The sequence below is a fragment of the Cydia splendana genome, chromosome 23 (assembly GCF_910591565.1).
Source record: "Cydia splendana chromosome 23, ilCydSple1.2, whole genome shotgun sequence".
Classification (NCBI taxonomy): Eukaryota; Metazoa; Arthropoda; class Insecta; order Lepidoptera; family Tortricidae; genus Cydia; species Cydia splendana.
Window position 1 is genome coordinate 2,539,945 of NC_085982.1, and position 72,089 is coordinate 2,612,033.

The 72,089-nt window shown below is 36.8% G+C and overlaps 2 long non-coding RNA genes across 3 annotated transcripts; both read left to right on the forward strand.

Moving 5' to 3' along the window:
- Window positions 1–5,008: 5,008 nt before the first annotated feature.
- LOC134801976 (uncharacterized) lies at window positions 5,009–11,308 on the forward strand. Of its 2 annotated transcripts, none has more exons than XR_010145781.1 (3): window positions 5,009–5,027; window positions 5,164–5,263; window positions 11,232–11,308. It is a non-coding gene; the product is annotated as an uncharacterized LOC134801976 (long non-coding RNA). The 2 variants fall into 2 exon arrangements; XR_010145782.1 differs by lacking the exon at window positions 5,009–5,027 and adding an exon at window positions 5,053–5,071.
- Window positions 11,309–15,257: 3,949 nt separating this feature from the next.
- LOC134801955 (uncharacterized) lies at window positions 15,258–44,927 on the forward strand. Its single transcript, XR_010145767.1, has 5 exons — window positions 15,258–15,305; window positions 26,265–26,294; window positions 27,862–27,897; window positions 35,793–35,816; window positions 44,839–44,927. It is a non-coding gene; the product is annotated as an uncharacterized LOC134801955 (long non-coding RNA).
- The last annotated feature ends 27,162 nt before the right edge of the window (window positions 44,928–72,089 follow it).

Genomic DNA, 72,089 nt, shown 5'->3' on the forward strand with positions numbered 1-72,089 from the left:
GCCCCAGACGGGCAGAGGGTTCATACGAACCACAAACTTTTAGATCGAATATTTTATCAGAAAACAATAAGTAAGTTATGACTTACTACACATAAATTATCTAATAATCTACCATAAAAATACAAAACAAAATACTTACAGTACTTTTATTCGGCGTAGCGAACTTATACAGCGGGAGAAAGGGATATTCCCCAGTGTAACTGTTCATTAAGATTAAGATTTTTTACAGCCCACGAAGTAGAATCTATACTACGGACTCACATTGCGCCGAAAAACAGCACCGACATCTATGACCTTTCTGCCAACATCCTTCGGTACGTGGGTCCGGCACTGTCCTTCGTCTTATCAGAGTTGTATAATTACTGCATACGACAAGGGACAGTTCCAGAAGGCCTCAAAAAAGTTAAGATTACCCCACTGTACAAAGGGAAAGGCCCCAAAGCAGCCTTAAAGTCTTATCGCCCTATATCGTTAGTACCGGCAATAAGTAAAATTTTTGAAGTAGGTATTAACATTAGATTATTATCCTTTTGGTCCCCACAACTAACAATATCCGACCGACAATACGCATACCGCCAGGGCCGTTCGACTACGGATCTGGTGCGCGAAGTGGTGTGGCATACGCTGAGCGCGCGAGAGGCCGGGATGCAGGTGGCGGTAGTGTGCTGCGACCTCTCGCGCGCCTTCGATACCGCCAATCATGGACTTATCGCGCAGAAACTTAGTCACTATGGAATTCGTGGCCCCGCATCAATTGGCGCTCCTAATGTCATTTATGTCGAACAGGGGCCAAGTTGTCGTAGGGGATAGTGGCCGAATCAGGTCTGATGAGATGAGGAATCAGCTTGGGGTACCGCAGGGATCGTGCTTGTCAAATACTCTGTTTAGCATCCTCCTAAATGATCTCCCACGAATAATAAAAGGGTGCGACATTTTTATGTACGCAGATGACGTCACAGCGATCGTCACCGGCTCGTCCTTACCAGATCTGGAAACGAGGGTAACCGACACGCTTAAACAGCTTTGCAACTGGTTTAAAACAAATGGCTTAGCCCTTAACAAGGACAAAACCTTCGTCATGAGACTCAATCTAAATGGCCACACATCCAGGCCCATGACCGCGTATGCCGGCGACGATGCTGTCTGTCAAGTTGCGGACATAAAATTGTTAGGTTTTATTATCGATAGTGGCCTGAGGTGGAACGTACACATCGACCATCTGTGCGCGAGGCTGGACAGCGCGTGCTACGCTTTAAGGCATATCGCGAGTACTGCGACCAGGGACGTCGTCAGGAGCTGTTATTTCGCAACCGTGCACTCGCTCATTTCGTATGGCACCGAGCTATGGGGCGGAGCCGCTGACTGGCGTCGGGTGTTCTCATTACAAAGACGAGCTGTACGCGCAATAGCATGTGTTTCTGATGACGTCTCTGCTCGTCAGTATTTCACAGAATACAGTATATTAACACTACCCTGTGTACTTATTCAACAAATAGCTATATTTACTCACACCAACTCAAACAAATTTACTGCGAAACAGGTAAATCCAAATCGCCATCTGCGCAGTAACAGGAACGCGGGCTGCCTGGTATCTGTGCCACATAAGTTAGCAAAAAGCGGACGATCAGCCTATGTGCTTGGCCCGCATATACAACCACCTACTTAAAGGATCAGGGATGCACCTTCCTTCCATAATTTTAAAACGAAACTAAAACGTTGGTTACTAAAATCACCGTTTTATGACATTGATGAATATCTTTCATGCAAAATTGATGATGTACTTATTTAAATAAAATTTATTGTAATAAATAAACATGTATACTTACTAGTGTCCGACCGAAGGTTCGGTTTCGGTTTCGGCCAGTTTCGGCCAAAAAAATCATGTTTCGGCTGTAGTTTCGGTTTCGGCCAAAAAACGGCCGAACCTTTCGGCCGGGCCGAAACTTACGAAATGGTACTTCGTACTATGAAACTAAACTATGTGACAAAGACCAAAAGTTGGGGAATAAGTAGGACAACAATATTTATTAAGATGTACCTACATATACTGATTCATGTATAGGTACAGAAATTAATTGGTTTATTATAAAATACAATTCCACTAATGAGGGCGCCACTAGACGGTTGACGCAGACTTAAGAGGCTGTTAATACCTATAACGCGCACACTGTCTAATTGTATCGGAGTAAATGAGATTAGCACTGTCGCATGTTACTGGGCCTGGGCAAAGGAATAATAAGAAAACTCATCATCTTCCTCGCGTAGTCCCGGAATTTTTGGCACGGCTCATGGGAGCCTGGGGTCCAATTGACAACTAATCCCAAGAATTGTCGTAGGCACTAGTTTTTAAGAAAGCGACCGCCATCAGACTGATCTTCGAACCCAGAGAGTAAACTAGGCCTTATCGGGACTAGTCCGGCTTCCTCACGATGTTTTTCCTTCACCGAAATGCAAATAGTAGGTAAATATCAAAATTATATTTAGTATAAAAGTTCCGAAAAACTCATTGGTACGAGTACGTCAAGAGTACGTGGCCGGGGTTTGTACCTTGCGACCTTCGGATTGAAAGTCGCACCAGGGCTCGCTTTTTAATACAATGGACATTGCTTGGAGTCTGTGCTCAACTACTTATCCTGAAGCCTGAAGCACGGCTTTGACTTCGCATGAAAGTTCGCCTCACTGGGGCACTTCGGACGTTTAGGCTCAGGTGAAGATCGGTACCCGGCCTTGCGATATTGTCAACAAAAAATTTGCGCTCGCTGCGCTCGCGTTTTTGATTCAACCTGTATCTGCAATCATGTTGGCTTGACTGGTGAATGAATAGAGTTAGACCAAGAAAATTCTGCAATTATTTTGATAGCATACGCAGTGCAACTAGTGCAAATGTTATTTAAACGTCATAATTTCATAGAAGTTTTGGCGTTTAAAATAACACTTGCACTGCGTGTGTTATCAAAATCGTTGCAGAATTATCTTGGTCTAACTCTAGTAATTTTCTTAAAAAACTGCTTAAGTAACATCAATTTCAAGGGCATTGGGTGTTGACAGCCCCATAATATGTGTATAAAAGCGGTTTTATGACAATTTTTCAACGATTTTAACAAGTCTACAAAAGGTTCGGTTTCGGTTTCGGTTTCGGCCGAAACTAGAGCCAAAGCCGAACATTCGGTTTCGGTTTCGGTTTCGGCAAAAAAACATGTTTCGGTCGGACATTAATACTTACTACGACATAAGTATTAATAATTAATAAGTGTAATATACGTATAGGTATATTTACAATGATATTTCTAATTTTATGTAATCTTTGACGTGTAACCTAATGTTATTAATAAATTTTCTTTTTCATTTTCATTTTCAGAAACGTACAAAAACTGCCATTTGTTGTCGATTTGAACTTGACGACTAAATTGTCAAAGAAATTTGTTTTGACACTTGTCATTTTTTAACGTTCCGATATCACCCACTTAATAGACTTTACGGTAATGACATTTTGCGGTCGTTGTATTTACTCAGCTCGCCAAAAAAAAATCATTTGCTATGTGGTACTTATAGATACACTACCTGTTTAAGGGTTACAGTACGGGAAGTAGTGTCATAGGGTGCAAATTTTGGTATCGGATGAATTCACTTAGCACAGATGTAATATACGTAAAGCTAAGCTAATTGAGCCCGGTAGACATCCGCCACCCCCTGGCAGGTAGGCAGGGGGGGGGGGCAGTCAAAGTAATTTGTAATGGATTCAAGCTTTCAACTCCTTTTTAACCCCGTTAGAGGATGAAGTTTTAAAAACGCTGAAATCACTTTTCTTGTATTCTAATAATATATGCATATACAAAGTTTCAAGCCCCACACTCGAAAAAAATTTTGATCTCCATACAAATTTTCAACCCCTATTTCGCCACCTTAGGGGACGAATTTTCAAAAACGCTGAAATAAGTTTTCTTGTATTTCAATAATATATCTTTTAACGAATTTTGAAATTCCTAGCTTAAAATAAAACTTGAACCCCATACAAATTTTCATCCCATTTTTAACCCCCTTAGGGGTTGAATTTTTCAAAATCACTTCTCATCTCTTGTACACATTATAAATGTAGCCTGGTGTGCAAATTTTAACTTTCTAGCATTTGTAGTTTCGGCTGATAATAGTAATAAAAAAAATTGCAATCCGATTTTGATTCGAGCGTCTGGAAATGATACCAAACTCTAGGTGGTAGGTAAATAGAAGCCGATATGATTTGTGTAACTTTGGATGCCCCCCTGCCTACCCACCAGGGGGTGGCGGATGGCTACCGGGCTGGATTGGCTTAGCTTTACGTATACTACATCTGTGCCAAGTGAATTCATCCGATACCAAAATTTGCACGTCCCATACATTGGGTGACACTGCTTCCCTTACTATTAAGGTTTCTGTCTGTACAATATTCTGACACGATCGAGTATTTCAAGATGGCGGTTTTTTTGCAACTTTGTGACTCTGCCATTTACTTAAGGATCGCTGAAATAAAATTTCGTCATAAAATTTAGAAACAATGAGACGCGCATTAATATATTTTTTATAATGATATATTATATATTATGAGAAGATCATGGCCTAGAGTCCTAGACAATTGTTGTCGTAGCATAAATGATTGTCATCTTGGCTAAGCCCCCAGACTCATGAATCTTGAGACTTGAGACATGTTTTCAACTAAAGATGTCACTGTTGCCAGATGTTGTCCTGTCTGTCTGCTTTAAACTCATAACCATAACCGTGTCATAACAAGAAACAACTATCTGAAATGGCCTCTTATTTTGTGACACAACCTTATGTAGGAAACCACTGGACTAATACCAACATCAAATAAAAAAACGAAACACCTCTATAATTACTCAATTCTACACAATTAACTACCACGTATTAATTACCTATTGTTATTTAAGTTATCGCTTATTAAAGTTGAAAATTTCTTAAGGAATTGATTACTAGCTGTAAAATTTGACATATTCAATTAAGTGTTGAATTGAGTCGCTTAACTTCGAACTCGGGTAAATCCATCTGTCAGATTATGCGATTTTGGTATTAAGAAAAGGTAATAGGGTAGATATTTGCTGAGAGGGTCGAATGTATTTACCCGAGTTTGAAGTTAAGCGACACAATTGTATATAAATTGAAATGGCTTAGGTATAGGTAACGTCATTTGGCTAACAACATGCGCGTGGGTTTGTTGCTGTGTCTTCTTGTCGCGCTTGCGCAGGCCTCTTATCGACCTCCCAAGGATAAAGTAAGTTATTTTTTTGTATTACTGTGGTTTTTTTTATGAATTATTGCTCCTGAGACGATAATTGTAAGATATATTCTTATCTTTATTTATTTCTCATCTTAAGTTAGGTTATTTATCTATCTATCTATCTATACATATAATAAAGCTGAAGAGGGTCGAAAGTCTGTACATGGAAGATATTTGAAAAAAAGTTGGCTTGGATACTTAGAATTGATAACAGAACACATTCCAACAGTTTTTAGAATTTTTGTCTGTTTGTCTGTTTATTTGAACGCGCATCACGTGAAAACGGTGAACAGATTTTGATGAAAACTTTACTAATCTGTCGAGAAAATCCCCGGCCAGGTTATAGGCTATAAAAATTCAACCCCTAAAAGGGGGGGTAGCCACAACACTCGATTGACTTAAGTTTGCCCCTGAATCCTATGGCGCTACTTAGGAAGGAGGGGCAAACTTTTTTCAAATATGTGCTAACACTATAGAGTACCCTGGTAAACTAACAGATGGCGCTGAATTTAATACGATGTGACATAAATAAGCCACCGAGGAAGGATTTTGCCAAATTAACTCTAAGTTTAGAAGACCCCTCTTCTAAAATTTCGATCAATCATACGGATATCAACAAATTTAATTGAATAATTGTGTTGATTTTAATAGTACAACAAAATTAAACGACAGAAAATTAATTGCCCCTCATTGCACAGTGCCATCTTTTGGGGAGCTGAGTAAACATTAAGTAACCAAGAAAACTAAAAATTAGTTTACATAGTTACGTAGTGGTAAAATAAACACACATCAACACGCGTATAATTGCATAAAATTATTTATTTTCTCCGTCATACCTCATACCTAATCGTAATTATATCGCATCCATATCAAATGCATATTCATACGTATCGCCTCCTTAAGCACTTAATAATAGCCACGAAGGTGGGTACTTTGAAAAAAAAACATTGACCTCTGTCGTTTGCAGTGCCGGATTAACCCTTTTAAGCAAAATAAGCTTGCTTAGGGCACCATGTCTAGGGGGCACCAAAAAATATCGAAAAATTTACGCGTTCGCTTCGATCGAAATTTTTATATCGAAAAATTGTCGCGCTCGCTTCGCTCGCGTTTTCAATAACTTTCTGAGATATGATAAAGGTGACATTCGGGTGGCGACTGCAGCAGCATTAGGTACTCTGTTGCAACGTTACTGCTGCGGCACTGTCAATTTTCGTGATAAAATGATGTGACTGATTTCCATTCTCAGCTGAAATGCAGCAATGAACGTCAGTCAATTTACCAAAAAAAATCAATGTAATCTTGATGACCCTAGGGAGACGGGGCACCATGGTCTAGAAATACTTAGGGCATCAAAATATCTTAATCCGGCACTGGTCGTTTGCGCAGTCAATCGATTTGGGACTCGCATTTTATACGCATTACCATGCCTTCCCGAAAAAAATCGAATCATACGCGAAAGTTTCGCACCGCATTGAGGTTACAAGGGGCACCTGGTCTTCCTCAGGAGTCTGAAGAAGACCACGGTAAGTGGCGCTCTAGCCAGGCAGGCTTCGCTCTCGCTCGCGCGCGTATACCTTACTGTATCGTCCGATATACACCTACTACTCTGTCGTTTAATTCCTTAGAGAATATAACCAACGGAGACGCCATGTCTATAATTTTCGGTACAAAATAGTCTGGCGTTTTTTGCGGGGGAGGGGCACATCAAATGTGTACCTACGTAACGTAAACATAGCCATGTCAGATAAACGTCGGTTGACCATTGGCCGCCTATTTTCGACAGAGGGGAACGCCTGTTATTGACCACTCCGTTTGGTTATATTTATATTCTCTAAGTTTAAATCACGTGTAAAATTTGAATAAGGGCGAATAAAACTATTGATTTTGGAGTGTAGTTTTATTTAGTGGTACCTAATTGTAAAATATTTAATCTGGACTTCAGTCCTCTAGCATATCCATATGTCAACTTTACTTCAAGTTCCGCCTCCAGGGGAGAGGGAGAGAAATTAGGATTAGAAATTAGCCGCTTACTGACACAGACCGAATTACACGCGGGCGGAGCCGCGGGCACAGCTAGTAATATGAATATAAAAGTAAAATATAAAAACACTTACAAAACAATAAAAATTAATATAAACACATTATATAAAAAAACTAACCTAGGGTGCCGCCAGCAGCGGGGCAAGGCCCAAGCTACCGGTGGTCAGGGCTGAAGAGAGAGGAACCGGCGGACTATCCGCGCCGTGTCCAAGATCACCGCCTTCTGCATCTGACCCTTGATCCAACCACCTAGCGGGAGTCTCTCAAGGTGTTGGTCGAGACTCTTCGCTATTAGATATTCTTATTTTTAAATTTATAATATGTTTTTAATATGTCCTTAAAGCTAATTCACACTAAAACACATTACTTCAAAGTTACACTACCTAAATAAAATATTAATACTAAATATTTTAAATAGTAGAACTCTTAAGCTGAAATGACACACAAATGAAATTTTGTTTTAAATTGGTTATACAGGGAAACCTGGATAACGGGACTTCAAGGGTCCTGCACATTTGTCTCACTTAAAGAGCTATCCCACTTACTCAGTGTCTCAGATAGCCAGGTACAAATAAATATCTGTCTCATGTACAGAGGTACCGCTGAATACAGGCGTGAACATAGGTTGTGTCATTTATAGAGGTGCAATTATTATAAGTATGAAATAACGTATTTTGTAAACTTTTTGCTCGAGTTCGAGACTGCTTCAGAATATTATATATTTATTAATGAGTATTCAAAAAATAGAAACTGCTACATTAAATTCGAAACCTACTGACTTCATTAAATGTGTCTATTCCATATTCGTAAACGGATACCTACTGTTTTATAAGTAATAATCAAGATATTAAACTTCGAAATATTTTTATCTAAATTAACTTACGTCCGAACGTTAGATATACCAAACTAAAAAACAAATGATTTAGGTAGGTTGGTACAAGTGCGAAAATTTATTTGCAATATTCCGAGTTAAAGAGTTTATAAATTGACGTTATCTCAGATACAGAGTTATAAAATTCAAAGAAAAGAACTTAGTAAAAATGATCATTATTCTTTAAAAAATATGTCTCAGTAAAATAGGTAAAATACACCTCTGTCTCAATAATTATAGAGGTAAGTATGACCACAGCTTAATAAATAGTTAATGACTGTAAAATCGAAAGTACTAATCCCAGTTATAGAGGTTTGTTTTTTCTCACTAACAGAGGTAATTCAGTGCTAAAGTGTCGGGACCCATGAGTCCCAGCTTACGTTAGACCGGGCCGTGTCCGGGCCCGAGCTTCCGGCGCTTACTTTTATATGACGTAACAGGCGATCACGTGATGCTTTCCATAGAAAACTCCGGCCCGGACACGGCCCGGTCTAACGTGAGTCATCCTTTATCCAGGGTCCCATTTAACCAAGTTTCTCTGAATATTTATATTATTTTCTTTTACTTTTCATTTTTGTCATTCTCATTGTACATTAAGCGAATTATTATATAATTACATAAGTTATTGACGGTCATAATATAAATTCGTGATCTTCAACTTCAACATTTATTCATTTGACTGACGACCGGTCTGGCCTAGTGGGTAGTGACCCTGCCTATGAAGCCGATGGACCCGGGTTCGAATCCTGGTAAGGGCATGTAGAAAGTAGAGAGGTATAGAAGGCAATAGAGAGTACTCTCTCCAGGCGGGTGTTATGCCTGGGGACCGAAGTCCATTGAGAGTTGGTCGGAAGTTATATATATAGAAACTGACATTATAACTCCGTAAGCGCGATGTAGGTCTCACTTACTAATTGCGTTCTAGACGTAGTATCTTCTTAGCAGTTTGTGCGTTCTAAGCTCCCTAACGCCATCTGTTAGGTTATTGTGGAACGACGTTTTGGCAGTGACAGCTAGAGGAGACGCCACATCAGCCCCCCTTTGAGCGGAGGGGTCAGCGACGACGTATGAAGTGTGCAGCGAAACCAGATGTGCTCGAGCCAGTGTGGCGAGCGAAGATGCTCAGAGTCACAGGCGAGCGGAGCGGCTCAGAGCCAATGTGACGAGCGTAGTTGCTCAGAGCCAGAGAGGCGAGCGGAGTTGCTCAGAGCCAGAGAGGCGAGCGGAGAGAGAGAGAGAAAGAGAGATTGAGGTACCAGGCATGAATATTTACAAGATATTTACAGGTATATGACATATGTACAGACTGTACAGAAGCATGCTAGGTGGTACACTCAGAAAGGGAAATGGCTTGCTGCGAGGCGGCGTCGTCAGGATCTTGAGGTCTTCATGGCTGTCCAATGTCGGAAGGTCACCAATGTAGAAAGTAGAGAGGTATGGAAGGCAATAGAGAGTACTCTCTCCAGGCGGGTGTTATGCCTGGGGACCGAAGTCCATTGAGAGTTGGTCGGAAGTTATATATATAGAAACTGACATTATAACTCCGTAAGCGCGATGTAGGTCTCACTTACTAATTGCGTTCTAGACGTAGTATCTTCTTAGCAGTTTGTGCGTTCTAAGCTCCCTAACGCCATCTGTTAGGTTATTGTGGAACGACGTTTTGGCAGTGACAGCTAGAGGAGACGCCACAGGCATTTACTTGTATGATGATACAGATATTTGTTCCTGAGTCATGGTTGTTTTCTATGTATAAGTATATATCGTTGTCTGAGTACCCACAACACAAGCTTTCTTGAGCTTACCGTGGGGCTGTCAATTTGTGTAAAAAAAGTCCTTAATATTTATTTATTATTTATTTATTCAGCAAATAGGCCACAAGGGCACTTTTACACGTCAACATTGAATTTACATACAAGCAAAAATGATAACAATACTAGGGATGTAACGATACCGATACCGATACCGATATATCGGCCGATATAATCGGCAGGCCGATATATCGGCATCGCCGATTTAAATTCAGCCGATATCACAGTTTGAAAAGCGCGCGAAACAAATGACGCTGCTAATAATTTGAATAAACCTTGTTTGGGGTCATCCATTAATTACATCACACGTTTAGGGGGAGGGAGGGGGTCAAGAAAATGTGACATGTTGTGACAAGGGGGAGGGGGGAGTCATAAACTTTGTGACGTCACTTTAACTTCATCAGTAACCGAAAATTAATGTATTTAAATTATTTTATACGCTAATTATCATTTAAATAACAAGGTTTTGAAACGATAATCGTTTAATTTTATTTCTTAATCAGTTTTGGTTATAAAATTACTAATATTTCTTTCGTCAAAAATATTTTCATAAAATATTAAATAAATATTTGCCGATTTCGTTGAAGAAATGTGACGTCACACCAGGGGGGAGGTGTTTGCCAAATGTGACCAAGTGTGACAAGGAGGGGGGAGGGGTAAAAAAACCTAGAAATTCGTGTGACGTAATTAATGGATGACCCCTTTCCATAAAGTGAACTATATTTAATTTGGATTTACTTTTGCATTGATTGCTTGATGGTTACCGAAATAATAAAATTGTTTTCTTTGATTTTTGTTTGGCATTTTTCTTTATTTGTTTTACAGTTTTTCACACTTCACAAAATCGAGTGTCTATTATACATAAGTATGTTTTATGCATATTAAGTATATAATTCCTTATTTATTTTATTTATTAAATAACTACTGTGCCATTGATATCGGTATCTGTATCGGTATCGCCGATTATTTACTTCAAATATCGGTATCGGTATCGTATCGGCAAAATCATGTATCGTTACATCCCTAAACAATACATAAACAATTTTATGAAATACAACTAACTGCAACTACCAATTCAAACTAACGTAATACAATTACTTAGAGATGTATATGGTCTATTAATGTCGAATTACGAATTACATAAAAAAACTATAATAATAATCATCATAACTTAGTAAGATTGATTGGCCTTACATTTGAATTATAATATATTATGTATATATAAATATTTTTGTCTGTGTAGAAACCTTGGGGCCTGATGATTCCTCCAGAAACATTTGAGACAACACTTGAGGATTGTGAGAAGCAACTCCAAAAAGTAAGTTATTAACCAAATAGTATTTTTTAATAATTTAATTGTAACGTTGTACTGAGTAGAAAGCTAGCTACTAAGCTACTTTAACCTTTTGAACGCCAAGAACCCAGGCGTCGTAAAACGTTACAGCTAAAAATAAAATTACAGTAAATGACACAAAAGTTTTGTGAGATTTACTTACGTAAATTATAATAAGCCCATTTACATCATACTGCGGAAGGTGGTGGCCGAAGCTTCTATGTAGGTATTATATTTTTGCTACAATAAAGGAGGGTAGATGGACATATTGGACATATATATAGCAAAATGATTTTGTTAAGTAATAAAGTGAACCTGGTAGATTTTATAATATTCCATGTATAACGGGTGTTACAATGCCACGATAAGGGTTAAACGACATGGTTGCTTTGGCACGTGCTGTAGACCGCTCTTAAAAGAAACAAAGGCTTTTGTTTAACGGATTAGCACCCGAACCCGAAAAAGTCATTTGAGATAATTCATATTATACCCGATAATTTTATGTTCGTTGTTGTATAATATTTACGTGAAAATTTAACATAGTATAGCAAAACATCATTCAAAGATTCAAGACCTTCATTCAAAAAAACTCGATATAATCCGTCTCAACCCCCTTGAAGAATTTTCCAAATTGCTGAAATTATTATCTCTCTTATACGAAGTTTACCGTATATCGTTAAAAAAAACTAACCCCACTTGTCCGTATAATATGTCTATGTATTGGCGCGAGCTAGACTACATAAATGAAATATATATATTTTGTGTATGTACGTTTGAATTGGCCTGTTAATCAACATTTGATTAATTTGATCTTTTACAGTTGGCGGTAAGTATTCTGCTATTATTGATAAAAACATACGTAGTACTAAGATACATATTAAAAAATGTAATAATTGTATAGTCTTTATAATCTTTATACTCTTTACGTTGTTCGAAGACTACCTAGAGGTATACCTACACTATATAAAATAGTTTTTGCACATCACCTATTCGGAAAAGGGCTTTTTCTTCCCCGCTAGGAGGGATCAAAGTGGCACTTTTTCTCCCTGCTACGGGGGATCAAAGTAGCACTTTTATGTTCTAGGACACTGTTTTTGTTATTTTTTGCATTCTTTTTTTAGCTTGAATAATATTTTGAAACAATAATTTGTGTCAACACTAAGATTTTTTTATTTTCATCATAATTGATGTGAAAAGCAGTATGTGTCACACGGTATCAATAGTAGTTTGTGTTACAAGGGATCAAAATGATATATTTCCGTTAAGGGCGTACATTGAATCCTGAATGAAGCGATGGATTCTAAAGTAGAATCCTGAGCGTAATGAGGGATTCAAGTGTTAACGCCCAAGACTAAATAATTTTGATAAGTACCGTGTGACACATACTGCTTTTCACATCAACTATGAGGAAAATAAAAAAATAAATAAATGAGGAAATTATCATTGTATCAAAACACTATTTAAGCTAAAAAAAATTGTATGTAAAAATGAAAAAAAATGTGTCCTATAACAGAAAAGTACCACTTTGATCCCCCCTAGCAGTGCCACTTTGATCCCTCCTAGCGGGGAAGGAAAAGCCCTTTTCCGAATAGGTGATGTGAAAAATTATTTCGTCTTGGGCGTTGACACTTGAATCCCTCATTAAGCTCAGGATTCTACTTTAGATTCCCTCACTACGCTCGGGATTCTATTGTAGAATCCATCGCTTCATTCAGGATTCAATGTACGCACTTGACTGAAATATATCATTTTGATCCCTTGTAACACAAACTACTATTGTACGCTAGTTGCTTACTTTAGTTACTGAATACCTACGTACATGAACTAAGAAATAATGCAACTTTAATAACATTATTTGAAATAAGTTTCCATGGTAAACATAAGTAGGTATTTTACATTTTATTCTGAACATTTTATTTTTCTTTATTAACATTTTTATAACATAATAAAATCCCTAAAAACATATACAGTAGAGTCCGGTTATAACGACGCCCAAGGGACCGCTGATATTACGTCGTACCAAGTCGTACTAACCGGACGTCGTACTAAACGAACTGCCAATTTTCATAAATTATTTTAATCAAAATAATTACATCATTTTGTATTTATTAATACTTATGCGAGAATCAAAGAAAAAAACATTTCAATCAAAATATTTATTTACATTAGTATCACATCATTTTGACTTTAATGGAGAGACTTGTGTGTTTAGAAGTGGTTTAGAAGAAACCACTTTTAGATACACTCATCATCCGCAAATTACTTGAATCCCGTTAAATAAAAAGTCGTAATTCTTGGGGATCTAATCAAGATGACAATCGTACATCGACAATCAAACATTTCAATTTTGACTCAAGCCTTTACCGCTGACTGTGTACCTACTTTTGTTTCAACAAGCAACTTATACTCAATTGAAACAGTTCTTACAAACCCAATTTCAATTAGGATGCGTTGTTTTATCACACAGATCCTATGGCCACCTCCTGTGTCCATCATCAGATCAGCTCGAAGGTACCGAAATATTGCATTGTCACCCAACTTACATAATTATGACAAGTTGGGTGACAATAATGCAATATTTTTGGTCAATTGAATAAGGGTAATTGGGTTTTATTTAGCTTGCAAGATTACGAAAACTCACATGACTTCATTTCATCTTGCTGCGTATAGGCAAAGGGGGGAGGGGAGTTGGGTGCGCGGGACGGAGTAAGCTTCTTACTAACAATTTATTTGTAAAAACTACGTCGCTCGTCGTTGTAACCGGACTTGACGGACGGATTTTGTGTCAATTTCCGTCGTTAAAAGCGGTCGGTCGCTATAAGCGGAGTCGTAATAAACGGTTGTACTTTCATAGTAGCTCATACTAAAACCAAACAAGTGCCTATACTTACGTCGCTATAAGCGGTTGGTTGTTATATGCGAAGTCGTACTAACCGGACTCTACTGTAAATAATAAAAAAATTACCCAAGTCGTAGTCGCTCGGTAGGGTGCCCAGAAGGCCAGCCTTTTGCCCCGCTGGATGGCAATGCTGATCCGGTGGGCAAAATATTGGCCAGCCCTCTGGTCACTGGAAGCCTCTATGAGGCGCTTTGACAGCTCCTCATAGAGGCGACGCGCGCAAGGTCTCCACGGCCCCAAGGTCTCCACATCAAACGCCGCAAATATGTAGCTACTACCTAGTGTGACATTTGCGGCGTTTGAGGCTTTCGGCCGAGGAAGCGGCCACACCATCGCCAACTTTGGTGCCTGGAATATGGGACGGCACCAGGGTATCTACACACGTAGCGTCCCAGACAAGTGGCCGGCCCATACTCCATGGCACCAGCGTCATTCCGTCAGGCCTCTTGCCATCGACCCTGGCCAGACCGTTGGGCTCGAGGACCGCCGGTACCTCGGCATTGACAAGGGCTCTTCGGATGACGTCGTTGAGGCTGGCGTGGCGGGGGATAGCCCTACGGCTGCATGAGAGGCCGTGGTGGCCCAAATTGTCCACCATAACTCCGCATTGGCACCGGTGGGGCATGTTTGTTGATGCCCCTATTCTGAGACATGTGGCCAAACGGAATGTTGTATTGTTCAACAATGTGCCCACCGTCGTGGATGATAGTGTCTGCAAACACAGACCCGACTCCCAGGCCATTCCGCAGTGGCAAGAAGACGAGCTCGATCTGTCGGACTATGTGCCGTATCTGTTAGGAGACGGTTTCCTATATAGTTAGACGACAGAGAGGCTCGTTCCACTGCCTCTGCGAACATGGGTTGACAGGCGGGTCCGTGTTAGGACATGTTTAATGCCATACGCTCTTGGCCTCGGTACACTACGAAACCTCTAGGTCCCCAAGGGAAGGGCCTAAATTTTTCCCTATAAGGTTCTGAGCACCGTGTACCGTGTGTCAATATTATTCTAAAATTACTTCATTTTAATCGTTTGTTTCACTTTACAGAGCAAACCACAACTTTTGACAGGATCAACAAACGCAAAGGTAATACGACATACCTACTAATATTGAATTGAGTCGATGCTTTCGGGAAGTGAAGTCGATATTGTTTAGTTTTCTCTTGCCATCAAATATGTACCTATAACGTTTTTGTCAATTAGTGCCAATGCCAACCTGTTACACTCAATTGTGTATTTTTTGCATGCCATTAGGTAATATTTCTAATCTTCTTTAAACGAGTAATTCTTGTATACCGGGTGGAACAGAACGAAGGACTTTTACGCAAACGGGGAATAATTGTTTAGGCTACGTACCTTATTTTTCACTTATTAACCACGTTAATATTTCTAACCGTTTTTGAGATTAGTTTATTAAATATTAGTGCAAAAATCTGTATGTTTCAACCCTAGCAAGTAGATCCTATTGAATGACATTACATGTGTCAATTTAAAATGTAAATAACTTTGTAGGGTTGTCACTGATATAAAAATATTTAATTTTAATGATTTTGTTTTATTTTGTAATCCAGCTTGACGATTATAATAACTCGATTGGAGATCACTTAGATAATACTATCCTTTCAGCTCAGTCCCTAGAAATGTTCCACCCTGTATATATATATTTATTTTACCGAGGATCTCGGAAATGGCTCTAACGATTTCGTTCAAATTTACTAATGGGGTTTTCGGGGGTGAAAAATCGATCTAGCTAGGTCTTATCTCTGGGAAAACGCGTATTTTTGAGTTTTTGTATGTTTTCCGAGCAAAGCTCGGTCTCCCAGGTAATATACTTACCTATATATACCTACTTGATTTTATACTAGCTGTTGCCCGCTACTTCGTACGCGTGGATTTGTATGTTGGTGGTTAAGTATAATATGTTCTAGGTACATGAGCATAGAACGTTATGCAGCAAAAGATAGTAGGTAGTAGGGACGGTTAATAATTTGTTAATTATTATCGCATGAGATTTGCCTGTCAACCTACGAAGTTTCAAGCTATTAATTAAAAAAAAAATGTTCTCGATTTATAATCCCTCTCAATGGGGATTGAGAGGGATTATAAATCGAGAACTTTTTTTTAAGGGGTTAGAAGATTTTCAAGTCCACTTTTAATAAACATGTTCCATCCCGATGCAAACGTTTAACCCCTTTAACTCCCTTGGTAAATAAATATTTAAACACGCTGTCTTGTTTTATATTATTGTGTCTTTTTACGACATTTCATTTACAAAAAATTACGTTCCCGATGCAAACTATGAACCCCTTTTTCATCAACTTAGGGCTTGAATTTTCAAAAAAGGTGATATCAGTTTTTAACCAAGTTTCAAGTTCCTAGCTTAGAAAAAATGGGACCACATATAAACTTTTATTTTTAATCCCCTTGGGGGTTGAATTATCAAGAATGTTGAAATAACTTTTTGTAATCTTATACCTACATATTATATATTATGCCTTCCTAAGAAGTTTTAAAGCATTTGTAATGGATTCAATCTTTCAACCTTTATTTAACGCTTTAAGGGGATGATTTTTTTTAAATGCTGAAATTACTTTTCTTGTATTCTAATATTATGCCTTTAAATACAAAGATTCAAGTCCCGCACTCACAAAAATGTTTGATCTCCATACATACTTTCAACTCCGTTTTCACCACATTGGGGGATTAATTTTCAAAAACAAGTTTTAATGAAATATGTACTTTTTCACAAAGTTCCAAGTTCCTAGCTTATAATAAAAATTGAGTCCTATACAAACTTTCTATCCCGGTTTAACTCTTTTAGGGGATGAATTTTCAAAAACACTGAAATAGCTTTTAGTTATACTTATTCTAATAATATGCCTTTATACAAAGTTTCAAGACCCGCGCTGCTGAGTCATGCCAAACTCCGTTAACTTGAGTTACATGAGTTACGGATAACCAGTCTAAATCGCCTTAAAAACCCTTAAATATATATCTTCTAAAAGAAAATTTTGAAAATCTTCATTATTTACTGAGAAAAGCATATGACTAACTCATGTAACCTCATTTTTTGCCGATGGCGTCAGACACAACTCAGTTAACTTGAGTTGCATGATATATGCATGACTGACACAATCAAAATATCACCAACGTTTCTTAAGTTACCGGAGTTAGGCATGACTGGCCGAGCGCTTGGTTTATACGACAACAATATTATTTCACTTGATTATGAAAAAATGACACATATTGTCTAGTAAATACGGTATGGTTTATGCGCAAGCGGAATTATCCTTTCTGCTTAACAATACAATTAAATGAACATACGGATTTTATAAGAATCTAACGTTTTCCGGGAATGTGGCCCACGCGGTATTACCACCGAAAAGAAAAAGGAGCTTTTAAAATTGTGTCAAACTATGCCAATGTCACGACGAAATTTTTCGAAGATTTGGTAGTTTCGGATTCTGTATGTGACCTAGATTCAGTCATGGACAATTAAAAAGTTCTAATTCTAATAAGAAGTGTTAGAATAAGGAGGAATAAGGGATATATTTCTATAAATTTACATACCTATTTGTTAGCAATTTAATTGATTCCCTTGTTTAACAAAACCCATAAATTGTAATGTTTTTCGGCTAAGGGGACGACTTTGTCAGTTGTCGAACGGAACCTTATCAACAATCGACAAAGTGGTACCTTTTACTAAACTCACGCACAATTTATGATATTTTATGCGTAACACAAAAGGATCAATTAAATTGTTGACAAATTTGAGTTCGACGAAGACTTGAATCAGGTTGGTAAAGTATACCTATACCATACGTGCCGCGTATGTCATGTAACTTGACTTACATTACTTCGTGTGACCACTATAGTATGGAAGAGTTGATCATGCGAAACCATTTAATTCGAATAAAATAAAAACTATTCAATTATACCAAAAAAAAATTAAAGGGCCTATTCTGCTGCCCTCCTAAGCTAAAAGGCAGTTTTTCGACATTTTGCCAAAATTGACTTTTTGTGATATTCGTAATGTAGAGATCAAGATGCATCGACCACTTTGGCCCGTTTTCCGATAAGTGGCTTAGTTTTCGAGAAAAATATCGTAAAAAGACCGTATTTGCACTAATTTTCTAAGCGTTCCTAGTCTAAAAAGCGACTATTTGACAAAGCCAGGCTAAAACAACGTATATGCAGCTATACGTTTTTTTACGCTCTGGTTTGCGTAAAATCTTATCCACCATGTCTAGCCTAAAATAACGTATAAGCCAAAAACTAGGCTAAAAATACGTAAAAGACGCTATACGCGCTTTAAGATTAGGATCTTTAGCAAAATTTTAGATCTGATACTAGTCTAAAAAATCGTATAGTATTTTTTTTTGTTTAAATGTCTCATACGTCATTTAAGCTTAGTATCACTTAACTTTTTTACGTCACCATAATAGTCTTTAGAAACGTATAAATGTTATACGTTCTTCTTATTTTGTATGGACGTCGTATTAAACGCAAACAAACTTTTATAATGGTTGAAAGTGCGTCTAACTAGTCTATAACGCAGTATATGCTCCAACCTTCGTCATGCTCCCCGCGCGCCGAAAGACACCCTTATGTTAAGTAAAAGCCGTCAGCCGCAAGCGCAGGCTTGTGGCTGCCGGTATGCGAGCGGAGGTGGCATTTTGCGCGCGAAATATTGACCGAACGCCAAAGTAAGAAAAATACTTTATTATTGCATTACCATCATATGTTATCAATAATATGTAGTGTTTACAATCAGTACCTTCGAGTATTATCATTTTTATCAAGGTATATACTTTAAAATTGCCTCGCACACAGCTCGCTCGACAGCAAATACGTCTTTCTAGCGTAGTTTGTGATGATGAAATTGTTCATACGTACTTTTCTACAGCAAACGTTGTTTAAGTTTTATTTTTTCATTCGACGGTTTGACTGCTTTTATTTAAATAAAATCAAATTTATATTAGAGCTAATTGTATCGGGTTTAATTCCCTATAAGCCAAGTAGGTATTTGACATTACGAAGAGTTTAAATCTTATTGAAAAATGTTTTAAAGGGAAATTTAATGAGAATTCTTATGGACAGAATAACATTTTCCGCCTAAGTATTTAGATAACCAGGACAAAGGACCATGGGCATCTTTGTATGGAACCTGGGTCCATCCAAAAACCAACTGAGAGTTATATATATATTAGGCCATTAAATACCTAAGTGGGTTTTATAAAAAAACAATATGTATCTTAAAATAAGTGGGTATGTTTGTGTATTAGGTAATAGTTGTATGTTAAAAGAGTAAAAGCTATGAGTTTGTAATCTAATAGAAAAATAATTTTATCAAAATTTGAATCTGATTTTTAATTAGGTACAACCGCTAAAATGCGTTTTAGAATTAAATAAATGACAGAGTATGTGCAGCAATTAATACGAGTTTAATTTTATCGCTAATGTAGACTACACAACTCGCTAACGTCTTACCGTGCGATGAAACTCTCGATGATTCGATGCCTATTGATAACAAACCAAAATATCTATTAGAGATGCCACGAATTCGGTAAAACATTATGTATTATTGTGAGTTACGTGTATGCGAAAACTGGTCACCTACAAAGATAGATGGTTGCTAAGATTTAAGTCAGCAGCAAGCTGGGATCTCCATACAAACGTAGTTACGCTCTCATTTTAAAACGATTAGGTAGATTGCTCTAAAACTTTGTACTCACTAAAGGATAAGGTATATCTATGCCTGTAATTAATGTGTAGCTTCAGATACCATAATAAAAAAAATACAGCGAATATAAGTTTTTCATACAAAACTTATTTTTCCTCTATTTCATTAGTTTTGTTGGAATATAAACTAATTAGGTACTGGTATAGATATACCTTATGTTATTGTATGTGCAATTTTAATCCAACACGTTGTTTTAAAATGAGTATGAATCTCCGTTTTTATGGGAAGTAATAATTCGGCTGAGCTTATTGCGGACTCTTTTAAGTTTCGTTGCTCATGCTCATTAGAAGTACATGTAATGTCATTAGTAGAGTCGAGTAAATCTAGCCTATGATACAAATAAAATCAGAAAGACTGTACACATTAAAAATTTGTACATATTATGGGGTTATTCCCACCAGTTAGGTATCTACCACCAAGTTGTTACCAGTAACTACTGGGAATTTATTTCCCACCTTTCTTCCCAGTAGCTACCACCAACTCAGTTTTGTGGTAATTACTGGGAAGTTTTTTTCCAGTAGTTACCACTGGTAAATGGTGGGATTTTTTCCCTAGTAGTTACCACCAACATTTTTTTACAGTACAATTTAAATGTCTTTTATTATATGAACAAAAAACACTATACTACTAAGCTTTTATTAAAAAAACGAGGTCCAGCGATTACTTTTTGGATTATAATCTTAATTACCATACAAAATTAACATATAAATCGGGTTATTCCCACTAGTTACCATCAAGTTGTTATAGTTAAATAGTAATAAAAACAGTATAAGTAGAATACTATAAAAATAGAGGCTTTATTGAACCCTAACAAAATTGTAGTAACTACTGGGGAAAAAATCCCACCTTTTACCAGTGGTAACTACTGGGAAACAAATCCCATTAGTTACCACTGGTAACAACTTGATGGTAACTAGTGGGAATAACCCAATTTATGTGTTAATTTTGTATGGTAATTAAGATTATAATCCAAAAAGTAATCGCTGGATCTCGTTTTTTTAATTATAGCCTAGTAGTATGGGGTTTTTTGTTCGTATATAAATAAACATTTAAACTACGTGTCTATTTTTTATTCCCATTTCTTCCATAAATACTAATCTATAAAACCGTATATTCGGTGTTTTTGGTGGTATACGTTTTTTTACACTAGCACGCTAGTCGAAAATCTGGACAAAATCTTAATTTTTCCTAGTATACTAACCAAAAAGGCCGAATAGCTGCTATACGGTCTTTTAACTTAGGATTTCAAGTGGGAATTATTCATTGTTACTAAGCAAAAAGGCAGCATGTGACATATACGGCGTTTTTACCTAGTTTCTACTTCGTAACTAAGTTAGAACGCCGCATAACGCATGTTTACCGCCTTCTTGACTAGTACGACCTACACATTTTTAAGCTTAATACTAATCTAAAGTGTTTTTTATAAAATTAAAAAAAACTGAGCTGTTTAGAAACATACTATAAATACCTAAAATAAGTACATATATATACCTACCACATACAAAAAGAAAAAATGGAAAAAGTTTTTCCGTTTCGTAGAAATTCAAGAAAGATGTTTGGGTTGGTTTTTTGCGATTATCTCGAAACTAGCTTTTGTCGAAAAACTGCCTTTTAGACTAGGACGGCAGTCTGTGACCATATTTCCTACATGTAGATTAGAAAAAATAAAAAAATTACGATGAACCGTCAATGATAACAGCTGAGCATTTGAATCTTTAAAACTTTAAACGTACTTAATTATCTCGAAACTCAACTTTTAAAGATACATGAGATGCGCGTGACACGGCAGCGCGCTGAAAATAACATTTGATCGCCATACAAACTTTCAACCCCTTTTTCACGTAGTAACTTTGCTTGATTTCGGAGTAAACAAATTGGGTTTATAAAACAGTCACGGTCATTGTAGTCACTACAATCAGTCTGATCCACAACAACCTTGCTGGTAGTGACATTAATTTTGACGGTGGGTTCCTTCTATTTCGAGTAGTTTTAGTGAATAGAATCAGGCGTTACTTTGCGGAAATCCATACTAATTAAAACCAAAATATTACTTTGCTAATCCGCGAAAAGATAACGTGCTAGTCAATCAGTGCTAACCCGTTATACTTACTTGCGTATTTTTACATGCAATTAATATTCCCACCCTCCCACCGCAAAAATAAATACGCAAATAAATATAACAAACCACCACCAAAAGAATAAACCTCGACACGTGTTTCGCCTCTCTACGAGGCATCCTCAGGAGTTGTTGACGGTCTGACGCCCGGCAACGGAATGACCTGTCTAGAATGGTCGGCCATATTTATACCTTGACCACTTCCCCTACCGTGCAAGTGTGAGTGAGATGGAAAAATTCGTAATAACGGCGATGACGCAACATTCAATTGTTCGTTAAGAATCATGCCCCTATTGTTGTACCTAATTATTTCCAGTTGTTCCAGAACACCCAAACGCAATCCCACCACCACCACCACCACCACCACCACCAACCATTCTAGACAGGTCATTCCGTTGCCGGGCGTCAGACCGTCAACAACTCCTGAGGATGCCTCGTAGAGAGGCGAAACACGTGTCGAGGTTTATTCTTTTGGTGGTGGTTTGTTATATTTATTTGCGTATTTATTTTTGCGGTGGGAGGGTGGGAATATTAATTGCATGTAAAAATACGCAAGTAAGTATAACGGGTTAGCACTGATTGACTAGCACGTTATCTTTTCGCGGATTAGCAAAGTAATATTTTGGTTTTAATTCGAGTAGTTTTGTCAATCCAAGGTAAAATGTATCTCCCAACCCAAGGCTTCCAAAATTTATCCACACCTCCTGGGATGGAGCAAACTCAGATTATTCGCATTTAGGACCAAATGGAGGTATTAAAATGATATCCAGCTTGCTGGGAATTAATTCCTCAAAACGCTTTTTTGGATCCCATGAACCGTGATAGTTGACATTTTCACAGATGATGTATTTCTGTTGCCGCTATACCACCAAATACTAAAAACAGAATATACTTAATAAATATTTAAGTGGGGCTCCCATACAACAAATGAAACGTTTGCCAGTCCGACTCGCACTTGGCCGGTTTTTTTTTTGTTCTGATATCGACCATTGATGGACTGTGCGGAAAGAGAAGAGCCGTGGAATGTGTGGGATCCCATACATTTCACGACTGTTCTCTTTCCGCAAAGACTCTATACTTATAGATAGAAAAACGGAGAAACGGGGTTAGGGGGTCGCGAAAAAAATTTAGTGGTCATAAAGGGCCGTGACACCATAAAGTTTGAAAAACACTGTTGTAGTGTATAGACGTCTCGAGCGCTTACGTAGTAGTGACGTCACTGACAGTTTGGGTCAGTCGATGACAGACTGTGAACAGTGCCGGTCATACGGCGTGATGTTTGTGTTGGCGAACCGTTGGAAATACATTATATTGTATGATTTACTGAGGTAAATACAATACATTACAGTCATAATCGTTCGTACTCGTTTATAATTTTTTTCTACTCGCGTACTTTTATTTGTCATTTAAAGGGTCGTGCACACATCTTTAAAACCCTACCTTATAGTTGTCAAGACAATTCTTTAGTCTATTCCCCAAAAACGTATTTGTGCATACACGCAGTATCTTTTTGGCACTTAAGGACTCCTGAGGATGCCTCGTAGAGAGGCGAAACACGTGTCGAGGATTATTCTTTTGGTGGTGGTTTGTTATATTTATTTGCGTATTTATTTTTGCGGTGGGAGGGTGGGAATATTAATTGCATGTAAAAATACGCAAGTAAGTATAACGGGTTAGCACTGATTGATGGACTTATGTTGTTCTTGTTGTTGTTGTTGTTGTTGTTGTGTTGTTGTTGTTGCCAACATTATTTGAAATGTCATATCTGACAAGTAAGTGAACTATAGATATGTATTTAGGGTTCCGTACCCAAAGGGTACGGGACCCTATTACTAAGACTCCGCTGTCCGTCCGTCCGTCTGTCACCAGGCTGTATCTCACGAGCCGTGATAGCTAGACAGTTGAAATTTTCACAGTATTTCTGTTGCCGCTATAACAACAAATTGTTGTTTGTGGCGGCTGGCGGTATAACCATACACCCAGCTGGGCAACCTTTTGGAAGAGGCTTCAGCGGCCTTGGAGCTCAAATAGCTCCTAAAAGACTGGTGGTGGTGGTGGTAACGGGAAACCACTGCACTATCTTCCCAAGAAAAATCATGCCGAGTACAAATAACAGAGAAATGATGTCCTGCGACCCGGCTGACCCCCGGCGCCACGGCACGTCCGGGGTGTCTGGTGTGAAATGGGCTACCGGCCACTGTGCTGTGCAACATCAGGCAGCCAGTGGAAATCATGCTACTGATAAACACCACCCACCGTCATGAATTGGAACGTGGAATGTGAGAGGCCTGCAGCAACCCGGAAAAGTGGATTTTGGCCACCTCTCACGACGTTCTCCTGATAGCCTAGGAAGGGTGACTATGACGGGCAAAGTTGAGGGCCAGAGGACTCGCGGCAGACCGCCCGCTAGATGAAGCGCACAAGTTACTGCAGCGTTGCATCTACGTCTGCAGGAAGCCGTGCATATGGTGGGTGACAAAAGCCTATGGAAGAGACTGGTCAGCAACATTAGGACATGATGTCACGATCCTCAGCATTGAGGGAACGACTGATGATGATGATGATGATGATGATGATAACAACAAATACTAAAAAGTACGGAACCCTCGGTGCCGAGACCGACTCGCTCTTGTCCGGTTTTTTTAAATTTCATTAATTAATTTTCCCGCCGGACCCTCCATTTTTTGCTACTTCTTGAAAAATATTTGTTAAATTTACAATTTTATTTTAAAGTGCTTGGTCGTACAAAAAGTATTGTATGCAACGTTGTTTAACTGAGTCAAAAAATACTCGTGGCGTCTTTATTAGAGTTCGACCACAGAAACTTTGCAGCGCAATAATTTGACAGCGAATTAAAAAACTATATATGGCAATGTTTTTTAGCAGTCCGTAAACGTCATTCTCTATGGTATGTGTTTGTCAAAATCGTTTAAATATTCGTTGTGTTTTGTGATGAACGGGAAAAACATGGTGAAACCCGTGAAAATCGGCGTGCGGGAATTACTTTTCCGCATGACGAATAATTTTACACTAGTAAAAAATCAGCACTAGACGATTCAAGCTCAAAAACGACAATGTTTACAAAATTTTGAGTTGATGACGGATAAGTGGAATGAAAGATTTTAATACTTGCACCATACATAAATACATAAACATACATAGATAAATAAATAATACATAAATAGTATTAAATAGATAATATATTATAATATTGGTTGGAAGATTGGTTTAGACTAAGGTTTCACAGCAAATTGAACACACCTAATAGGTGTAGGCATACTATTACCTTATGAACTTCCTCTAACAAGTCTAACATTTCGAGAAACCCATTGGTTCGAGCTGGGTTTTGAGATCGAAGTCCTCTAACCCACAACCTCTATGCTTAATGCTTACGGCATGAGTGCCTACTAGTTTAAGCTTAAATTTATTTTGAATATATATGTTTATTGTTTTAATGGTTTATTTCGTTTTTCCGAAATCCGAAGTTCGCGAATTGCGCGGGAAATTTCTTTTTCAATATAATTACGCCTTAATGGGAGTAAAAGAGAAAGATGCTCGCAATTTGCGAACTTCGGTGTTGCGGCTCCCTGTACCTATTTACCGCTAGGCCGTCGCGGATATTACAAAAGCTCAATAATTTTGATGAAGCCAAATGTCATATTCTCCCAAATCTCCCAATATTATTTATCAACATTTAGTACATATATGTATACATATTAATAGTGACATATATTGTTGGAATTAAATTGATTAAACCATAAATGCACAGCTTAAAATTTTCATAGACGGTAAAAATGGTAGAAATTTCACAAGTATCAAGGCTCTTTAATCCATTTTCTGTGGTGTTGTCACATACTGATTTTTAAAAACTACATTTTATCTAGCGCTGCATAGTTCCTGTGGTCGAACTATAACAATTTTCGGCTTCGCCTCAAATTGTTACTCATGCCACTCGCCTTTTTTGACCTCTGCATAAAATACTATAAAACAATGAAAACATTCCACTCACTTGCACGCGCACTCATTTCGAACATAGGATTTGACGCAAACGCTTATGGCGTACCGGTAACAATTTAGCTAATAGTCATTTGTTTTTATCTGTTTTTATTTTGACTTATGTATTTGTAAGAAAGGGATAAAACATAATTTAACTTAATTAAATAGTGTCATTGCACTTCTGTTTTCAGACTTTGCAAGAAGCAAAAACTACTGCAGTCGTAAGTATAACTGATGAACACGATTTGAAGTCTTTAGTGTTTACTTTAAACATCAAACATCAACATTTATTCAGCAAATAGGCCACAAGGGCACTTTTACACGTCATCATTGAATTTACATACAAGCAGAAATAATAAAATAACAATACATCCACATTTTTATAAAATAAAACTAACAATTCAAACTAATGTACTTATTACAATTACTTAAAGATGTATATATTATGGTCTCTTAATGTCGAATTACATAAAAAACCTATAATAATAATATTAAAAAAATACAGATAAAATACAATAAAAAAATCTATAACATTTAGAGGTGTAAATGTGGAGGTGTAAATTAGTATACCTAATTATTTTACTTTGTTATCAACGAAGCAAAAAAATACATGATAAATTTTATTATGCTTACCTACTTACTGGTCATCGAAAAACGGTTTTGCATTATTTTTACATTTTGAATATTTATTTTTTTAGGGATCCGTACCCAAAGGGTAAAAACGGGACCCTATTACTAAGACTCCGCTGTCCGCCTGTCCGTCTGTCCGTCTGTCCGTCTGTCCATCTGTCCATCTGTCCATCCATTCGTCCGTCCGTCTGTCACCAGGCTGTATCTCATGAACCGTGACAGTTGAAATTTTCATAGATGATGTATTTCTATTGCCGCTATAACAACAAATACTAAAAAGTACGGAACCCTCGGTGGGCGAGTCCGACTCGCACTAGTAGAATCAGACAAGTAAATCTGTCCTTGTGGTCTATTTGCAGAACAAATGATTCATTTTGAGATGATAGTGTAGTGGGGAGTGTGACCGCTTCACACAAGAATGGTACAGTCGGACGCTCGGACTAGGCAGTGTCGCCTTACTATGAGAATATTATATATTTGAAATTGACGAAAAATTGTCATGGTAGGGAGGATGTAATACGGGAACTGAGAAGCTCATCTAAGGAACATGTCAAATGTGAAACATGCATTCCCGAACATTTCCGATCCCCACCCTTTTCCAATATTATTGTTGTTCACTCATTGACAATTCAACCCACGTGTATCTTTTCCCCAATGCAATTCCGGTATATTTATACTCTCGACACATGATGCGCGGCTCTAACGTTACGCTTATAAAGATTACGTACCGACAAGCGCTTACGCCGTTGACCTAGAGACTATTATTACTTAATCCGCGCGGAAGCAGTCCTTGTCGGTCTAGCGCGCAGTCTAGGCGCGCCGTTGTCTTGCATAAAAGACTTCTCGTACAGCCTAGTCTAGTGCGGTGATATTACGTCATGAATCGATATTGTTCAGTGGTTGTTTTTAATGATAAAGACCTTTATTTTTAACATTGTCGTATGTAAAAAATATGTACATTATTGGCATTTACGAAATAAATTAAAGTTGGTTAAGAACAAAGCCAAATTGAGAAGACTTTTCCCTATATAGATACCTAAACTTTTTATTAGTTGTTTACTTAAAATTTACTCTGGCGTGTGAGTGAGCGTCTTAAGGTTAAAAAAAACAACGCTATTGAACTACATTTAATTAATTTTACATTTTTTTGTTTTTCAGGAGGCCAAAAAACTTCTCACCAAACTTAAAAGAAAGGTAGTTACCTACTTAGCCGATTATAATTAATATAAATATGTATATAATTAATTACTTATACCTACATTATGTCCCATTTTGAAAACAAAACGACCTCATGACCTAGGGCAGTTTTCTTAATTGTCTTCTTCTTCTTATGGTGCCGTCTCCTGCCGGAGGTTGGCTAAGATCATTAGGGCTATTTTCCCTTTTTGACGCTGCAGCTTGAAACAGCGATCTGGTGCTCATCTTGAACAAACACCTTGTTGTTGGAAAGCAGTGACTAAATAATAGGAATATATTGATGCAATATATTCCTATTATTTCGTTATATTAATAAGTTTTTTTCAGAGACAATATTACGTACTTTTTAGGGTTCCGTACCCAAAGGGTAAAACGGGACCCTATTACTAAGACTTCGCTGTCCGTCCGTCCGTCCGTCCGTCTGTCACCAGGCTGTATCTCACGAACCGTGATAGCTAGACAGTTGAAATTTTCACAGATGATGTATTTCTGTTGCCGCTATAACAACAAATACTAAAAACAGAATAAAATAAAGATTTAAATGGGGCTCCCATACAACAAACGTGATTTTTGACCAAAGTTAAGCAACGTCGGGAGTGGTCAGTACTTGGATGGGTGACCGTTTTTTTTTTGCTTTTTTTTTTGTTTTTTTTTTTTTATATGGTACGGAACCCTTCGTGCGCGAGTCCGACTCGCACTTGCCCGAATTTTTTATTTATTTATTTATTGACATAAAAATATACAGCTTATACAAACGGAGGGCTCTATCTGTGAGGGCTAACATGATCGCCCGTAAGTTTGCTCGATGTACAAGAGAAGTTAAAGTCACATTGTTTAGAGCCTTTTGTACATCCTTATACACATGCAGCTTATGGGAGTATTATACGCAGAGAGCATATGGAGCCCTCCGGGTCCAATATAACAACGCGTTCCGGGTGCTGGTGGGGCTGCCCCGCTTCTGTAGCGCATCTGGGATATTTGCGGCGGCGCGTATGGATTGCTTTTATGCGACCATACGCAAGCGATGCTCATCCCTGGTGCGCCGGGTGCGGGCCAGCCCCACCCCCATCCTGCGTTCTATCGCAGACAGGTTCGACTGTCCATACTTGAGGCACTGCTGTGAGAAGCATGTTTCTTGCAGCCTGTACTATATTTAATTTGTGTAAATAATTAAGTTTGTACTATCATTAGACATAAGAATTTATAATATCTGTATACTAACAAATTGTATGAGTCATATGTTACTTGAATAAATGAAATTTATTATTTATTATTTAGCCAATGGCTTTGTCATTATGTCTGCTAACTGTACTTCTGTCGGGCAGTAGCTTATGTTGATCAGCCCTTGCACAGTGTTCGTGTGAAATGAAATGGTATCGCACATCTATATGCTTAGATCTTTTGTTGCAGGGACCAGATTTTACAAGCTGTATTAAACTTTGGTTATTGACATGCAGATTTACTTTTGCTTCTATATCTGTTATTTCCTTTACAAACGATATTAGGTATAACCCTTCTTTACAGCATTCTGCTGCTGCAGCAATAAATTCAGCTTCTGTAGATGAAAGGGACACTATGGGTTGTCTCTTGGATGCCCATGAAACAGGTCCATTTGCTATCATAAGTACTGAGCCAGATGTGCTTCGTCTCGTCTTCGGATCTCCCGCATAGTCAGAGTCCGGTAGTAGGCATTTATAATTTCTAACGGGCTATTTATTTTAAACAGTATGCCATTCTCTTTAGTTCCAACTAGATATCTGAATATCCTGTTCACTTTTACGACATCCTGTTAAGTCAGATTTTCAACATGTCTGCTAACTAAATGTACAGCATGTGCAATGTCAGGTCTCGTTCTGGTCGATAGATATAGTAGTCATCCCACTGCCTCTCTATAGGGGTATTCCTTCTCCGAGGAGTTTCCTGTGTCGACTTGGCCTCGTTGCTTCCAGATGTGTCACAAGATTTAGCATTTTTCATATTTAATTTTTCCATCATCTTCCTCGCGTTATCCCGGCATATTGCCACGGCTCATGGGAGCCTGGGGTCCGCTTGACAACAATGACAACTAATCCCAAGAATTGACATAGGCACTAGTTTTTACGAAAGCGACTGCCATCTGACCTTCCAACCTAGAGGGGAAGCTAGGCCTTATTAAGATTAGCCCGGTTTCCTCACGATGTTTTCCTTCACCGAAAAGCATCTGGTAAATATCAAATGATATTTCGTACGTAAGTTCCGAAAAACTCATTGGTACGAGCAGGGGTTTGAACCCGCGACCTCCGTATTGAAAGTCGCACACTCTTACCGCTAGGCCACCAGCGCTTCATATTATATTTTTCCAAAATATCGTTAATATAGGTCTTCTGCGTCAACCTTATTCCTTCTTTGGAGTTATGTTTTTCCATACCCAGGTAAGTATTTGGATTTTCATTTCTTGTCATCTCGAATTTGGTTTCAAGTTTTTTCAATATGCAGTCTATCTTTTCTCGGTCTGTTCCTATGACAACAAACAACAAACAATCCGATTATTATTGACTTGTTTTCGTTTATTCCATGTGAACCGAGCTTGTTGTAATCCGTATAGTGATTTTCGTAATCAACAAACTTTTTCCGTTCCATTACGGCCAATGTCATAGCCTACAGGTAGTTTCATGTAAACTTCATCCCATCAAAAACATTTCATGTAAAGTGTTGCTGTCATATGGACAATCCTGTAATGACACTTTCAGAATTTGAAAGACCTGTGTTACTACTTTGTTCAACAAGTCCACCGAGAGAGTGTTTATGTGACTGCAACGAAACGGCCAAGCCGTACTGTTTGACCAAGATGTTGGCTTTATACAGTTAGAGCTTATAAAGTTAGGACTGACAGAGTGTAAGTCTTGGTAGCTACTACGGGATCTGATAACTTTTTAGTGTAAAAGCTTTATGCGCCTAGTCTTGGCAACACTTTACATGTAATGTTTTTGGTGGGATTTCATTCATTTTTGTAAGAGTTGATATACCAGCTAGAAATAGGCTAAAATGACATATTCGTTTATAGAAACTACGATAATGTAATGTAATGTTAAAAATTTTAACATTTAGGTTTGTATAAAAGTTACGTACCTATATTGCTAGCACCATCTATAAATAATTATAAGTCAGGAATTTTATGTATTATAAATTGTAAGTAAAAAAAAGCATTATAAACATAATAGGGTTTTTTTAATGAATGAAGCGTTAAAGAAGGTCTCCGATTCAGCTTACTCAACCGATTTTTGTGTATTTTGTGTTCTTGTGTGTTTTGTTTAGGTGCCTATTCAGTTTTTGGAAAATTTACAAAATGTCGGAGTCATATCAGACATTTTTTCTTTTTGAGGCATGTGTTCTAGCTATCTACATGCTTACATATAATGCAGAAATTTCGTCTATTTCGATCTTTAATTCTTAATGGAGAATAAGTAGCCAAAGGAGATCGTCGATTTTAGACCCGGAGGAAAAACCATCGCGTAGGTATATGGTACAGACTAATACAGTAATTATATACGGATTTTATTGCGGTAAAAGAGGAAAATTTTTGAAATACATAATAAAAAGACATTATATTATTGTTTTCCGTTAATCAATATATTTATTAACAAAAGCTTTGCCGTCATCAACATCTTTATTAGCATTGACATAACCCTCAAATACACACAAATCGTGAGGTTTTTTCACTAAGGAGCTATATGTTCTCTTTGCACTAAGCTTTATGGTGGGTAGACAAGTCTGTACACTGCCACTGTCTGTCATAGCCTCATAGCTGACATACGTAGTCGTGTGTTTCGATACTATTAAAAATATCACTAGATTTTTTCAAAATACCTAACATACGTAGTTTAAAAAAATACTTAATTGTCTTTGCATTTTGGTTTAAAGTTTAGAGATGTAAATTTATTCAGAATAATGATAATATACAGGGCGAAATCTGGGTCGTGATTCAAACCTATTGTACTTAACTCGGTAAATTAATGCGATGTTAGGTATAAAGTTAATGTTTAACTAATTGCAGCTATTCATTAATTAATCAGCAATTTAAGTATCCCAGTTAAAGACACAAATTATGGTTACCTTACAATTAATGTTAAAACCTATTTATTAAACAACTGATTAGATGAGTAAGAAATGTCAACCGTCACTGTTATGACAAAGTCAAAACTTTAAAATAAATAAAATCATTCAAGGATTGTACATTGAGTTCATTAATTCTGGCAATTCTAAAGATAATTAAGCATAAAAATGCCCGCGGCATATCCGTTTTCAAATGTTGAGCGGTCTGACATGGTAATGTTTTATTACCAAGCACGTCGTGCTATCATTGCTCGGGATTTATTTACTGCGAGAAGTGCCGGAACATTACTTGCATAACTTACACTATCAACACGATGGTGCTCCGGCTCGTTTTGAACATCGAGTACGCAATTACCTCGATGAACAGTTCCCGGGACGTTGCATGGATTGGCCGCGGCGGACCCGTGGCATGGCCTCCTCGTAGTCCCGACCTGACGCCCTTGGATTTTTTTTCTCTGGGGCGAAATCAAAAGATTGGTATACGAACAAGAGTCCAACACTATCCTTCGATAGTTCGATAGCTACGTCAGCGAGTTATTGGAGCATTTGAAAGTGTGAAAATGAATCACTTTGCTCTCGGCAGATTAAAAGATAACCTAAGGCGACGAGCCGAATTGTGTCGACAGCAAAACGGATCACACTTTGAGCAGCTCCTGAAGTATGTTTAAGTTGTGGACGTATTTGTTAAAAGTTTGTGGAGTCTCCGTCCCAGTGATTGTAATATTATTTTAATAAAGTCTATAAATTATTTTTAAAATTTTAATTGCTTTGAATGTAAAACCGAAGATAAGCGTTATCAATTAATTATCACTACTTCTACCACTACTTTCAGTTACCACTACCACCCACTACTTTCTTTACTAGATGTTTGTCTTGTGAAGTCTGTACAGGGTGACCATGACTCTAAATAAAAAAATATTTTGTATTTATTTTTGGTATGTGCGAAAAAGATACAAATTAATGCACTCTAATTTACAGTCTTGTATTCCTAATTAAGTGGCAAGTCTTATTTTTCTTTCTTGCTACACGACCCCGATTTCACCCTGTATACTACTCCTTTTATACAACGAAACGCATCCATCTTTTATCAATCAAGGCGTTTCATATACGCCCGCCCTCGACACATCAGATAGGTACACAAAGTCGTGGTGCGTATGGAGTACAGCATGCCCGGAAAGTTCCAGACTGGTTTGCCGATAATCTACAGGAGCTCCTGCCTTTCTTAGAAGCTAAGCGTGATACAGCACTAAAGGGCAAGTCCAAAAACCTCACAAGCTGTTCCGGTGAGGAGGTATTTAATAGAATTCCATTCTACGTCAACCGGTGCGTCTAAGTCCCATGCGGATACCTTTTTTTTTTTTTTTGACGGAGTGGGAATGCTTTTATGCACGGTGTGTGGGACTCGCCGCTCCTTTCCCCTCTCCTGGCAAGCGAGGGGGAGAATTTGGCCCTACCCACTAAACCCACTCCGGCGTTTCACCCTCTCTGCCGTTCGTGAGGGCGCACTGGGATCGACTGGGATGACATTCCACCGCGGCGCCCTCCGGCAGCCCCGACTTATCGCCAGGGCCCCCCTCACAATGGGGGAGGATCAGAAACGCTTGATCCCCCCCCCCCCTCCGACGACGTGTATGGGGCCGTGCAATGCGGGTACGGTACCCGCTGACCCTACTGGGGCTCGAGGCGAGCATACGCTCTTTGCCTGCTGTCGAACCAAATCGCTAAAAGCATCCACCAGCTCAGGGTCTTTGGTTTTAGTGACATCCAGTTTGGTCTTGGCGGGAGTTTTGGAGGAGTGGATCCTCTTAGCGACCAGATTGACCTTGCACACCACTAGGGAGTGGTCGGTATCGCATTGTGCACTGTAGAAGGATCTTACTTACGTGAATGACTTCTTTGAGAGCAATTTTTTTAGCTAAAACTAGATTCAGCTGGTGCTAATGACCTGACCGGGGATGTTTCCAGGAGAGTTTCCGCATTTCTTTACCTCTGAAGTATGTATTGGTAACACATAGCAGGAAATTTGAGCAGAACTCTAGCAGGCGTTGGCCGTTTTCGTTTAGTTTTCCCACGCCATGGTTACCAAGGCAATCGGGCCAAGAGGTGTTATCTTGCCCAACTCGAGCGTTGAAGTCTCCTAGAATATATATTCGATCCCCAGCCGGTATACTACTTACAGTAGAGTTCAGCAGCAGCAGAATAAGTATCTTAATTTATTGGTTTACTATAAATCACTAGGCTCTCCAAATCTCTATCTAGAATTTCAGACGATATGGCCTACTTGAGATATGAGAAGAAATATAACTATTTCAATTACCGTGTGACACAATAAATGGAATTTAACCGATTTAAAAATAGAACAATACTAATGTTCACATATAATGTTAACATGGAAAGGAGCCTCTGACATGTTACACGCCGGAGCAGGTTCAAACTCTGCTAGTGTGCTGTGAGATCGAAATTCCTGTGCGTGGAAACGGGTAGAGCCTCCGCGGCTCTACTTTTCAGGCAGTAATGGCAGCTTAAGCCCTTCAGCTGCGCTTTCATGGGGCTTCTGAATAGTTGATGGATAAAACCAGGAGTATTCACGTAGTACACAAACAAAATTGTACACAAGGCGGTGTGGTGCTGTCACTCGTATTTTATATCAGCGGATGCAGATTTTTTGACACCCGCGGATGCAGATGCGGATATTTAAAGGCTCACATCCGCGGAAGCGGATGCGGATGTCAAGCAAGAATATAGGTGCGTTATATTTAATAAACAGTAACTTAGCCGACTTTTCTAGATTTAGACGATTTCGTTATAGGTAATGACAAAATTACCTAGCTCTTACGCCGCCGCTAAGACGTTCCTGTACCGACTTGTTCGACATCCGCATCCACATAAGCTCCGATTGCATTGATTCCGACCGGAGCCCAAATTAACACTTTTCAATCGTTCGAAGGGGCTTAAAATATTGGTTTATATCAAAAAGAGAAATAAAACGGATTTATTTTTGCAGAGATTTTAACAACCGTGACAGTTGACGTTAAATTGTAAATTTAACAAATATTTTTCATGTCATAAGATGACAGATGACATACAGTAATTTTATACATTTAGCGTTTGCGTCAAATCCGGTAGTTCTGATTTTTTACACGACTGCCCAAAAAAAAGCGTGTATTGTTTTCGCAGACTTGTTTATGATGTTGGGCCATTGAATAATCCAAGTTTGAGACCTCGAGCGCCGAACGCAACTTTGTCAAAAATCGGAAAAACCGCGAAATTTTGATACTTCGGTATGTGATACTTTGGGAAACGTTTTTGGCACATTCGTTTGTAAACCCCTTTATTCGTAGGCTAAGTAAGTGCAGTGAGTATGCATTTTTGTCTCAGGCGATGCCGTTTGGCATAATTGTTTCTAAGGTCAAACAAAGCTGATTTAAGTGATTCGACTATTTTTAACAAGCTTTTATTAGGTCGACCTCTATGTAACTAACTTGTAATGGAATCTAAGGTAACTAATTTAACCATCTTCCAAGGATCGTAGCATCATGAAAATTGGCAGCTGTATGTAGTTCTGATGACAATACAATAATATGGTACTGTCGAACTGATCTGATGATGGAGACAGGAGGTGGCCATAGGGAGTGGCTCTGTGATGAAACAACGCAACCTAATTGTGTTAGGGGTTTTTAAAATTGTCTCGATGAGTATTAGTTGTCTGTCGTATGAAAAGTATACAGTCAGCGATAAAAGCTTGTACCAAAAATGAAATTTTAGCCAAAAACTTATACCATATTTTATTTTTGTTTAAGGATGTTCGACTATGGGGAAACTGTGTAAGTGGCTTATTGGAAACTTATACTTGTTACACCAGTTATTTTAAAGGAGATCGTCGATTTTGGCCCCAGAGTAAACCATCACGTATATGGTACAGACTATTACAGTAATTATATACGCATTTTATTACTGAAAAAGATATAATATTGGGTAAAAATGAAACGGGAATTAAAAATATATATTTAAAAGAAATTATATTATACATTTCCGTAAATCAATGCATTATATATTAACAAAAGCCTTGCCGTTGTCAACATCTTTATTAGCATTGACATAACGCTCAAATTCACACAAACCGTGAGGTTTTTTCACTAAGGAGTTATATAATAAATAAATAAAAAAGTAAAAAATAAAACTAAAATAAACAATCAAAAACAAAACCAAAATAACTTAATTTTATTTATTTTTTAAAAAAAGGGAACCGCCTTCAAAAACCAACCCACTGAAAAGCATTAAATAATTTTTATATACCCCACATTATCCTTATCCATTCCTTATTCCGTCCTAAAGCAAAATTCTGTCAAAAAGTAATTAATACCTGATAATAAGCAAATTAATAACCATCCGGGTAATTCCTTAGTTTTTGAAGGCGGTGCCAAACCAAAATGTTAGAGAACCAACATTTTAGAAACGAAGGACGCTCCACTTAAGTACTTGCATAAAAAAGACATACATAGTTTACTCATTAATTTAGTTCTTGCACTACTAAGTACTCCTATTTTTTCTGTTTGGCAGCAAAGAATGTTTTTGTTGGTCTGGCACCGCCTTCAAAAACTAAGTAATTACCCGGATGGTTATTAATTTGCTTATTATTAGGTATTAATTACTTTTTGACAGAATTTTGCTTTAGGGCGGAATAAGGAATGGATAAGGATAATGTGGGGTATATAAAAAATATTTAATGCTTTTCAGTGGGTTGGTTATTGAAGGCGGTTCCCTTTTTTTAAAAAAGAAATAAAATTAAGTTATTTTGGTTTTGTTTTTGATTTTTTATTTTAGTTTTATTTTTTACTTTTTTATTTATTTTTTAATTTTTACTTTTTAGTGACAGTTACTTTATTTATTTTAGGTTTTGAGCTAAAATATTAGTTTGTTTATACATAGTTTTGAGCTAGTCCTAGTATGGTTATCCTATCGGATAATCGCGACGAAACTTTGACGTTTCGGTGTTAAACGATATGTAAATAGTTAGGTATAGGTAATATGTTTGCCTGTAACTTAGTTTGCCTAGGGTTAAAATCAATACATCTCAATACATATTATAACTGAAAGGATTTTTACGCGGCTTTCACTTTTCAATAGAGTGATTCTTGAGAAAGGTTTACGTGTATAATTTGTAAATTAGTTGAACTACACATGCGGATCCGGAGCGTATATGTATTATATATCTGCCAAAATAGATTAAGATTTATAAAGAAAAAGTTAACTCTCAAAAGACTCGACATGATACGAGTATAGACATGTAAATGATAGACCTTACTCCCACTCCCACTCCTACTCGCACTCCCACTCCCACGCCCACTACCACTCCCACCCGCACTCGCACTGTTGTCGCGCACTCCCACTCCCACCATTTCATCTATCTAATCTAAACACGAAATTCCATCTAAATCGGTCTCAGCAAATCAAATTTGACGATATGGCGATAGCAGCGCCACCTATCGGGTCCAAGTGGTACCATCCATGAATACTAAAACCTGCTCCTGAATTTAACAAATACTATTTTGAAAACCGCTTCAAATTCAGTTTAGCCAAACGCGTGATAATCGCGAACAAACATACAGACATACATACAAACATACGGGTCAAACTGAGAACCTCCTTTGTTTTTGAAGGCGATTAGAAAAACGTAAATTGATCCACCTAGAGGAACCCTGCAACATAGGCAAACAACGACGAGTCGGTTAACCAAAACAGTAGGTGCCTATCTTGCACCAAACCTGAGTTCCACTAGGTACAACCAGGGTTCAGCATCAGCTCTATCTTCGGTACTGCTCTCCCAAGTGCTCATCAAGACGTCTTGGATGACCAAAACAGCGTGTGTCTATGTTGCACCAAACCTGAGTTCCACTAGGTACAGCCAGAGTTCAGCATCAGCTCTATCTTCGGTACTGCTCTCCCAAGTGCTCATGAAGACGTCTTGGATGGCCAAAACAGCGTGTGTCTATGTTGCGCCAAACCTGAGTTCCACTAGGTACAGCCAGGGTTCAGCATCAGCTCTATCTTAGGTACTGCTCTCCCAAGTGCTCATCAAGACATCTTGGATGACCAAAACAGCGTGTTCCTATATTGCACCAAACCTGAGTTCCACTATGTACAGCCAGGGTTCAGCATCAGGTCAGCTCTATGTATACTAAAACCTTCTCCAGAATATAGCAAACACTTTGCTGAAAACCACATCAAAATCGGTTCAGCCAAACGCGAGATAATCGCGGACAAACATACATACATACATACATACATACATACATACATACAACATACGGGTCAAACTGAGAACCTCCTTTTTTTTTTGAAGGCGGTTAAAAATCTCATTGCATTAAACTATAAGGTGGGTACTGGGAAGCCATAAGTCATAGTTGACATAAGTGCGTTTCGATACTATTCAAAATATTATTAGTGTCATTCATTATTTATTTAATATATACCTACTTTTAAATTCTAAATCGACTGTAAAAATGCCTAAAATAAGCAGTTAAGAAATATAGTAATGAGACTTTTTATTTACATGTCAGACTTTGTCTATTTTGTTTTAAAAAGTCAAAACACTTTTACAGAATGGTGTAAGTAGTATACGCTTTTGTATATGAAAGTTTTTCTTGTCATGTTCAAGTTTTTATTGCAGTATTTCTCAAAATTCCCGTTATATTTCGTGATTCTGTTTTTATCATCATGATCTAGCAATTATAACGATTAATTTCCTATAATTATATATTACATGTATACGTTCAATTTGCGAGTGGGCCCAAACGCCTAAGAAAATCGACGATCTCCTTTAGGTATTAAATAAGTATTTGCATGTGTAAGCTCAAATTTCATTTATCTCTTTTACTTAAGAACCTGACTCATCGCATTGGCGCCCATAGGGTACGGTAAATTGAGAATTGAACTTGTACTTGTACTGTTTAGCCGTGTTTGTTTAAGTAAATAAGCTTACGACATAAGACTGTGTTATTGAACATTTGTATTTTGTTGAATTTTTGATTGGTTTGATCAGTAAGAATGGAGGTTAATTATCTTTCGAAGGACGATTTGATGTTTGAACTCGCGTGTAGTGGGATATGTGACATACAGACCGTAGAGCCTATGCGGAAGATACTTAGGGAAATGTTCAATCGAGAACCAAGGCGCGAGTCCTCAATCGCGCTTAAGGTTCCCCAGTTTAGCATCGACAATCCCTTGTCAGAAATAACGATTTGCGAGTCTGAATACAAAGCACTATCGGCGAAATTGCGGGTAGTTCTGATCGGTCAAATTTTCGCCGTGTTTTCACTCGCCTTTCTCATTTGTTAGGTCGCGTTAAGATGATCATTCCCACGGAACACGAGCATACAGAAAGACATTTAGCTATTTTGAAGGATATTCAGGACGCCTTTAATACGTTGGAAACTTTGGAGAATGTGGATGATGAGGGAAATGGGAAAATCTCTGAAAAGGACAAGGAGATTCTGCAAAGGTCGTTAGGGGCGGAGGCTATGAAGATCATTGAGAAATTGTAAAAGGAAAGTGTACCGAGCCAGGGTGGATCAGCGGCAGGGTCAGGCTCAGGCTTGTTATGATGTTAGAGTCCGGCGATACGCAGAATGATATAAGGTCCGTTCAGCATCCGCTGTTCAGGAGATGTCAGGTGCGGCATGCAAAATTGCAGCGGACGTCAACTCTTGATATAGAAACTACCAAGAGGAAACTCATCATCATCTCAGCCATAAGACGTCCACTGCTGAACATAGGCCTCCCCCTTGGACCTCCATTCGCACCGGTTGGCAGCGACCCGCATCCAGCGTCCTCCGGCGACCTTAACAAGGTCGTCTGTCCATCTTGTGGGTGGACGCCCTACGCTGCGCTTGCTAGTCCGTGGTCTCACTCGAGCACTTTTCGACCCCACCGGCCATCTTCTCTGCGTGCAAAGAGGAAACTGATACTCCTCAAAAATTGGGATGTAAAGTTTAATGGCAAGGGCACGTTGAGTATTAACGCGTTTTTAGAACGTGTTGAGGAGTTGAAGGACGCACGTAACGCTACAGACAGTGATTTGTTTCGCTATGCAATTGATTTATTTTAAGATGACGCCCTAATTTGGTTTCGAGCTAATAGGGACCAGGTGTCAAATTGGGATGAGCTGGTGGAACTCTTGTTAAGTTCTTTTCAGAGGCCATATTATGAGGAGGAGCTCTTGGATGAAATAAGACAACGCACGCAGAGCAAGCATGAACATTTTTTGATTTACATATCTGTGATGCAGAATAATTATGTTTACCCGCCTGCCTACCAAATTATCTGATCTGTTTCAACGTGCAGTTTGCAGAGATCGTTTTGCCACAGTTTTCGAGCTATCAGAAGTCTTAAGGACTGTTGAACATACTAGGGTGAATTGTGAAAACTTTCAAGAGCCCAGTCTGAGACGATTTGGCGTTTCGTGGAAGGGAGATAAATGCGATTGCACGCAACGCTGTGCATGCCGGTCATACCACAGGAACTATGAAATGCTGGAACTGTCGGAATACAGGACATGGGTTTAGGGAATGTCCAGCCGAGAAACAATGGTTGTTTTGTTACAAATGCGGTAAATTCGGATCTACGGTAAAGAAATGCACTTGTTCGGGAAACTCCAATTCGGAAGACAAACCTGCCGTTGGACTTCTGGTCTAAGAGCTAGCCACGGTAACAGGTATGCAATTTATAGAACAACGAAATCCCTCTAGTTAGTGTGCCATACTATCATTATTAATGAATTCGGTCGCCTGGCAGCTATTCAGCGGTGGGTGCGGGAGTGGATGTGCAACAAAGTGCCGTGGCTAGCTCTCCAGCTATTCCGAAATAGATCGTGCTGGTAGTGAGTGGCAGGATTGGCTCAAGCGGATCAATTCGTTTTTTGAATCGGGAGAAATTAACGTGATTGATACAAAGCCTCATGACAATCGTTATTATGGTTTCTTCAAGGTATTGGGAAATTCGGTCATTTTCGGGACTCTTAAATTATGGTGCGCAATCTTCATTTGTTAGACCGGAATTTTATAATAACAAATTGTCCACTCTTGGAGTGCAGGCGCAATCTATTTCGCAGAAAAACTTCTCCACGGCAGATGGGACACCTCATGCCGTTGACTTTGTTACTTACTTGCCAATCGAATTTTTAGGTAAGTACAAAGTGGTTAAATTCCATATCATGGATCAGCTGAGTCATGAAGTAATTTTAGGCATGAAACTTCTCTAAGCAGTTTGGGTTGCGTATCAGTGAAACTGGCGATCATCCGGACACTCCGGACATATTAAGCCGTGAAGATTTTGGTTGAGGCAGTTCGGCCAGTCATTTCTCGGGATGAGCTGACCGCAGAACAGAGTCATCCAAGAAATGCGTGAGCAGCTCGGTACGGGCATCGGCAGGACAATTTAGACACCATATTGACACGGAAAGTAGCTTGCCTGTATGCCAACACCAGTACCCCTTTACTCCTCCCATTATGAAGGAATTAGAAGACGAAATAAATGATATGTTAGCTAATGACATCATAGAACCCTCTAATAGTTCTTGGCGTTCTCCAGTACTCCTAGTGAAAAAAGCTTCGGGTCAGAACCGCTTGTCTAGACAGCAGGCAGCTGAATAAAGTTACCAAGAAGGATTCGTATCCTATACTTAACCCTAGGGTTTCCGTTATTCTAGATAGTTTAAGAAATCCAAGTTACTTGTCTACTATTGATCTTCGTTCTGCGTTTTGGCAGATACCTTTAGAAGTTTAGATGATATAAGTAAATAAAAAACTGCATTTGGTCTACCTGGTAAAGGCCTGTTCCAGTTTAAGGTAATGCCGTTCGGCTTATGCAATGCATCACAAACTCAGCAGCGTCTCATGGACAGGTTGTTTCCACCAGAACATGAAGGGAAAATATTCACTTACCTGGATGATATTGTGATCACTATAGTAGCACTTTTGAGGAGCATTAGGCGTCGCTAAGATGGGTTATTAATCAGTTGAAGATGGCCGGGTGAACTGTGAACACGGAAAAGTGCGAGTTTGCACGACCCTCCTTGAAGTATCTTGGTTATCTCGTGGACAAGGAGGAACTAAGAACTGATCCAGGGAAAGTAGATGCCATACTGAACTATCCACGACCAGCAACATTTACAGAACTGAAACGATTCATAGGCATGGCAAGTTGGTATAGGCGTTTTGCTGAAAACTTTGCAATGGTGGCCGCGCCATTACATGAGCTTACTAAAGGGGGAAAGAAAGGCAAAGGCATCACTTGGAATGATGAGGAAGAAGTAGCCTTCACCAGTTTAAAGACGGCGTTCCACCCCAGTTTTAAGCGTTCCGGACTTCAGTCGCGAATTTTCTGTGCAATGTGACGCTTCAAGTATGGGCACGGGAGCGGTATTGTTTCAGACCGTTGAAGGGGTTGAACGGCCTATCGCCTATACTAGTCGCAAACTTACGGATCGTGAGAGTAAATACTCAGCATGGGAGAGAGAATTACTAAGTGTTCTTCATGCTGTAGAACAGTTTAGGCCGTATATAGAGGGCAGTCATTTTAAGGTGATTTCAGATCACAGTGCGCTGCAGTGGCTGTATAAAAACAAAGATCCTCACGGAAGGTTGGCAAGATGGGCCACGCGTCTATTATGAAGTCGTTTTCCGAAAGGGAAAGCAAAACATCGTGCCAGACGCATTGTCGAGGGCATTGAATACAGAGGATTTAGCCATGTTAGAAATTAGGCCAGAGAATAAAGAGGTTTGGTATATGTCGCAGGAGGAGAAGGTCCTCAGCGGATAACATTCAGAGGATTGGCAGCTTAGCCAGGATCGTCTATGGAAATATTTGAAGTTAAAACAGTTCCCCGACGAGAAGTTCAGTTGGAAGTTGGTAGTTCCCGAAGCGCTCCGCAATCAAGTTTTAAAAGAGTGTCATGATGATCCATTATCTGAACATTTTGGGGCCAAGAAAATGATTAATAGTCAAGCAGCAATATTCCTGGCTCTCCCTTATTGGGGATGTGAAAAATTATGTCAGGAAATGTGAGGTCTACGCCAGTTACAAATCTTCACAGCTGTTGTCACCATGTGGCATGATGGGACGTCAAAGAGAGGTAACGGGTCCATTTCAAATTGTTTCCATGGACTTGATGGGCCCGTTTCCACGCTCTAAACAAGGAAACACAATGCTATTAGTGGTATCATGCTGGTTTAGCAAGTTTTCTTTGTTATTTCCTTTGCGCAATGGTAAAGCATCCAATATCGTAAAAATCTTGGAGGAACAGGTAATGTTACTCTACGGTCCACCAGATGTCATTATATGTGACAATGGTAAAAAAATTGTTTCGAACCAGTTCAAAGAAATGTCCGAAAACTACAACATAGACTTGTGGTATACACCCTATTGCCACCCACAGGCAAATCCTACTGAAAGGGTTAACAAGGTTATTGGGACGGCTATAGCCGTTATGTAAAGGATAATCATAAAGAATGGGATAGGTACATCCACCATATAGGACATGCCATGAGAACTGCAGTTCACGAGGTTACAGGAAGAACGCCTTCGTACTTATTCTTTGGGCGGGAAACCTCGGTGCAGCGGGATAAATTTAGATATTTCCAAGAGAAGGCTCCGTTGCAATGCAATAGACAGGTTTATGAGGCATATATTGAGATCTACAGAGATGTTCGAGAACGACTCAGGAAAGCCTATGAAGTGAATTCCAGTCACTATAACAAACGGAGTCGTACCTGTGAATACACAGAAGGTGACATGGTGTGGTATCGCAAGAAGCTTCTCTCTAACGCTGTAAAAGATATTATAATGGCAAAACTGTCACCGAAATTTGATAAAGCCATAATAGCTCAGAGGTTATCAACGGACGTTTACAGATTGGTAAGCTTACGAGGCAAGGATTTGGGAAAATGGCACTCATCTGACCTTAAGCGTATGGCATGAATCCGGGTCGGATTCTCCCGAGGAGGGAGGATATTGTAATGGTTGTTTACTCAATCTTGGGATAGATGACGTTATGGGTCTCGGAGATCGCTTATATTTGGCATTGTTTTACGTCAGTTTAACATTTTTATAAAATGAGGGTGGCGAGAGAAGAATCCGGTCTGGCGGGTGAATGTCACTGTGTCCGCGGATAAAATTATATCGAAATAATTCCGTTTTTGGTGCAATTTGGTTGTAAACTTATTAAAATCTTGTACATTCCTTGTTGAAATAAGTGCATAAACGTTATCCAGAGAGGGGGTGTTTTTACGTGCAATTGTTAGATATAGTATGTATATCGTCACCTAGTACCCATAGTACAAGCTTTGCTTAGTTTGGGGCTAGGTTTGATCTGTGTAAGATGTCCCCTAATATTTATTTATTTATTTATTTATTTATTTATTTAATAGTACGTGAATGCAACTCGTTCAATTCAAGTGTACCTAACTTCTATTCACATACTGATATTATGTTGTTCGCAGCCTTGAGGAATGCCCCTTATGCATATGGTGACCGATTGTGTGGCAAATCATTGCACGGGAATCATATTTTGATCAAAAAGGCTGTTACTAGGAGCTTGTAAATACGAACACAAGATTCGCAGCTTACCACAACCGGGCTCGTGGTCTAGTGGCTCTGACGTTCTGGCAACTTGTGCCCGTCAAGGAAATCCCGAGTTCGATCCTTACCGCGCGAATACTTTTTGTTGTTATTTTATTTTTATTTCTTTTCTTTATATTCTTTTATTTTCTTGTCTCTGTGTTCTGTTGTAAAATATTACATTCTGATTTAAGTGATTCGACTATTTTTATATATTTTTTTTTGTTCAAGTTTTCTACACAAGGATGGAACCACTGTGTAAGTGGCTTATTGGAAACACTAACTTTTTACTAGTTCTTTTAAATTTCAACTTACGCCACCGTTTATTCTGCTTTTACCAACTTATAGTTGTTACACCAGTTATTTTAAATTTAGGTATTAAATAAGTATTTGCATGTGTAAGCTCAAATTTCATTTATCTCTTTTACTTAAGAAACTTACTCATCGCAGCACAAATGCGTTTTTGGGGAATATACTAAAGACTTTTCTTGGCAACTATAAGGTAGGGTTTTAAAGATGTGTGCACGACCCTTTATATTACAAATAAAAGTACGGGAGTGGAAAAAAATATTTTCTAAAAACTAATTTTTTTAAAGGGAAGTACTTTTTTAGTACCTACATATATTATAACAAACTTATTTTATAATAGAGATGATATTCTGATAATGAACAACTGCAGAACATTAATGTTGCTATTTTATATCCTTACCTGATCGATTATTATTGCTGATATTACAAAACATTGGTAAAGTAGACTCATAATTTAGGTACAACAGACATGTACAAACAATTTACTAATATGTATATTTATTGCAGGCAAATGGCGTACGTATATAAATAAAAGCTTTACTCATTATTTAAATCATATCTCGTCGAATGTTGATTTTGACTCAAAATTATTTCCGTTGTCTTGTATCTACAACCCGGCGACGCTTGTTTTTGTGTTCTTATTCTATGAAATAATTTAAAAAAGTCGAGTACTGTTTAGTGGCCCGGTCAACGAAAGAAAAGTCTTCTAGAAATCGATTTTCGATCATGTCGTCTCGGATATGGATGAATATGGTACCGAATCGACACATTCAATGTAATGCCCTGAACACAAATATATGAGATGACAAGCGCGAAAGTGGTGGGGATAGTTGCTGTGACGTCATAAAGTCGGCAGTAGTATTTTCCTTTCAACATACCATGTGGGGTATCCAATGAAAGGGCTTTGTGAATAGATCACAATTAATTTTTAATTTTTAACAAGCAGAAACGTCTGCGAACGATGGCTATTAAGCTTAAGAACCCGGTAGCCGTTTAAGAAGTGTAACACTCTTGCGGTAGATGTCGCTAAGGGTCCCCTTGACCTATAATATGGTGGAAAGATTTGCTGGCTATGGATGAGGTCTTGGTGGCTCAGATGGCAGAGCGCTGGAGTATCGATCCAGCGGCCGTGAGTTCAAATCTCACCCAAGACAGTAATTTTTCCACTTTTAAATTTATTCTAAGCTTAGATCACAATTATATAACATACCGTAACATTTTCAATACTTGGTCTAACAAATTATTAGAAAACGTTCAAAAAATTTCACAATCCACTGTTGACTTTCAAGTACTCTAAATTGAAAATGGCTGAATGGATTAGCCAAAATACATACCAAGTGACTGTGAATATCCTCTATATCATGATAAAAAATAATTAACCAGATATATCAATAAATAAGAAAAGTACATCAAGTTGAAAAAAGTATAATTTTCTGTTACATTAAACTACAACAATTATTAAAACAAACAAAAAAACTCGACTGTTGACATATATTTTTTCACCTCAGCAGCTCGAACAAGGGTACTTTGCTGCTTAAAAACAGTGAGCAAAATGCGATTTTGCTCACTGAGTAAGACAAAATGACATTCAAGTGACCTTTATAGTCAAATGTCATTTCAACATGCGGGGTCTAATACAAGTTCGAAATACTTGGGTTCTATTATCTCTGTCCCTTTCACACTGTTATCAAAAAGAAACAGACAAAAAAAAGTTCAAACGACATTCCACGGTATATTGAGGGTTTATAATAGACCCCCGAAAAACTTCAGAACGCTACGTTCCAAACCACGTACGAGTATGAATTCTTAATAATAAAATGATCTTGTGGCTACCGGGCCAGATCAGCTTTGATTGACCTTAGAAACAATTGTGCCAACCGGCATCGCCTGAAACAAAAGTGTATACTCACTGCACTTACTTAGCCTACGAATACAAGTTCGGAAACATTATACATTTTGAAAGGCTTTATCTCGGAAAATATTAGATGTACAGAGACAATTCTAGTTTCTTATTGTAGAAAATTTAGTCTACTTTAAAAACGCCCTAGGAAGTTACTATCAAAAACTAGTACTTTAGGGTTATAATCGCCCAAATATAAAAAAAGAACGGTTTATTCGATTTTTGACAAAGTTGCGTTCGGCGCTCGAGGTCACAAACTTGGATTATTCATTGGGCTAACATCATAAACAAGTCTGCAAAAAATCAGAACTACCGGATTTGACGCAAACGCAAAATGTATAATATTACTGTATTATAACTTGTGTAGAAGAAAAAGGAAAAATAAAAGCCTTCGGCAGGAATAAAAGACACAAATATATTTTTCACCACACCAGCTCGGAAAGGCTTACTTTGCACTTCAGCAACTGATAGCAAAGTTGCATTTTATTCACATGTGAGGCAAAGTAATCAAATGCAAAATTTGAGTTGTATGCTGGTAGGATTGACTTTTAAATGATGATCTTGGATGATAAATATTTAATAACATTAATTTGGATTTTATTTGGTTTGATATTTTACATTTAATATTAGCTTCAGGTTGGTGTGGTGAAAAATTTTGTGTTTCACTCGGTGGCAAATTTTGTTTAACCCTCGTGCTTTGAAACCCTCGCAACGCTCAAGATTCCATTTTTCGAACCACTCGCTACGATCGTGATTCAATTTTCATCAATATTGATAATATTTAATATTAGCACGAGCGGTTAAACAACAACTTTGCCCCCTTGTAAAACAAATAACTATTTTTTGAGTTACTATTTCAATCATCAAACATAAACATACCTTGATTATATTATTCTAGCGAGATCCTCATAAATAAACAAAAACGTTTAAAAAAATAAAGTTCGAAATGTCACGGAACTCTCACAATATTTGAAAAATAAAATCTTTTATGATAAAAAAAATTCTGGTCACAATTTAAGAATCACTCGATTGCGTCGAAGAATCATCTGTATTTTTGCTTGTTTCATTACCTTCTTGCTTCTTTTTTTTTTTACTTTGTATTCTGTAGCAATTATATATAAAGATAACTTACGTTGTCACGGATGTCGATTTATTGGTTTTATTGAGTGCCGATTTCGAAAATGATGATCATTTTGGAATCCAACATGGCGGCATGACGAGTTTTATAAGTCGTCATGGATATCGTTTTATAGGTTTTAGGGAGTGCAGAATTCGAAAATGATGACCATTTTGGAATCCAACATGGTGGCCACCTTTGTTTTGTCATAAAAGTCGTCATGGATGTCGTTTTATAGGATGATCATCTTTGATTTCAGGATGTCTGCCGTGCACTTTGTAATAAAAGCTGTCATGGATGTTGATTTATAGGTGTTAGGAAGTGCAGAATTAGAAAATGATGACCATGACCAAAGTGCACGGCAGAGATCTTGGATTTTATCCATTAGATACTACTTACCACTAAACTGATTCAGTAACTGAATTAGTTTTGCACCGATGTCGTTAAATGATGATTAGTCTGATACATCTACAGAAAAATATAAAACTTTTAGGTGATAATATGTGTTTGTCTCGGTGTCAGCAATCTATCTAGGTATAAGTGAAACTGATTCCTATTAATTGCATTCACAATCTTGATTTTTTCGTTCATCCTGTATTTAGTATGAAGGAAAAACTGTTAATCTTCCTTTTTAGGGTTCCGTATCTCAAAAGGAAAAAACGGAACCCTTATGGAATCACTCGTGCGTCTGTCTGTCTGTCCGTCTGTCACAGCCTATTTTCTCGGAAACTACTGGACCAATTAAGTTGAAATTTGGTACACATATATATGTAAATTAGTGACCCAAAGATGGACATGTTTTTTTTATAATTTTAAAATACACAGGTTCGTAGGGCTTGCAATATCGGATGGTTTCCAATTCCGGAACTGATTTTCGATATTGGATTCCAATTCCGGAATTCCGGAACTGGTTCCGGAATTAGGGTTTATCATATTTTTATTAGATTTTTTAGTAAAAAACAACAAAAAATGTGAAATTCTTATACTTTACGTTTATTAAAATTAGTATTGTTTAACAGAAATTTAATTAAAAGTAGGTACGTTTTTTACCACGTTATTAAAATGGTTACTTTTATTCACTTCAATGATACTGGGTATTTATTTGGGGAAACTATAGTTGCTAGCAAACCATTCGATGCATAATTTTATAAAATATAGTTAAATATAATAGCTTCCTACTCTTCCTAACCTAGTAGGTAGTGGTGTTGTTTAAGAAGTTGAAGGTCTAAGTTTGGCTTTTTCCTTCCTAGTTCCTAATTATGATTCAGAATATCATATATTATGTGCTTCTACAGGATTCGAAATCGTTAATAGAAAAAAACCTCTTTTTCTCTGAATTCAATTCAAGATAAAAAGTCCAAATATTATTAAATTTCAATTCTACAAATTCGCTTATGTAGGATTCAGACTATTCTGATTCTGACTATTCTAAGCAAGTAAATCGCTCTGCTTTATTGTTTTTTTATGTTTTTATTATCAGCCCATTTTGTCCCACTGCTTTAGCAAACGGAAAAGTAAAATATACCTATACTATAGCTCACTGAATGACTAAGAAGCACTTAATAACGACAAAAAACACCCGTACAGTGTAGTTACTTAACAATTTTTAATAATAAAGGTATTAAAACCTACAAAAAGTACTTAAATCCAATTCCGGAATTTTCGATATTGAGTGTTATCAATTCCGGAATTGTAATATCGGAAAATTTGTCCGAGATTCCGGAATTTCGAAATTCCGGAATTCCGGAATGCAAGCCCTAAGTTCGAAGTTATTTAACAAAATAGCCAAAAAATTACCATTCCCCCCCTTTATCTCCGAAACTACTAGGTAGATCTAAAATTTTGAAAAAAAATACACAAAATAGTTCTTTACCTATAGATGACAGGAAAACCTATTAGAAATGTGCAGTCAAGCGTGAGTCGGACTTATGTACGGAACCCTAGAAACGCGAGTCCGACTCGCACTTGTCCGGTTTTTTTTAATCAGTCTATATGTTTCTTTGACACGTCCATGTAAGGTAATTAGTTACCCAAGTAACACACAAGCAGGATAATAGAGTAAAATTATCATCTTATTCAAATTAAGATTGCATAAATTTTGTGTATAAGCGGTGGAAATTACTAAATTCGGAATAAGAAAATATGTGGGCCTAGTGGGGCCTAAATGCTGAATAAATTTTGCATAGTATTGGTTTTGCATATTAAAGCTGAATAATACTTATTTCTTACACAGTTAGTCAGACATTATTCAGCTTAAAGCATTTGTGGTTACTAAAAGCTGCATAATAGCAGCATTAGCAGCAATTAGCTGTATATATTTTGTGTCGTGAGATATTAAGCAGACAATATTAAGAAAAATGTGATAGTGGCTACTAAATGCTGAAAAGAAGCGTCGGTGAACACTTTCAACTGTATAAAAGCGGTTGCAGTTTCTGTTTTAATGCTAGTTTTTGAATAAAGGTGGACGCTATTACTGGAAGCTGTAATGAAATCCACATATTATTTGTTATTCAGTAGCTGCATATATGGGTTAGTTATGGCTTTTATAGACATAACGTCTGAATAATAAATACTAAAACAACACTTATACTTAAGTTATAGCGATTTTAGTACACATATACTATCTTTTCTTGCTAAAAGCTGCAAAATGAACGCAATGAGCAGCGCTATTAAAACTACTGCTTAGTATCAACAAATGCGCGATGGAGAGGGTTCCGTAGCTTTATAAGTTTATACACGGTCAACAGTGCTACTTGAGCCTGTTTGCTTTGAGCTTGAGCGTATTTTTATTTTATTTTGAACGCATCTTGCGTATTTATTCTTTAATCCAACCATTATTTAAAAAATCGAGGTTTAGTTTTCTTAACAATTCTCTTCGATTGGTTATTTTACACAAGATGCATTGTCGTTTTAATGACGTAAAACAATTGCTAGCTACCATCGTAAACACTGTTAACTGACCATTTGCATACCTTACTGCAACGAGATAAAGTTTACCAATGGCCATTTAAGGTTGTTGCTAGTTTGCAAACAAGGTGGCAAATGCTAGTTATTGATATTGTTGCATTAAAAACTTGTAGACTGGACTGGGTATGTGAAAAATGAAACAATCACCCCCATTAAAATATAGCGAAATCGGTTCTCCTGTCGATTTTGAACGGACTGTTTTTAGGATTCAAGTGGGTCTACTCATACCCATCCCACACTATACTCGTACTCATACCTAAACAATACTGCCCATACCAAACTATACTTGCACTCATACCCGTGATTCCCGCTACTAATATACCCGCACCTTCGCACCTATACCATATTCATATTCATACCATACTCGTAACCACACCATACTCATACTAGACACATCTTCGTACTCACTTCGTACATCTTTGCGTATACCTTTACCTACTACATATTTGTCGGAAAATTTTTGTGTACTACACGAGATCAAAGTTATTTACATCTCGTGCGCTTTTGAATCCCTTACTACGCTCAAGATTCTAAATTATAGAATCTTTCGCTTGCACGGGACTCAAAATAAGCACTCGAAGAAATATCAAACTTTGATCTCTTGTTGTACAAATAACTATTGCCGTAATCATACCTATGTATACGGAGTTAGAGCTGAGAGCTACGTTTTTTTAATTTTGTTTTATGTTTTATGTAGTTGTGTTACTTTCCTAGACCGTTTGTTTTACATAAAGTTTTTAGTCATAACGTATTGTTTGCCATATTATCATTAGTCCTAAAACTGAAACCGTTAACTTTTCAGGATTCTCGTAAGGTTATCCTATAGATAGGTTAGGTTAGGTTTGTTTTATGGCTGATCCGGGGCTATGTGACGGTGTAGTGGGCGGCGGCATGCCCCTAAGCGAGCACATTGTCATGGGAGTTAGAGGCTCAGGTGCTAGTCGACGCGCATAGGGAGAGGGTCAGGTGCAGGGCCCTAAATGAATTTCCTGCACCCGAAGAACTACGGATGGCGCGTCAACAAGAGTAGAAACTATTCCCCGATTCTGGCCCCACCTCTCAGTGGTCACCGATCCTGACCCCAGGGCCGATCCACCGCCCCCGCTGAACCTAAAAAAAAAAAAAAAAAAAAAAAAAAAAAAAAAAAAAAAAAAAAATAGCCCCCCATTTGAATTGATTGCGCTAGGTCTCAGCAGTGCCCGGCGCCTCCTTCAGGTACTTACGAAATACGCTAATTAAACAATACACCTTGCTCACCACGGTAACAATAGGCTTATCGACCCTTTTCTATTGTTCGATCTCGACTCGGGCGCGTTATTGTGTTACCGAGTATACTACCTGGATGGACCCTTCACCCACCGACGTCTTCATTCATGCCTTCTTTATGTGTGTATTATACTGTAGGTGTTTGTGATAGGTATTAGCGATAGGTATTTGCAATAGGTATTACCGATAGGTATTTGCAAAAGGTACTTATTTGCGATTCATTATCTTATTATCTTACAACCTCTTGGAGCTATTTCGATTTATAAGGAATACAGTTCTAACCTAACCTAACCTAATTAGAATTTACACAAGTAATCCGTCGGTAGCCTAAACTAACCTAAACCTTCTTTTACCAAACCTAACTTGACCAAACCTAACTAAAATCAACCTAACTTCTCATTTCAAACTAACCTGCTTTCACCTAGTCTTCGTTCAAGTTATGTTTTAACCTAAATACCTAAACTTCTTACCTATCCAAACTAAAGCATCCTACATATCGTATACATACTTACCTATATTGTGCATATTGTATTGTGTTATTTTATTTAGTTTTACCTATTTCTAACTCATTATTTTTGTCTGCGATAAATGCAATTCAACCTAATGTAGCCTTTTTTATTCTTAAACTTAGTATGTAAGTATGTCTCATTATCTAATACTATATGTTTATTTTCACATACATTTTTATGTTCTTTGTAACACGATAGAAAGTAAACTCGTAGCTACTTGTTTCTTTGTATTATTAAAATAATAACTAGGCGTGTGAGGCATCTCTTGTGCACTTGTTTTCATTGTTATAACAGCTTAATTGCTTTATTGATAGACGTCTATTATATTTTATGCTGACAATGGATTATTATGTGGATATAATTTGGGTTTGAGTACAGGGAGCGTCTGTTTAGATGAACTTGTTGAGACATGTTACTTTGTATGATTTAAAAAAAATAACGAGACGTGTCAACTGGTTTCAACATGATTTAGTCTAATACGTCGGCATTTCTTGTGTGTTGGTATTCATTGTTATAACAGCATAATTGCTTTATTGGTAGACATCTATTATATTTTATACTGACAATGGATTTATTGTTTCCTATTATGCTTTTGAATTTGGGTTTTAGTAAAGAGAGCGTCTGTATTAGATGAACCTGTTGAGACATGATTTGAACGATACTGTATCCTGCTCACTATCACAGTATAAAAGCCGAAGAGAAATGGCTTTGAGTAAGTATTACTGTCGTGGCAGTCCTCTGTATCAGAGCTCCTTGTATCTACTGCAGTATATAGAAATATAGTGTTAATTCAACAGTGAAGTGTTTAAGTGTTTATAGAAAGACCCAACAATGGATGTAAGTATGTCTTTTATTACCGTAACTTACTTTGTTTTGTTTTCACTTGTGTTCTTTGTGTTTTAATTATCAAGATTGTAGACAGTGTGTAAATTATTGTTTTATATTGTTTCAGTTCACTGAAAATACTTTCAAGAACTATTACTACCCGGATGATAATAAAGACGAATCAAGCGATGAAGAGGGTACGCTTGGTCTCAAAGTTAAACAAGCCATCGCAAAGAAACGTTCAGGAAACAATATCGATAGCTTCTTTGAACGACCTAAAAAGCAGTCTAAAGTTGTGAAACGGTCTTCAAATGTGAGCAAAAGTTCACCAGACGGTGTTGCAAACTTGTCATCCGGACAAGACGACGGGGCCTATGCATCACATTTGATTAAAATCGAGATATATGATATGCATAAAATCAAAAACGTCCCACCCATGGAACACTGGAAGCATGCGGACTTCAGATTGAAATATTTTGCGTTGGAAGACGATTTGGAGCTACAAAATACGCGAAATATTATTTATAACATAACAAAGCAATTAGCTTCTAAGGACAGTAGTGTGAAATATTTTATAGATAATAAGAAACAGTGATAGTTATAATTATTAATGATAGTAGTAGCTTAATGATTGTGTTAACGTATTTCTCATTTTTTACCTCTCCTTAAGTACATTTTCCATGTAACAGATTATTTTTATTGTATCACATTACAACAAGTTTTAATTTAATACTTCTCATTTGTAAAGATTACAGTCCCCACTCTTAGAAATCTTATACCTGTAGTCAACTATTTAAATGAAAGAAAGCACTGTATGATTTCTCATTTCATAATGGACTCTTTGAGTTGTGATGTCTACGATCTTGAACTTATCAGACTCTGTGAAGAAATAGAAGAAAATGAAGATCTATGCGAGGCTGCCCGTCTTGTGAGCCAACTACATCGAGAGGCGTAAGTAAAAGTATTCCTGTTCATACATGTTTATAACTCTTAACCAGTACCTGTTTAACAAAGGATGGGTTCCTCCTAACTTGTTGTGACCAGAACTTATTGTTAGGATAAACGTGGGGTGGGAGAGTGCTGGTTATATAAGCGGGGTATCTCGAGTTCATATCATTCAGTGTTTTGGTGCCGTGCTTGTACTGTGATATCCTTTTCCATAATGGTGTTTACTTACTATCATATTGGTCTCACTTTGCCTCGTAATAAGATTGAGGAATTAAGTAAAGAATTTATTTTAGCATATTTTCATAGAAATATAAGAATGTGGTATATATCAAACAAATTACCTCACTCGTTACTGGAAGATTCTGATATTATACCGTATTATACACCATGTGATGGGCATATCAAAAATTCCAAGGGGAATACTCAGTCATCAGATGTGATTGATGGAGTTTTGATGATGCGGGCCTATTGCCAGCAGTGTCGAAAAGACTTACGTTAGTATATACAACCAACCGTTTTAGTAATTATTTTTATTTTATCTGACATTAAGATATTTATGTTTATTATGTATTGTTATAGATCTTCTCAAATAGGACGGGGAGTAAAAAGGACAGCTGCAGTTTTGGAGACCGAAGAATTCTTGGTGAAGAAAAACCGTTCAGCAGCTGCTGAACCTGTAGCATCAACATCATCCGAACCAGTTCCCGATGTCATTGTGAGTACAAATAATAATCATGAAATTGAATGTTCTGTGTGTAATAAGTTTGTTTCTAAAAGATATTTTAAAAATCATTTAAATAGTAATCTTCACAAAAATAATGTTTTAAGGGCTGACATTGAATGGGTTAATGTTCAGTTAATTGAAAATGCTTTTAAGAATAGGGTGGCCACTTACAGAATACTATTAAATGAAAATGTTCACCAACCATTTACTCCCGAATCCATTTTACTAGGAAATAAAGAGAAAATCTTTGCATTATTGGATCGTTCCCTCACTGATCACCATGCTTTAAAAGTAAACTTTATTTTGAATGCGGATTTTACTCAAGAGAGCAAACAAGTAAATAATACATTTGATTTCCAATTATGTAACAATGTAGTTGATGTTAGCAGCGACAAAGATGATATTTTCGAGTCAGTTGTTAAAGATATATTAACAAAATTATTTAACTTTGAGAGAAAAGACAGTGGATGGAGTTTAGTAAAATTTAACTATCTAGATGTCAATGTAAACAAATTTAATCCATTGCGTGGTTCTTCCTATATCGAATTACCACGTGATATTCAGAACAGAAAAGCAGTTATTAATGTAAAAAATAATGATCATGAATGTTTTAGATGGGCTGTATTGTCAGGCTTGTATCCACCTACAAGTCATCGTTCAAACACTGCGAAATCGTATATAGCGCATAAAAATAAATTAAATTTTAGAAATTTAACTTTCCCACTTAAGGTTGGAGATATTCAAAAATTTGAAAAAATGAATGATATAAGTATAAACGTTTTTGGTCTTGAATACAATTCGAAAAGTAAAAAACATGACGTAGTAGGCCCATTACACTTAACAAAGTGCAAAAAAGCTACCCACTTGAATTTATTGTACATATCCAAAGACAGTAAGGGGCATTATTGCTATATCAAAAATTTATCTAGGTTAGTATCTAAACAATTATCAAATACACAGCATGCTGCACATATTTGTGATGGTTGTTTGTCGAACTTTACAATTCGCAACAATTTAATGAATCATCAAAGAAACGATTGTTTCCATGTTTGTACACATTTACCTTCAGAACAGGATAAAAAGAAAAACTGGTTCAATGAAAACGTTTCCTCCAATATACTTACTTTCGATAATTATGAACGTAAATTAAGGGTACCTTTTGTTATTTATGCTGATTTCGAGGCCTTTCTAAACCCGATTCAAACAGGTACAATTAATCCTACTACATCCTCAACAACAAATGTACAAAAACATGAGGTATATAGTTTTGGATACTACATTAAATGTTCTTATAATGATAAATTGTCAGTGTACAGAACATATAAAGGCAAAAATTGCACCCAGGAATTTATGAAGTATATGGAACAAGACTTAAAGGCCATTTGTAGGAGAAATACTTTTGTAAAAACTCCATTGCCTTTATCTAATGCAAATAATGTGCATATTGCTCAGAGTAGTACATGTTATATTTGTGATAAAAATTTAAACGAGGATTCAGTCATTTCCTATAATTACCATACTGGTCTTTATGAAGGAGTGGCACATACATTTTGTTCTGAAAAATACAGGGCACCTAATTTTGTACCTGTATTTTTCCATAATTTGTGTAACTATGATAGTCATTTTATAGTGCATGGGCTTGGTTTGGCGGAAGGCGACATTGAACTGATTCCAGAGAACAAAGAGAAATACATTTCATTTTCTAAGAGCTTACAAATAAATAATCGCACAATTAAATTGAGATTTGTCGATTCACTTAAATTTATGTCCAGTAGTCTTGACAAATTGGCAAAAAACTTGTTGCCTGAACAATTTCATGAATTAAAATTGAATTTTTCATGCGAGGAGGATTTTAAACGCTTATTACGAAAGGGTGTCTATCCCTATGAACACATGTCATCATACGATTCTTTAAACTTAACAGCTCTTCCCTCTAATGATGATTTCTTTAGTTCCTTGTCTGATAGTCACATCTCAGAAGAGGATTATGATCACGCAAAAGATGTTTGGTCTCATTTTCAATGCAAAAATATGGGTGATTATTCTGATTTATATTTAAAAACTGATGTTCTATTACTAACTGATATATTTGAAAATTTTAGAAACCTTTGTCTTAAGACGTATGGATTAGACCCCGCTCATTATTATACTGCTCCGGGATTAAGTTGGGATGCAATGTTAAGAACTACAAAAATAAAACTAGAACTCCTAACTGATATCGATAAAATAGCTTTTATATCAAAAAATATTCGAGGTGGCATATCACAATGTAGTAATAGATACGCGAAGGCTAATAATATTTTTTTGGAAGATTATAATCAAAATATCCCATCGTCATTTCTTATGTACTTTGATGCAAATAACCTTTACGGGTGGGCTATGTCTCAATGTCTTCCTACCGGTAAATTTGAATGGGTTAATACAGATACTGACTTTAATATATCTGATGACGCTGATCATGGTTTAATTTTAGAAGTTGATCTCGAATACCCTAACGAGTTGCATGACTCTCATTCAGATTTGCCATTTTGTCCTGAAAACGTTTGTTTGGGTAATTCCAAAGAAAAAAAATTAATTCCTAATTTAAATAAAAAAACGAATTATGTCATTCATTATAGAAATCTAAAACAGTGTTTGAAGAATGGTTTGAAATTGAGTAAAATCCATCGCATTCTTAAATTTCAGCAGTCTATGTGGTTAAAAAGTTACATAAATTTGAACACCCACATGCGATCACAGGCATCATCCGATTTTGAAAAAGATTTCTTTAAACTAATGAATAATTCAGTGTTCGGTAAAACCATGGAAAATGTTGCAAAACGCGTAAATGTCAAATTATTAAATCACTGGGAAAATCGAGGAAAAACGCAGGGGGTTCAATCTTTGATAGCGAAACCTGAGTTCCATAGTTTATCCATATTCTCTGAGAATTTAGTGGCCGTTCAATTGAATAAAACTAAAATATTTTATAATAAACCGATTTATCTGGGATTTTGCGTATTAGATATATCGAAAACTTTGATGTATGACTTTCACTACAGCTACATGAAAACCAAATATCCAGACAATCTTAAGCTTCTTTATACAGATACTGATAGCTTAGTATATCAAATTTTCACGGAAAATTATTACGCAGATATAAAATCAGATCTTAATTTATATTTTGATACATCTGACTATCCTCCTAACAATAAATATGATTTGCCGTTAATAAATAAAAAGCGATTAGGGTTTTTCAAAGATGAAAATAATGGTAGAATTTTAAAAGAGTTTGTAGGTCTGAGATCTAAAATGTATACCTTAGATGTTGAAAAATATGACGAGAATGATGAGAAAACCGAAAAATACGGTGTTTTATCAAAAGCCAAAGGAGTCAATAAATGTGTTACAAAAAAATTTACTCTTGACAATTACAAAACGTGTTTATTTAATAAAAATTTGCAACGCGCTCAAATGCTAAGATTTAAGTCTATAAAACATATAATATTCACTCAAAAAATAAATAAAATATCATTATCGCATGAAGATACAAAACGGTACTTATTAGAAAACTCTTCTGACACTCTAGCGTGGGGTCATTATAAAATACCGCAATAATGAAAAAGTTTCAAAGTTGTAATATAATCACACAGAACATTCGAATTCCAAATTATTGTTTGTACATTGTATATTTTTTAAGGTATTACTTGTAAACATGTAAAAAAATGTATGAATTTTATTTTATTGTATCTTTTAAGGTATTTTTGTAAATATGAAACAAAAAAAATAATGTTAAAAGTGTGATCATAAATAAAAAAAAAAAATTTACGTAATCATTTTGTTTTGTTTTTTTGTCTACTATATCTGAGTTGTTTAAATAGTAATCATCTTTCTGAATATTACCATTTAAAGTCCATCCGTTAACATATCAACACTCACCCACACACATACACACATACACATAGATTACGATATTTAATAATGATTCACTTTTATCATCCTTTCACCACCATTGTCGCAGGTCCTAGTGGGTGTGGTAAAACGCAATTTGTTACAAACTTTTTGAATAACTCCAAAGAGATATGTAATGTTGAATTTGATGTAATTATTTGGTGTTATGATGAAATGCAACCTCTCTACAATCTGGAAAATGTAAATTATAGTCAAGGAATACCAGATTTTTCAATGTTTGATGGGAAGAAACCTAAACTTCTTATTATGGATGATTTGATGAGAGAATCAGATGGACGAATCGTTGACATTTTTACGAAAGGTAGTCATCATAGAAACTTAAGTGTTTTTTATATTACACAAAACGTATTTCATCAAGGTAGAGGTCAACGTGATATTTCATTGAATACAAGCTACATTGTATTTTTTAAAAATCCCAGGGATAAAACTCAAATACGCTACCTGTCACGACAAGTTTACCCAGAAAACTCAAAGTTTGTGGACGAAGCCTACAAAGATGCTACAAAGGAGGCTCATGGTTACCTCATGATTGACCTGAAACAAAATACAAATGACATATGCCGTTTTAAAACAAAAATATTTCCGTTTGATGGGCATTGCACAGTGTATGTACCTAAAAAGGGGTTTAAATATGATAAAAATCACCATATTTTAGTCAGTTCTACATGATGCATGCAAGAGTAAACACATATAAACATTTACTTGAAGCATTGCAGTTGCTTAAACCCAAATATCGTACTGCATTACTTAAATCTTGTGACGATGAAGAGATCAACATTATTTGTGAGTGCATTTATAACGTCCTAAATGGGAAAATTCCATTAGAAAAAAAAGAAAAGACGAAACTAAAAAAATATAAAGATATTTTAAGAAAATTAGTTTCGAAAGGGAAACATAAAATAAGAAAAACTGTTATAGTTCAAAAAGGAGGTGCATTTCTACCTATTATTTTAGGTGCAGTTTTAAGTGCTTTAGTGAACTCTTTATCATAAACAAAATGGAAAACACAAAAAAAATGTTATTAGTTGAATCAGATTTTATTGAAAGGCTGAAAAGGAATGAGAGTCCACCCGAAAATTCCTCATCTCGGCTAGATGGAGAAATGCAAAAAATCCTTAAAAGTAAAATGAATGATCGCGAAAAGTGGACGTTATATTCTCAAGCATTACAAAGATTTCTACATTTTATTGAAACAGATCGAAAACCGTTTAGAATACCCATCGTGATGGAGGGGGTAGATCAAGTCATCAACGAAAGTAATGATATTATAAAAACAAAAGTGAACAAAAAGGAGGAGATTGAAAATAATGAGTCAGTTACAGATAATGTAACTGAAGCAGCCACACCGTCATCGTTTAATACACCACCTGGCGAAATAAATCAAGAACTAATGCCAATTAGTCCGTCAAAAATTATAAACATATTACCTAAATCTTATGAAAAAAAAGCTCGAACGTTGTTAGATTACATTGTTTCAAGTAAACCGAAAATTTGGTGGAAACAGACTGGTGAAGTTGTTATAAATAACCAAACCATTCAAAATAGTAATATTACTGATTTGGTAAGCGACACCGTTAGATGTCTTAAACGTCCTAAGCCAATTGGATGGGAAGTGTTTGCTTTACTTTTAAAAGATATCGAAGTTCCTAGGTCATGCATAGGTAATCCTACAAATTTAGCATTTATTAATGGTACTCCTTTGATTGAACCCTTTACCCCCTCCACATCTGTGAAGACGAGAGCCTCAACAGATAAAGATAATAATACTTCTACGCCTCTTGCTACACGGGAGCAAAAGCGATCCGGAAAGAAAATAGAGTGGGAAAGATGGACTCCTTATTAGATATTAACAGAATCTATTATGACGTCTCTAATCCAGCTGGCTATAGCAGTTTAAATAATTTATCAAAGGAAATGAAAGGTCAAATGAACAAAGAGGAAGTGAAAAAATGGTTACAATCTCAAGATACGCACACGCTGCATAAACCTATTCATAGACGATTTACTAGAAATAAATACATTCTCTCGAACTTTAATGAACTTTGGCAAGCTGATTTAAGTGATATGAGTACTTATAGTCAATATAATGATGGGTATAAATATATTCTTTGTGTTATTGATGTGTTCAGTAAATATGCTTTTGCAAGAGCCATGAAGAAGAAGGATTCAGCAACTGTTAAACAATGTTTTGAAAGCATATTTACTGAAGCCAGCTCTGTTCCCCGTCACATCCAATCTGATAAAGGTACAGAATTTGTTTCAAAGGCGGTTAGAGATTACTTTAAGAGCAAAAATATTAATTATTATACCACTAATAACCCCGACATTAAAGCAAGTATAGTAGAAAGGTTTCAAAGAACACTTAAAATGAAAATGTGGCGTTACTTCACTCATAAGAATACATATAACTACACAAATATATTACAAGATCTTCTACATTCTTACAACCATAGCTATCATTCTAGCATTAAAATGCGCCCAGTTGATGTTAGCTCTAATAATATTATGACTGTTTGGTGTAATTTATATGATCGCAAAAAAGATAGGCAAATTTCATTAGAAACTAAAAAACTAAATGTAGGTGATCATGTTAGAATCACTAAATATAAGCATGTGTTTCAAAAAGGTTATGAAAGTAATTGGAGTGATGAAATATTTATTATTGATTCGATTATTAACAGATCGCCACGAGTTGTTTATACAATAAAGGATTTAGAAGGTGAACCCATCATTGGTACATTTTATTCTAAAGAATTACAAAAGGTAACTTACCTCCCCTCCAACGAGTATAAAATTGATAAAATAATACGCTCGCGTCGAGTTGCTGGCAGAAAGGAAATACTAGTTAAGTGGCAAGGTTATCCTAATAAATTTAATTCTTGGATACCTGAATCAAACTTAAAGAAAATATGAGTGAAAATAGTTTTTATCTAACTTTGTTAAGTAATAGTTCATCAGATTACTACACGGATAACACGACTGCACATTTCTTAACTAAATTACCAAAGACCATTAAATTGGATGGAGAATGGGTAGTTGGGTTGGTGGAATTTCAATATCCTTGTTCCATGTATAATGTTCAAGAGCACGAAAACATCATTTATTTAAAGAAAAAGGTGTTATCACCCACCGACAAAACTACAAAAATAGTAGATATAAAAACTCATATACCAGCCACTACATATGATAATATAGATCATTTTCTTCAAGCGTTTAATGAAAACCCACAGTTAAAAAATAACGTGAAATTTCGATATGATGGATTAACAAAACTGGTTGGAATAGCAACAACAAATAAAGAAATAACATCTATCATTACAACTCCGATACTAAGTCTGCAATTGGGTTTTAAACCGAAAACAAATTTAAAACAAAATACATTAGGAAAAAGCCCTGCAAATTTATATTTAGGTTTACCATCTCAAATATTTGTTTATACTGATATAATACACCCACAAGTAGTCGGAGATGTTATTACTTCATTACTCAGAATAATACCTTTAGATCCAACTAAGTTCATTTATGGAGCTTATAAAACTCACATCTTCTCACCCGCTCATTATGTACCAGTTTTACGAAGAGAGTTCGATACCATTGAAATAGATATAAGAACAACGACTGGTGTCAGAGTACCATTTCAATTTGGATCTTCTTGCGTGAAGCTACACTTTCAACGAGTAAAATGATTTACAACAGATCGTCAGTCTCTTGTCCTTACGAACATTATTATTCACACCAAGCCGGCTCTGGGATAGGTATTGTCTATAAGGGAGTTCCATATCAACGAGGACATGGTATAGGCAGTTTTTTGGGTGGACTATTTAGATCAGTGCTCCCTTTGTTATCTAGCGGTTTAAAAACCATTGGAAAAGAAACCTTAGGGGCAGGGGTTGGTTTGTTAACTGATATGGTAAATTCTCGTCCTATGGATAGTTCCATTCGATCACGATTTAAGGAAGCGAGCGCTAACCTAAAAAGAAAGGCTGATGAAAAAATTGATTCTCTCATGTCAGGATCTGGGTATAAAATGTCGAATAAAAGAAGAGAACCACTCATTACTCGAAAAGCATCGCGACGAAGAGGAAGTAGAAATAATAATAAAAATAACGATATATTTTCAAGTTAAATAATGTCATTTCTACACAGTCATTCATGTGAATGTGCAAAATCTGAATTAGATATATTTGCCCTTCCATCAACTCAAACAAGTATTGAAAGCGGACATTGGATTCATTACAAACCAATTTCATCTTTAAGTGATGATGGCCCCATTGAATTTCAAGTACCTGGATCAGGAGATGACTACATTGATCTATCACACACAATGTTACATATTACTGCTAAAGTATTGAATCAAGATGGGACAAAATTAAAAGCAGATGCCGGAGTTGGACCCACCAATAACTGGCTACATTCCCTTTTCAACCAACTTGATGTATATTTAAATCAAAAACTCATATCACCCCCAAACAATACATATGCTTACCGTGCTTATATGGAAAATCTTCTCAACTATGGACCGGCAGCCAAAAAAACCCATCTTACTTGTGGGTTATGGTATGAGGATACCCCAGGTTTTATGGATACCGTTGACGCCAACAACAAAGGATTTCAGAAAAGACTAGAATTTATCAAAGAGAGTAAGGAAGTGGAAATGATTGGACATTTGCATGGCGATATATTTAACCAAGAGAAATTCTTGATAAATGGTGTTGAATTGCGTATTAAGTTAGTCCGATCAAAAGAATCATTTAATTTAATTTGTCATCAAGATAAAAAACTTAAAGTACAAATAACAGATGCTAGTCTCATTGTTAGAAGAACGAAAATCAATCCTAGCGTTTTGTTAGCCCATCAAAAAGTATTGGCAACAACGACTGCGAAGTACCCCATTACGAGAGCAGAAGTTAAGGTTCTCACAATACCAACAGGGGTCCAGGGTAAAACATTGGATAATATATTTCTCGGGCAAATTCCTAAACGCTGTATTATTGGATTTGTATCAAATTCAGGTTTTAATGGAAATTTAGCTTTGAATCCATTTAATTTTCAAAATTATAATATGAATTCATTTAGTTTGTTTGTAGATGGTCATGAAATTCCTTCTAAAACATTACAACCGTCATTTAGTTCTGGTTTAATAGCGGCGGCATATCACACCTTATTTTCTGGAACTGGTATTCATTTTCACAACGAAGGTAATGGAATAAGTAGAACAGATTATGGTGGAGGATATTGTTTGTTATGTTTTGATTTAACCCCTGATTTATCTGCTAGTTCAACTTCACACTGGAATCTTGTTAGACATGGAAGTGTTCGGATAGAAGTACGCTTTGATTCGGCTCTAACTAGCACCATTAATTGTATCGTGTATGCAGAATTTGACAACATTATTGAAATAAACAAAAACCGTGATGTGTCTGTAGATTATAATAGTTGAATAACATAATTATATAAATACAATGTTTTCTTTCGTTTACTTTATTTTGTTGTAGTCATTGTTTGCAGCATCATCAAGACATAAATTGTTATTAATTAAGTAATTATGGATACTAATGAGATTCAATTTTGTATGAAGAAATTAAACCCACTTTTTGAATCAAATGTTTTTGCTGCTAACAAAATACCTATTTGGGTCGATCTACCTGTCTTTATTGTTAGTAATTTGGACCCTGACACGAAACCAGGCTCTCACTGGGTTGCCATACACATTGATGTTACTGGTATAGGAGAATATTTTGATTCCTTCGGACGGAAACCTTCAGGTTACCATAACTTATTTTTAAAAAGAAACACCAGACAGTGGTTTTATAACAATAAACCTCTTCAAAACCATTTTACTTCAGTTTGTGGTGAATATTGTCTAGTTTATTTGTATTTTAAATATCATGGAAAAACTATGACAGATATGCTAAGTTTGTTTTCTGATAATTCTGTATGTAATGACCTTATATTAAGGAATATGTTTAAAACATTTTTTGTGAAATAAAATAATACGTGTACTTGAATAAGATTTTTTATTTTTTTCATATAATACAAAGACCTTTTAAACCACACATTTTTTTTTTTAATTTTATTATTTACAAAATATTTCTTGACATTCTTTGTTACTTAAAAAACGAGACGACACAAAAAAATCTGTTACATGGAAAATGTACTTAAGGAGAGGTAAAAAATGAGAAATACGTTAACACAATCATTAAGCTACTACTATCATTAATAATTATAACTATCACTGTTTCTTATTATCTATAAAATATTTCACACTACTGTCCTTAGAAGCTAATTGCTTTGTTATGTTATAAATAATATTTCGCGTATTTTGTAGCTCCAAATCGTCTTCCAACGCAAAATATTTCAATCTGAAGTCCGCATGCTTCCAGTGTTCCATGGGTGGGACGTTTTTGATTTTATGCATATCATATATCTCGATTTTAATCAAATGTGATGCATAGGCCCCGTCGTCTTGTCCGGATGACAAGTTTGCAACACCGTCTGGTGAACTTTTGCTCACATTTGAAGACCGTTTCACAACTTTAGACTGCTTTTTAGGTCGTTCAAAGAAGCTATCGATATTGTTTCCTGAACGTTTCTTTGCGATGGCTTGTTTAACTTTGAGACCAAGCGTACCCTCTTCATCGCTTGATTCGTCTTTATTATCATCCGGGTAGTAATAGTTCTTGAAAGTATTTTCAGTGAACTGAAACAATATAAAACAATAATTTACACACTGTCTACAATCTTGATAATTAAAACACAAAGAACACAAGTGAAAACAAAACAAAGTAAGTTACGGTAATAAAAGACATACTTACATCCATTGTTGGGTCTTTCTATAAACACTTAAACACTTCACTGTTGAATTAACACTATATTTCTATATACTGCAGTAGATACAAGGAGCTCTGATACAGAGGACTGCCACGACAGTAATACTTACTCAAAGCCATTTCTCTTCGGCTTTTATACTGTGATAGTGAGCAGGATACAGTATCGTTCAAATCATGTCTCAACAGGTTCATCTAATACAGACGCTCTCTTTACTAAAACCCAAATTCAAAAGCATAATAGGAAACAATAAATCCATTGTCAGTATAAAATATAATAGATGTCTACCAATAAAGCAATTATGCTGTTATAACAATGAATACCAACACACAAGAAATGCCGACGTATTAGACTAAATCATGTTGAAACCAGTTGACACGTCTCGTTATTTTTTTTAAATCATACAAAGTAACATGTCTCAACAAGTTCATCTAAACAGACGCTCCCTGTACTCAAACCCAAATTATATCCACATAATAATCCATTGTCAGCATAAAATATAATAGACGTCTATCAATAAAGCAATTAAGCTGTTATAACAATGAAAACAAGTGCACAAGAGATGCCTCACACGCCTAGTTATTATTTTAATAATACAAAGAAACAAGTAGCTACGAGTTTACTTTCTATCGTGTTACAAAGAACATAAAAATGTATGTGAAAATAAACATATAGTATTAGATAATGAGACATACTTACATACTAAGTTTAAGAATAAAAAAGGCTACATTAGGTTGAATTGCATTTATCGCAGACAAAAATAATGAGTTAGAAATAGGTAAAACTAAATAAAATAACACAATACAATATGCACAATATAGGTAAGTATGTATACGATATGTAGGATGCTTTAGTTTGGATAGGTAAGAAGTTTAGGTATTTAGGTTAAAACATAACTTGAACGAAGACTAGGTGAAAGCAGGTTAGTTTGAAATGAGAAGTTAGGTTGATTTTAGTTAGGTTTGGTCAAGTTAGGTTTGGTAAAAGAAGGTTTAGGTTAGTTTAGGCTACCGACGGATTACTTGTGTAAATTCTAATTAGGTTAGGTTAGGTTAGAACTGTATTCCTTATAAATCGAAATAGCTCCAAGAGGTTGTAAGATAATAAGATAATGAATCGCAAATAAGTACCTTTTGCAAATACCTATCGGTAATACCTATTGCAAATACCTATCGCTAATACCTATCACAAACACCTACAGTATAATACACACATAAAGAAGGCATGAATGAAGACGTCGGTGGGTGAAGGGTCCATCCAGGTAGTATACTCGGTAACACAATAACGCGCCCGAGTCGAGATCGAACAATAGAAAAGGGTCGATAAGCCTATTGTTACCGTGGTGAGCAAGGTGTATTGTTTAATTAGCGTATTTCGTAAGTACCTGAAGGAGGCGCCGGGCACTGCTGAGACCTAGCGCAATCAATTCAAATGGGGGGCTATTTTTTTTTTTTTTTTTTTTTTTTTTTTTTTTTTTTTTTTTTTTTTTTTTTTAGGTTCAGCGGGGGCGGTGGATCGGCCCTGGGGTCAGGATCGGTGACCACTGAGAGGTGGGGCCAGAATCGGGGAATAGTTTCTACTAACAAGCGCACGAACGGATGCAGCAAAGATCTAAGGAGAACCTGGAGAACTGTCTCTATGGAACTTATACCATAGAGGCACTACTCCCGTCGTTCATGGACTGACTATAGAGAGATCTCATGGGACCGTAACATTTAGATTGGCACAGGTGCACCGGACACGGTTGCTTCGGTCATTACCTGTGCAAAATAAAGAGGGAGGCCAACCCGGCTTACCATGAGTGTGGCGCGCCGGATGACACGGCCCAACACACGCTTAAAGAATTCAGTCGTTGGGCCGTAGAGCGTTGCACCATGATTGCGGCTCTTGGATTAGGAAACCTTTCGCTGCTCAACATCGTAGCGGCTGGTTGGCACATGTGCACCGGACACGGATACTTCGGTCATTAGGTACCTGTGCAAAATAAAGAGGGAGGCCAACCCGGTTTACGAGAGGTGCCTTTTAAGTTCTGTCGTTTGTAAAATCTAAAGACAATTTAAACCTCAAGTACTATTCATTGTTTTTTTAAGAACTTGCTGTGATAATTAATACACTTTTTCATTTGGTCGATTCAGTTTTGAAACCACTTATTCCGCTCCGAAGTGGGGCTTCAAAATGGCCGTTTTGTATACGTCAAACGCCTCTTCTTGTGTTCAGTACCATTAACCACGAGGACATTGCTTAATTTTAGGGAAAGTAAAGAAATCATTAGGGCTCAAGTCAGGGCTGTAAAGCGGATGGTCGAGAATTTCGACGTTTTGCTCTAGTAAAAACGCAATTGTTTGCCGGGAGGAGTGTGAGCTTGCATTGTCATATCATACGATGCTCAGTACCATACGATGTTTTAGGTTGATTCTTCGGAGTACACTTATACCTTCTAGTAAGCAAACTATAATCTACTAGTCAGGATTAACTGTTTTGTGATCTTCTAACGCGATGGTGGCAACGTCTCCACTTTTGGCGACAAACGCGGCGACTATAATAAAGAGGGAGGCCAACCCGGCTTACCATGAGTGGCTTACAAATGGCTCCTTCAAAACGGTAAGAAGGGTGACGCCGGAGTGGCTTTTAGTGGGTATACCTCCTCTCCCCTTCTCAATAGGAGAGGACGGCTGCAGGAGGGAGTCCCACACATCCCCCAATGGCTCCCCAGGCCGGAGAAATGCGTAAAGCATTTTACCACTCTGTCGACAAAAAAGTTTTGTTTTATGGCAATCCTGAAAAGTAACGCGTTTCTGACCCAACCTAATTATGAGTAACGAAAATGCGGACACACAATACATTATGACTTAAAACTTCATGGGAAAAATAGAGACCCTGCTAGGGGCCTCCTAGGCAAGCTAACTTTTCTTTTTTTTCTGAATGGCCTAACAAATACATTAATTTTCAATAATTTTTTTTTTCAGGGTGTAAGTCATTTTCTGTTTAAATTATTACTTATTTCATATATTGTATGATAATAAAAATTGATTGATTGATTGTTATGTTTAGAATATAATTAGTAACTTTTCCGTCACTTATATGAAACAAATCCATAGTTTTTAGAATGTATTAATATCAAAAAATATGACGTATATCTTCTAACATCTATCGACTGCCTACTTATACAGTGTGGAATAAATGAATGGACCCTGAAGGGAAAGTGCCATTAAACCTTAAACACAGAATAACCAATAGTACTACCATACAGAAAATTCACTCCTTCACAAAAGTCAGGTTTAGGTATAAAACTATACCTATACTCGCCGCCTGCAACAAAATAGAAACTTATAACCGCGCACGGACCGTGAATCTTCTTTGCGTGCCGCAGTTTTATGACCGACCTGTGAATGTCGGCACGGGGTTATCACTTGACAAGTTTTAGTTTAGTTTAAATATGTAGGAATTACAAACGTTGATTCTGTAAACATAAAATTTTTATCCGGAGACAGTATGTCTCATTCTCACGGAAGTAGGTATGCCACAGATGTATATTCCAGGGATGTTACGGAGCTCCGGTTCCGTTTCCGTTAAGGCGGAACTTCCGTTTGGTATTACACATCCGTTTCTGATCCGGTTCCGTTATGTTTGAAACGGAAGTTATAACGGATGTCAAAGCTTCGCGCGGCGGCGGCGTACATCAAAAACAAACAGGTTCATACCAGTCATTCGCTCATCGCCCCGCTTGCCACGTGCTACGCAAATTTGTTGTTTAGAAATAGAAATAGAAATAGAAATAATTTATTTGCAGAAAAAGGGTACAATAATTATCTTAGGTTAAATGTACATTACATACAATCGTTTCACCTTTTTCAGCTGTTGATAAACAGCATGCAAATTTTTTATACATTGTTAATAATGAAATTACAATACAAAATAATAACTATAAGGTACTTACAGGAGTCAAAACTGCAAGCATACATTATTTTAATTTTAATTTAATTTCAAGGCTAATACATTAGGCTAAAAATATAAAGAGCAAACAATAGTAAATTAAACATTATGTACTTAAAATTAATAACATTTTTTTTTTTACTCATTATGAGCAATATAATCATTAATGGTGTAAAAGCAGTGATCAAGAAGCCATTTCCTTAGAGTTTTATTAAATTTATGGCCTTCGAGTGATTTTATTTGAATAGGCAAGTTATTGTAAATTTTTATACTCATGTTATAAGCATTTTTTCTGTATATGTCTGTCATACATCGTGGCTGGTGTAAGTTATCTTTGTATTGTGTTCTTGGGTTGAGTGAACACATATCTGTACGCTTTTGGAAATATTTTGGGTATTTCTTGGAAAAAATACAGATTTTCAGTATATACATACAAGCTAGAGGTAATATGTTCATCTGTTTAAATAGTGGTTTACAACTAGTTCCTATATGAGCATTTGCTATAGCACGCATGCATTTCTTTTGGAGTTTGAATACTCTTTCTACAACAACAGAGTTGCCCCATAGAATAAGCCCGTAATTGAGTATGGATGAGACGTAGCCATGATAAGCAGTGAGGGCTGCTTCGCATGAAACAGAAAGTCGTAATTTTCGCAGTGCAAAAATGAAACGGTCAAGTTTTGAACATACCGAGTTAATATGTTCCTTCCAATTTAAATTTGAGTCAATATTTAAACCTAAGAATTTCATGTTACCTGTTTTATGTAATGCGTAGTCGTTAATATGAATATTGAGTTGAGGAGGTATTGATCCGTAAGAGTGAAATTGCATATAGTGTGTTTTGCTGAGATTAATCAAGAGATTATTATTTGTTATCCATTTGTTTATGTCTGTTAATGCATTATTAATATCTGATTCATATGTACTTTGATCATGACCACTAATCATGATAGTTGTGTCATCTGCGAAAAGTATGGATTTGGGTTTGATTGAGGCAGGAAGATCATTAATAAAAATTAAAAATAGAAGAGGGCCTAAATTACTGCCTTGAGGTACTCCAGAAACTATCATACGAAGAGGTGACCTGTAGACTATTTTATGTATTTGGTTTTCAGATTCAACAAATTTACTAATTTGTGTACTCTGCTGTCTATTGGTTAAGTAAGATTTAATCCAATCATTTGCCTGGCCCCTAATTCCATAGGCATCTAATTTATTGAGAAGCTTTGCATGATCGACTAAGTCAAAAGCTTTTGTCATGTCAAGGAAAATTGACATGATCGGAGATTTATTATTAATCTTTTCAGTCACGTATTTAATAAATTCAAAACACGCCAACTCTGTATTTAATCCTTTACGAAATCCAAATTGATCAGGGTGTAAAATATTATGCTTTGTTAGGAAGTTATCTAATCTATCATAAAAAGCTTTTTCTATTATTTTTGATAATATTGGAACAATAGTTATCGGTCTATAATTATTTGGATCATCACGTTCTCCTTTTTTGAATATTGGTTTAACAATCGAAATTTTAAGCTGTTCTGGGTTTGTTTGTATACTTTGTTTTATTCGTGTTATTAACATTAATATCGTATATGTGTACTGACTACTGACTGTGTGTAGTGTGTGTGGTGAATGTTAGTGTGTAAAAAAAACGCACAATGAAGCCGAAATCAAGTTCGATTTGGAACTATTTTGATGAAGTTAGTGGGGACACGATTAAGTGTAAACTTTGTCTGAAGGTTTACTCTAGAAAGGGGAAAACGACTACATCGTTAAAAAGTCAGGCTCCGATTCTGGTTCCGGTTCCGTTTCCGTTTTCGGTTCCGTTAAACTAAATTGAAAATATCTGTTTCCGTTTTCGGTTCCGATAAAACCACATCCGTTACATCCCTGGTATATTCCTTCGAAAATATGTCGTTTAGTTCCTAATATTGTTTCTGGGCAACCAATATTCAATAAATTAAGGATGTTTATTTTAATTATTACTAAGTAAGGACTTAGATTTAGGTTTCGAAGCCATTGCGTATTTTCAATTTTGCGCGAGCGCCACGTGACACGACTATCGTGCGAGCCTACTGCCATACGCCGGCCCGGGAGGCGCGCCGGCCAAATACCTAAACTGCGTAGTGACACTCCCTTGCCTTAAATGAGCTAGAAATCATTTCTTTAAAATTTTTCATAACTGAATTTAAAGATTTGTTT